The sequence below is a fragment of the Calypte anna genome, chromosome 1 (assembly GCF_003957555.1).
Source record: "Calypte anna isolate BGI_N300 chromosome 1, bCalAnn1_v1.p, whole genome shotgun sequence".
In the NCBI taxonomy this organism is placed as follows: Eukaryota; Metazoa; Chordata; class Aves; order Apodiformes; family Trochilidae; genus Calypte; species Calypte anna.
Genome location: NC_044244.1, coordinates 108,692,841 through 108,756,679, shown reverse-complemented (window position 1 = coordinate 108,756,679; position 63,839 = coordinate 108,692,841). Strand labels below are relative to the sequence as shown.

Below are 63,839 nucleotides of genomic sequence, written 5' to 3'. Positions count from 1 at the left end.
GATCAGGCTGTCATCAGACTAACGTGAGCAAATTCATTCAAAAGTCATCAGGAACATTTCTTCAAATACAGAAACTGCATGGACTTTTCCCAGTCCTTTGAGTCATCTTAGTAAATCTGAGCTGCTTGTTTTGTTTTGTTTTGTTTTGTTTTGTTTTGTTTTGTTTTTTTAACCTGACATCCTATGGAAGTGGCAAATGTTCAGCAATATGGATAAATATGAGTGTGAATTATTATTTTTTATTCTCTCTGTTTTTCCATTCTGCTTCCCTTCCCCAGTATATTTTAGACCTACTGCCTACTTGCTCTCCTATCTCTATTCAGAAAATTAGAGAACCACATTTTCTAGAGAACCACTATGCTCTCCTGTCAGATTCCTGGCTTTCCACATTGTCAGTTTGGAAAATGAAGTGAAATGATTGTGAAGAATGGTGGATATGACTCTGGAACAGTCAGATTGCAGACTCTGGGGATTCATTTCCTTCCCTCTTAAGTCATTACAAGGAAGCAACAGAAGTGAAATTATAATCCTTAAATCACCTAGCTCTGCAGGAAAAAAAAAATAAAAAGAGGGGGAAAAAAAAGAACAATGAAGTACTGAAGCCAAACCAAATAGTTTAAAACCCATCCATGAGCTGAAACATATTCACATTCAACTGTGTGCTGTATAAGTCCAGATAATTAAAATTACTCTAAAAATGTCCAGCTCACTGACATCAAATAGATAAAAGGAAAGATAAATGTCATATTCCTCAGCAATTTTTTAAAAGTACATTTTAATTTACCATGACTATGTTCTTCTGAAGGATCTAATGATACATGTCCACAAAGGGACATGGAACCCCACTGCTTCCTTTACTCCCTGCAATTTTAAAATCAGATTGAGTTTAAATTTATTCATAAAGATAGTACATTTTAGAGACTAGTATAATCATCCAACTCAGTGGTTCCCAAAATGGTACCTTCCTTTTGTGGTGCAGGGAGAGGAGTGAGAAGGTACTCCTTCCAGCTGCAAAGGGACCTGACCTGATGGAGTTGTGCATGCTCTGACCTAACACATGAGATAAGCAATTGGCAGACAAGAAAGGTCTCACATCCTCAGTCACCCTCTGTGCAGGGCACTCCTCACTCACAGGTAAGGCAGCTTTGGGGTGGCCATGGAACTTTTGCTTCCTGCTTCTCCATCCCATCAGTCCTCAGATGAGGCAAATCACCATAGCTGTCTATATACAACCAGAGGAGTTTACCACAAGCAGTGGGAGGTTGTGGTTTGCTGGTGATTTGTATTAGATCCAGATGTCATGGCATTTTTACACTGATGTTCAATACTCTGCAACTAAACATGCTGGTCCAAGGCTACTGCTGCTCTTCTTAACTTGCAAACAGAGCAATGGGAGTTATGGATGAAGACACACAGGAAAATTGCAGCTTCTTGCAGAGCAAGGCTGTGTTCTGAAGCTGTAATAAATGAACAGCAATGAGTTATTTATTATAATAAGGTATGTATATAATACTACTGTGAGGTCTCTTACTATCTGATGAAAGTTTGCTTTGACTTTGCCAAAGATTTTTTGTTTTCTTTTCTTTTTTGAAAGACTCATAAGACTGAAATTTTATAGAAGATAATTTCTGTGATGCTTTTTTTCATTTCCAATGCTTTTGTTTATGATGTTTTTTCTTCAGGATAACCTAATGACTAGAATGGCCTAGTGAACACAGACAATGAACCTTGGGATTGTTGCTCACAGGGAACCTAAGTTTCAACCTGGTTCCTTAGCTCTCAAAATGAAGAACTTAAAAAATTCCTGCTTGGCAGCTGTCAAAGCATGCAGCAGCCTGGTCTCCAGGCTTCTAACTGGCTGCCACAAGTCCCCAGACAAGTACATTGACACAGCTGGGTACCCACAGGACTTCCTAGATCTGACACTCAAGAAATACCTGATCCCATTGGTACATGACATTTGTACACCCTACAGGGTATTTCTGGAGAACCAACTCACTCGCTGTTGGTGAGGCTGTTTTACAGCTCCTGCCTCATCTGAGACAATGGCTTCAGGAATGATGTGACCATTTACCCAGATAAGAAAGAATAGGAGTGTACATTTGGTTATCAAAACATGGAGGCTAAGGCTTGGCAGAAGAAGGGTTAAAACACCTGTGCACTTTCACCTGAGCATCCCAAAGCAGTGTTCTTTGAGTTGTGGTCCATGAACCTCAGGTCTACAAGGTGACTGTAAAAATCCATGGAGCACACACACTTCCTTGTAACGAAACAAGTGATCAGACAAAATGAAAGAAAACTGAAAATTAACAGTCAACAATTTAAACATTTTCATCCCTTATATATGTGATTGCAAGTGAAAACTTCTGTGACCATAACATAACACCATCTGGAAATTCTTTCAAAAAATGCTGGATGCATCCTGCATTCTTGTTCACATCACAGTAAGTAGAGCACCTTCTTGGATTCATCTAGGTCTCTCTCTTTAGACAAATACTTGGAGCTGTGACTACTCATCAGGAGAAGCGAACCACTTACCAAAACAAGCAGTTTTAAGTCTCTGATGCCCTTCCTTATCACCATCACTCCACACAGTGTATGCTCCCCTCTTCTTGACATTCATTACTGGTGCCACAAGCACCTCCATGCTCAACTTGCTGCATGGCTCTTTAAGCACAAAGCTAGATTCATTTATTGTATGGAATATTGTATGGCAAACTGCATGACTGAATTCCACTAGACCACATGATGCCAAGAAGCTAACAGTAAGTGTAATGATGCCAAAAGTCCTTTCATCACATTGGGGGCCCTCAGGCCAAGACCTGGCCCACAGACCCAAAACTTGTACTGAATACTGCTTTTCCTTGCCAAAGCTTTAGAGAAGCAAAAGAAATTAGTCAGAAATTATTTCTAGGTCCCATTAAAAGAAGCTGACCTATATATAATAGGCACACTATGTGGACACCACTGCTACCTGGCAGTGCTACTTTTGCTACCCATAATCTGACTACTTTAGTGATCTGCTGAGTTCCTCGGTTTCTGCTGGAGGCAACTGTCTAGGCCAAGCACCCAGATCTTTCAGTATCTCCAACTTACCATACCATCTCCCCGTGTCACAAAAAAATCAGGAGCTGCTCAAATTAAATTCCTTTATTAGTGGAATGGTTTTAATAGACCAAAAATGACATGGATGAAAGGAATGGCTGTCCTTTATGGTTGCCAGAAAAAGTAAATATTGTCTAAAGACATTACAGCTTTCTTTTAACCAGAATTAAATAAGGTCCATAGCAAAGCAAGCTTTCTGTAGAAACGTATTGTTATGCTGCTATTACAAGCTATTTACATTGGATAAAAAACAGGTGTTTCAAAGCCAGTTTTAATCTTAGTTGATTACCATTATGATTCTGTGTATCTTTCCCTCATCTCCCCTTCTTGCTTTTATATATGTCAGGCATTAACAAAGTTAAACAAGTGAGCAATGACAAAAGAATCACAAAACAAACTCTGAATGGCAAAGACAGAGTGTGAACTCCCTACCTCACCACCCAGCACAACTGCTCTGTCACCCTTCCTCAATATTTAAGGAGCTTGTCACCTCCCTGCAGGCTCTTCCCACATCCAACCATATCATTTCTCGAGTCAGCTTCCTTCCAGTGCAAAGAATCCCTGCAAATGTAATACTTGGTACAAGGATGTATATTTTAAATACACATATTTAAAAGGAGCATATTTTCTTCTAGCTGTACTGTGTGCTGTCTCTGCAAATGCATGCTCACAGTAAAAACCACGTCAAATAAATATGTGAAGGAATCAGAACAGTGCCTCCAGTTTCACTTTTCAAACGGAAAGAGCTGTGTCTGCTTTTCATAGTGGTATTAGGCAGAGACTTAATACAAATACAACTTTGCTAAGTCATGATCATGAACCAAGAAAACCTGCCTAATTACAAAATACTTAACAACTTAGCCAAAGAAAGGGATAGGTTTACTATGCACCAGTGCTATCTGATGAACAGGACTTCACTGCTGGTTTCATAGCTGAAATGCAGCACGGTACTTTTTTCAGTTTGCCAGAAGAATTGCTTGTCCATTCAATCAAACATTGCTCTGCTGTAACAACATTGTTCTCAGTTCCCTCTCTCTTTGATCTTCCTGCCTGTATTTCTCCTCCAGTTTCTGTTTTTCAGAGTCCACGCTATAAAAAGTAGAATCTGTGCTTCTCCTGATTTTCTCAAACTGACTGAAATCTGCAACGTACTTTCCACTTGGAGAGAGAGAAACCACAGGCATGAATTCATAGCCCCAGTGGATCTCCTCAGGGATATAGGAAGTCCTGCTTTGGCAGACAGCACTGGTGGACTCCACTGTGGCGTTCAGGAGCACTACAAGCTCAAAGTCCTTCTCTTTGAGATTTTGAGGTGTGAGATCTCTCAAAGGGCTGTTTTCATCCAAAATATGGTAGAAGGTTAAAGGCAAAATGAGAAATGGACTTTCTGAAGAGGAGTCAACATTGAACTTGACGCTGGCTTGATTCAGCAGGATCTGCTCCCCTTCTTTGGTCTCATATGTCTGAAGAAGCTTCCCAGACAGCTGACACTGTATCAGGAGGCTCTTCCTCATATTTGCCACTCTGATCACCAGACAAAGTTCTCCATTGTGTTTAGTAATGACAGCACAGTGGCTGAATTTAATAGTCTCCGCCCTTTTTTTAGGTCTTGCAATTTTGGCCAGAAAGGTACCTGTGATGAAGATTTCAATCAAGGTGGTGATGACCAGTTGGGCCACAAGTAAGAAAATGGCATGAGGACACTCCTCTGTAATGAAACGGAATCCATAGCCAATGGTTGTCTGTGACTCCAGGGAGAAGAGGAAAGCCCCAGTCAGGGAGTCTACATTCTTGACGCATGGCTCGCGCTTGGGGGTAAACTTGTTTATTTCTAAGTCACCATGAAGAAATGCAATGGCATAGTAAATAACTCCAAAGAGGAACCAGGTCATAACAAAAGTAGCAGCAAATAAGGTGAGTTTGTACCTCCACTTCATGTCTATGACAGTAGTCCACAAGTCTTGAAGATAGAGCAGGTAAATGCCATCAACTTTGTCTATCCGCACGTTGCTGTGACCGCTTTTGGACATCACACGGGGCTTTTGTGCCTTCAGCATGGCAGTGTTGATGCCTCCATTAACCAGCGGGACACGGGACATATTAACCTTTGTGGTTTCCATTCTTACTGCTTCAGTCCTACGGAGAGAATAAAAGAAGACTCTTATTTTATTAATCAAAGCACATGACTGATTCTGAAAAGCATTTGTAATTTCTGTTGAAATGAAAGCACAAACATAATCTAAACATAGCAGCAGTGAATAAAAACTGTTTGAATAGAAAGCTAACATCCTGCAGTATCTGACATTAAAAACAATTTTATATTCTTTTTTTTCCAGGGAAAAAATATAATCATTCTTTGATTCTGGTGACTGCCAAATACGGAGAAGTAGGTTTCTTTTATGATAGCCTGCAAAAGAAATTCAAACAAGCTCAAATTTTATATAAGTACTTTATTTCTGTAAAATACATTAAAAGTTTTTTCTTACGTTTCTCTAGAGAAGAGGCTCTTTTTGATTACTGAGCAGGTTTTCTTTAGTGCCCTGAAGAGAGACATCTGATCAAAATTAAAGTCGCGTCAATGCTTGGTTTAGAACGCAGATCCAGCACACCAGCTCTGTCTCTTCCTGCGACAGAGGCAAAATGAGCCAAACCAGCTTTCACTGTGAACAATTAACTTCCACAAGTGATTTACTCAATCGGATCTGGCTCTTTGTTACAAACCTACAGCTAACCTAGAGGGAAACAAAGCAAACCTGAGCAGATCAAAGTTGAGTTTTGGAAAGGAATATTTACACCTGAAAACACTTCAAAGTTGTTTGCAGAGTACAGTGCTATGACTTTAAGCCATTTAAGGGAGAAAAAAAAAAAAAAAAAAAAAAAGATGCAGATCACAAAATCAGCATTGTAGCCATGGGCCCTGACCTGCGCAAACCCAGCAATCATTGGACAACCCGACTCCTGAAGTTTGTTTACTGTGCATCAGTCCGGATGGACAGTAAGTGTGCAGACATTCAGGACTGAACAAAGCCCACAGAGTGAAGCAGAACGGTGCCTGTGCCAGTTTGATGAGGCAAATAACAAGACCCAGCTAGCAGGACCAGATAGTGATTACATAGAGCAAGGACAGTGCATGTTATAGTCATTTCCAACAACAAAACTTCCTGCTGACAAAAACAACAAAGAAAAAAAACATCCTATGCATCCTTTGTACTTTGGCAAGTCCTACAAAAAGCATTGTTTTGTTCCATTGTTTTCCTCAAAAAGAGCCTCAAGTAAGTGAATCATTTTCATGAAGCATTTGAGGGGAGGGGGGGAGAGCAGGGGTGGAAAGAACGTCTTCCTTATAACTACTTAAAAGAATTTTGCAGGAAGTACAAGATATATTTGTAGTACACACATGTGCCAGTCCAGGACATCAGCATAATTGCTCACTGAAGTACCTTTCCTGTTATGTCAAATAAGGAGAATTTTTTTCTTTCTTACTATACCCATCACAGTGTTGCAGATTTTCTGGGAAAGGACAATTAAACTTAACTCCTATTAACACCTGTAGCTCATTTCAATTTTGGTTTTATCACTAGCATTTCTTGTTCATAGCCTAGGAGCCATTGCCATATATATATATATTCGAAAGGAATGCACCAGTGATCCCAGTAGGAGATTCCTTAAGTGACAGTCAAATCAACACAGAGTGCACAGCATGTCCGGATAGTAAACAGGAAAAAACCTTCAAGTGATCTATAAAAGTACAACGGGAGGAAATGGGGGGGTTGGGAGGGGTAGGAGTGGGAAGGAGCATTCATGAAACCACTCTTTAGGCAAAGTCAGTCAAGTGCTAGTGCCAGTGCACAGTACATATATATAATCTACATACAGTCTCTAATGGGGAACCTTTTAGGAACATGCATATCACTTAGTGAAGAGACTCCATTCCCCACGTTAAACCTCACCCCAAATAAGCCATAGTTATAAACACGTGCAAAAATCTGTCTCAAAATAAGTACCTTTCTTCCTCTCAAGTACACGTCCATTTAGCCATTACTTCCAGGCACAAATACTGTGCTGTCAGAACGAATTTCCCTGCTGAAAACTGCTAGGCCAGGAGATAGCTGGCCTCTCCAATCCAGTGTTGGGGATATCCCCCCATCCCAACCCCCTGCTCAGCCTAGCTGGATGTCTGCTCCTGGGAGCAGCTCCCCAGGGCTGCCAGCTCCTCCCCTGGAGGACAAGAGGATGGAGACTGCCAAGGCTCCACCTTCCCTCCTTGGTGCTCCAACTGATGGGCTTGTGACAGTGGGGCAGAGAAAGAGCTTGTGGGCTTGGTGAAGAGCAGACTTACCTGGCTGGGGTCAGGGAAGGCTCAAGGTGAGCAGCACGTGGCCACCTGGCACACCACACTCAGCATGGTCCTACCGTGCCCTAGAAATAGTGGCTTCTGTGCAAGTGGTTGGCATTTGTATAATAAATCTGGCATATTTGAGATGCACTGGGTATGTTGTGCAGAGTAGCCCTGCCTTGCATGCACTGTGGCTCTGGTACTTCCTTCATGTGCCAGATTTGGTACACATGATACACATTCATCTCTAGTACCAGATGGGTCCACAGTTTTAACCTGCACAAAGGCCTGGTAAGAATTCTTGCAGTTGTTTCTGCTCTGCCCTGAAGTACATTGTTCCCTGTCCAGGAGCCTCAAAAGGAGAATATTATGACACTGCAACCTGCCACATTTCCAGCCCTGGCAGAGGACATTACAGATGTACTGAAATGCTGTATCAGAAGAGGAGTTCCTCCCACAGAGCAGTAGATTGGAAGGTAGTTGCGTGGTACACTGTCTTCCCTGGGCATCATCAGCATCATCATTAACAGAGGGATAGGTACAAACCTACCATTTCAGGCTTAAAATGAGAAGTAATTTTGGCTGCAGCCCTAGTCAATGATTAATATGCTCCAGACTGTGCTTCAATGCAAACAAAAGCCATTTCTCACTGTACTGTCCCCATGTGTAAAGTTGATCTACACATGTGAGGTCAACATGGCAGAGCTGTTAGTTTTGGAGTCTGCCATAGATGTATGAGGCTGTATGAGAGCCCTCCTGTCATCTTTTGTGTCCTCCTTTGATTCATATTTCTGTATGTGACAAAGTTACTCAGCTTTACAGTGATTTCCTGAAATGGATCCCAGCCAATTTCTGATGCTTTTTTTGGTGGTAGAGTATTTTTTGTGTTGATTTGCTTCCTATTTTTTTTCCCTTACATCACTTTTTCCTGTGTGATCCTGAATTCCTCCAGTGTTCTTTTCCTCTCCAGGGAAATTCATCTTGGTTTCCTTTCCCTGAAGAAATACTTCCCTTCTTCTCCACCACACTGATAACAGGAAGAAAACATCTGCCACACTGACTTGGAGCAGCAGTGCCTCCTCTCCCCTCCTTTAGCACTGGCAGCAGTCAGCAGCAGTTATGTAGGGGAACAAATTCTGATAAAACCAACAATGGAACAAAAACAGGCTTCAAAGAAGGGATCTCCCTTGTCCCCCATTTCCCCACAGCTTCCTCTGTGATGTGACCAGAACAGTATCCCACAGTAAGTAATTTGTGGGTATATTTATATATAAAACCCATGTAATAAGAGCTGCATTACTATTTCCCATCTTATATCTTATATAGACACCTCAGAGACTCATCCTGACAATCATCCCCAGCACCTCAACCAAAAGATTTTGGTTTGTTTGATTTCTACATCTTCCCCACTAAATCAAAAGGCATGTCTTCCATAGTAAGTTAATACAGGCAAACAAGCCTGAATAATAACAGTAGTAATTTTAAATACAAAATATTCTACTGTCCATTAGCTAAGGAATTTTACACTCATAAAGAATTATTTATTACTGAAAAAACCCCAAAAACCTACTCACACTGCAGCTGCAAATAGAAGTGAACTGCAGTGCAGTTAAGGAAACAGATACCTCAAGAGGGAAGAAAATGAAAACAACTCAGACTTGTCTAGCACTTCAGTGTCCTGTGAATTACCTCTTTTCCTCACCAGCCCTCTGGAACAGCCAAAGGAGACTCCCCGTCAGAGCATATGCTGGCAAGGAAGTTTAGTGCAGACAAAGTCAATAAAACACAGAGCTACATACCATACCACCAACCACGAATACCTTGATATTAAGGTAATTCCAGGAGCCAGGGATATAACAAGCACATTAACACCGCTTCCAGAGACCACATTATCAAGAAGTAGGAGCCAGCTTGCATACACACAAGAATGTTCCTGATGCATGAAGCCAGATTTGCTTGTGCAAGATCTCTTTTGGCAAACACAACAAGTGTACAGGAGCATGACTTGTCCAAATGGCCTCAGCTGTTTGCTTTTTTTCAAATCAGATATGCTTTGCCCCTTGAACAAACCCTCACTCACGCTTCGCTGCCACTCTGATACAGGGGCAAAACCCAAATTGTTTTTTCAACCAGCATAAACCATTAGCAGGCCTGGAATTAAAAAAAAAAATAAATCGTGGGTGAGGAAAGAAAACATTGAAAAGAACAACATAATCTTCAGATCTTTCCTAGGTCTGATGTGGTTCAGTAGGTTATAAAAGTCCCTCCTGAATTCTCAGTGCTCTGCCTAGCATGAACACCCTCCTCCTTTTGAGCTATGCACCAGGTCATTCCATGCAGTTGTCAGCTAGCAAAATCCTCTGCAGCTGAGTTACGGAATACAAAATGAGAGAGCAGATGTAGTAGTAGGAAAGCAGTGGCTGGAAAAGGATGCTTCAGTTCCACCAGCAGCTGCAGTATGTAGTCATCATACAGCTGGACACTGCTACCCTGAGCTTCAGAAAAGGGTCCTTCAGTGCTAGGACTAATCAGAATTGAAAGTGGTGATAGGCAGGCTGCAAGTCAGTTGTATTATGAAAGATGTAGCATTAAAGAGCTAAATTAACACCTTTTCTTTCACAAAAGGACTGAGCCAAGGTAAGTGTAAATACCCCAAGTCAAAATCTGTTCCCAAAGCTCTGCCTTTAGCTTCCTTTCCCTCTGCAGAGCCCTTCATCAGCTCTGAGCAGACCTGTGAATGGTGCCTCTGCACAGGCTTGGTACCCACGAATGGGTAAAACCAGAGGCAGGGCTGAGCCTGCAGGCAGTGCCCAAGGGCTGTGACACTGGCAGTGCCAGGGGTGGGGGCCAGAGGCAGGTTTTTCATCCCTTGTAGCAGGGCCAGGACAGCAACCATTTACAGACGTGTTAAGAGACTAAAACCCAGCTCCATCATTGTCTTTCCTAGGCTGCCCGCCTGATATCTGGCCATGGAGGATGAAGTAAAGTTGGAAAATCTCATGAGGCATTGGTTCTGACAAAGATTTCTGTTGGAATCTTGTTCAAAGGCAGGATAAAAATCTCTGCAGCAACTATGAATTTATGCAGATGAGCATTATAAACCAAATAGATGCAAGCAAATAGGAAAATAACCAAGCAGGCAGAGAGAAGGCAAAATACGACTCAAAGCTTATTGAGGTTAATGGAGAAGCTCCCAGTGATTTCACAGGTCTCTGGATCAGGCCTCCAAGTAGAAAAAAAGCACATACAGCCAGTGTCTGAACAATACAAGTGAGCCATCTGACCTTTCAAATCCTGATCCCCAGCCTCTACCCTGGGCTTTGTGGATCAAAAGGAAACTTGGCTGTGCAGAGCCTCCAGTCCAGAACATTCACATATACCAAAGATTTCTTTCAGAAAGAAGTAAGTCAGCTGATTATCTTCTGCCACTCTCCTTTTTGTGTTGGGTAATATGGTTTATATAATGCTACTGGAGAAGAGAAAAAGGTTCTCCAGAAACCTGTTCTGTTCTGCTCTTTTGTATTTAGGAATTGCTTTTCTTTATCAATGCAACATTCAATACCTGTGAACATCTCCCTTGATGGTGTGTTGCTGCTTCAAAATCTTTTCAGCCTCGAAAACTTCATTAGCACAGTTAAGCATTTAAAATCTGCCTCTGTTGTAATGCTTTCCCCACCCACTAAACCTTTCCTTGTTCTTGCTGTACAAACCTTACCTGCCTCTTTCCACACAGGCAAGTCCAAACAGACTCATGAGAGCTTGTCCTTTCTGTTTCTGAGGGGCTGGGTGCCAGAACTACTCTGCCAGGCTGAAAGGGACATTATTGCTTCATTATGTTTATCAAGACTATACCCTGCACTTCCACTTTCTTGTACATCTTTGGCTTGCTGTAGGAACATTAGTGGTGCCCTCACAGTAGACCCCTGACATGGACAGACATCTCAGCAACACCACAGGGACAGAACTGAGCTAAAGGAGGAGAGGATGTTAGCAGTGGCTACTAAGGCCAGGACTAGACCTTGACAGATCTTAATGCCTACTGTTGTCCTGATTTGCGGTCACTGCCACTATTTATTCACTTTTCCCTTCCCTCCTAGAATGTCTTTGGAGGCTTTTTGTAGCTACACCCTGTCCTTCTATCTCCCTTTCTCATTTACATGAGGGACTCTCTGGTCTGCTTTCCCCCATTTTGCTTAGTCTTCCATTCCTCTCCCGTTTCCCACTCCCACTACACTTCCCAATGTAAATTGAAAGATCCAAACTAGCTGTGCTTACCGCACAACCACAGAAGCAGAGTTGTTTCTCATGAGACTTGACACTGGTTTATGTTCTGTAAATATCCCACTGTAGGTTCACAGTACATACTCCTGACTTCTCCATTATATGGCTCTGTTTTCAATGGTTTCCAATTTTGCAATGGTTAAACCCGTTGGGTTGAGGTTTTCCTCAAGACTGATCAAAAGCAGGCATACTTTTTCATTCATTTGTTTACTTAATGTGTCAGTCAACACAAAATAGCCATTTCTAAACTCAAAGCCAAGAAAGCATGTTCTGTGGTGCTTCTGCATTCGTGTTAAGACATTTTCAGTGCCTTTTCCTTCAGGAAGCAAGGCATAAACATGCAAGCAATTGTTGGTGTAGAGACTGAAGCTCATACTCTCCATGACCATCTGAGAACCCTAACTGCTTGGTCATAGAAGAATGTTGGAGCTTTCTTGTTTTCTGTCCTTATAAATCCTCATCCATAGAGTGATGCATCTTCCTTAGGAAGTGCAAGGTCTTCCCTCTCCATGACCCAGTTCCTTATCAGTGAACTCACCTAAAATGGTGGAAATGTGGGAACAAATCATTTCAGACATAGGGAGGAGTCTCACCTCAACCTCTTTCAATGGTCAGATTTGGAAACAAAAATGGCAGCAACCACACAGTTCAGGAAGCATTGTTATACAGGAGGGAGGTGAAGAAGTAGAGAAGGGGGCATGTTTGGAGGTTGAAAATAAGCCAATGTATGCTACATTTCTGGCTCCTATTGCTTAGACACGAGATAAACTGCTCCATTTTGTGTCTTACTGGGTTCTTTGTGACATGTTCAAACACAGAGCTGTTGGGCACTCAGCAAAATGAGGGTCAGAAGTAGAGACACCTGCATATGTCGAGCACTTCCAGCACAAAGCAGTAGCTGGGCAGGGATTTTCTGCAAAATTGTTTTTCACTTAGTCAACTAAGGCCTATCTAAGTCCTACTTAATTCTTTTTTGCTGGCCCTTTGCCAGCTAGCTGCTCTGACTGCTGTGAGAGCATCCTGACACCCAGCTCCCACTGCCTTCCCCATCCCAGCACCAGGACAGGCCACCTCACTGGGGTACAGCTCCCAGGGGAGCACTGGCAGGCACAGGAATCCAGACAGACTGTACTGCTCTTTTCTTCTTTCAGGGCTGGGGTTGAGTTGCTTGCCCAGAGGCATAGTTTACCTCTCTTGATGATTATTTATATACTGCCTGGTATAATCACTTGGCTATAATCTGACCGCATGAGCTCTTGTGCCAAGAGTTTCATGTTTCTGTATACTACCGTGGGATGACTCTGCTTCCTTCTAGTATTTTAGTCACATGGTAGTGGCTTTTATAACTATGTAGAATATAAGGAATCTGAACCCATCTATTGTTCAGGTTGTTAAGGTTGGCAAATTTTGCAGGGAAGAGAGTCTCCTCCCAGGTCACTGTGGAGCACAAATTCTCAGGACTGGGCTGCTGCCTAGGGTCTCAGGAACACTCATTCCCTCCTCACCACAGCTTGGTTGTGTCCGTGTTTTCCCTTCTTTGACATCAGGTGAAGGGCAGCACCTTGGTTTTAACCTCCCCAGTACTCATCCATCACTTCACAAGCTGGCAGATGCCTACTCTACCACTTAGTAATACTACTAATAAAGTTAAATTTACAGCAACTGATTTGCCCATCTGCTCTTGGTTTGGCATTATTTGCTTTTGTTTTATACCTCAAGAAGTGTTAGTGGGACAGAAAGCTTGCTTGATTTATTTTCTTGTTTGTTTGCTTTTTCTTTTTTTCCAAATTCATTTCTTGATCTAAAAAAAATCTGGTTTCACCTCAAAATGAACAAGTAAACAAAACCAAAACCAGACATTTATCCTAGATTTTCAAGTTAAGTTGTCAGCAGGTGGCCAAAAATGAATATTAATACTCTTAGTCATGGTTATGCAAGAGGCAGGGAGAAAAGTTAGCACTTTGCTGATAGTTCACAAAAGCTGTCTAAAATAGTCTTGACTTCCCCAGGGTCACTTCTCCCTGTTTCTCTGCTACTATGGCTGGTAGCTGAAAGATGTTTATCAGGCAGCAGTGGGAGATTTCAAGTAACTTTGAGTGGTTTGAAAGGAAAGGTTCTTCCCTTTCTTGGACTACAGATACCCTGAGCCTCAAACCCAGCTCTGGATACCAGGTCTCAGCATCAGCATGGCCTCATTCTGAGGAGCAGGGACATCAGTTGCTACCTGTATGTCAGTCACACAGTATGAACACATCCAGTTGCTCTTTTTAATTACCATTTGCAATGCCAATTCATAGCATGATGTGTGCACTGTATCCCAGCCAAGTTGGGTTTTGTTTTCAAATTAGTCATTGCACACCAGGGTTCTCATAGCTCAGTGTAGGTGTGGCTGGGAGGTGAGGCTCCCTGCAGGGTGTCAGGCTTCTTCTGTGGCAGAGTTTTTTAATATGCTCTCTCCATACAGAAGCTGCATGTCCTGTAAATAACAGCACTCTTTTAGCACATACCGCAAGACCTTAGTACCCCACAAACACCCCAGTGTACAAACACTTTCACAAACACTTCCAAAATAATCAAGTTCATAATTTGTCATCTCTATGCAGTCACTACATCTCAAAACTGAAATACCAGTCTATGAAATGAGTTTTCCATAAAGAAAGTTTCTGCACCTTTTAAATATGTACAAATCTCAATAATGTTGAAAATAACGCTAGTAAAGCAAAAGGCAAGGAAACTGAAAGAGAAAAAAAAAACATTTTATCTAAAGGGCTGTGTATTGGTAACCTTTTGTTCATCAAGTCCCTAATGTAGACAGACTCAAATCTAACTGGGGAAATACTATTCCTTGACCCAGTAGGTAGATGCCTGCTACAGCAGCAAAGTTTTCCCTCTGTGACAGTTTCTGGGTCTTTCTTACATGTATGGTGTGGCTTTTTTGCTGCTTCATCTAGGCAGAGTGACAATAAATGCAGAGTAACTTGCTAAATAAGCCAAATGTATGGCTTTTCTTCATGGCCAGGACACACTAGTGAATTTGGCATTGTGATTTTTGCAATACTACAAAGCACATTTCAAAAAAGAAGGATGGGTTTGACTTGGTTTCATCTTAAAACTTGTTACAAACTGATTTTCTCAGGAAGTTATTTGGTTATGAAGAATTGCCCTACCTGTGTGAACAAGTTCATACTGTGTAAAATGTTTTTTCACAAACTAATTCTGCTTTCATGGTACCAAAATGCAGCCTGTAAGGTGATTATCCACTTCCCTCACCCAAAGCCTGTGAATTTTAAAGTAGATGTCTTTCTCTATCAGGCAAAGCACAGCTGATGTTTCTGGCACAGCAAAGACACATATAGCTTACTTATTGTTTGGTAATGAAGTACTTCATTGTGAATTACAGTGCAAAAGTGGCCAATATTCTTTTTGAGGGACACAACAGCTGCAAAAATGTTCATTCTTACACCATTTTCTCTGCACTAGATTGTCCAGGTCTGATAAAAATAGAGCAAGTTCTACTTGGTCTCAAACAAATCTTTGGTGTCTATTAAAAGAAAAAAAAACACCAACATTAAAACTTCCAAATTCTGGACAGAAAATTCAATAATTTCAAATAAAATCAGGAAATTTTGCAGACAAACTTATATATGCACTTACATGGAAACCATAGATGAAATTTTACTATTTAACATGTAACTTCATAGTATGTGTGTTTTCATAAATGATGCACTGCCTATTCTGTAAAGCACAAGCACTTTCAAATGCTATTAAAACGGGAGATTGGGTGTTTCCAGAGTCAGTTGTGGACACAACTTCTCTTATGTGTATTTCACTTTGTGCCACTATTGCCCTTAATAAACTCTCTAGACCTTGACACGAAGTAATTTCCACAAATGCAACCCTCAGACACATCCACAAAGACCAGTAACCACAACAATCAAATCTGCCCATGAGCTTTTCCAAAGCACTGTCCAAGTGGTCACAGCACAGTCCCTGGAATGTCACTGGTGTCCCCCCAGGGCTTATGCACCCTCTCTCTATCCCCATCTCCATCCCTGCCCTCATTCCCATTCCAGCCCTTCCTCTGCCCCAGCCAAGTGCTGCCTTGCAGCAGGGGGTGGCCACAGCTCCCAGGGGGGACAGAAATGGGCACAGGGGTCCTTTAAACCGCTAAAAGGCTGCACCAGGGTGTACACTAGGGCCTTTCACCTGGCTCTTTGAAGTGGTTGGGAAAAAAATTAAAAATATTAGTGACACTTTCATATTGGTGTAGGGTTGCTTATTCTCAGTACTGCCCAAAAGTTTTCTTTCAGGGAAGTTTTGTCATTTTTTTTTTCCTGACCAATCCATAGATGTGGTTAATTTAGGGTTTAAAAGGCTTTTTCTCACACATACACACACACACCCATATATGTTTTCCACTGAAGTCTGTGCTTTTTCCTAGACCCACCCAAATTCCAGTACATAGCTCACTTGTGTGCCAAACTTTCATACTCTCCATGCAATGAATGGAAAAATGCCTTTTTTCTTCTTCTGCATATTTTGGGGAAGGAGGGGGAGAGCATGTAGAGGAGATGGAGAAAAAGCCTCCAGAGGATTTTAGTTATACCTGATATTTCAAGAGCAGAAAAAGAAGAGAGATCCAGTGCTGTCCATAAGAATACTTTGTTTCTGACTATGGGTGGAGGTGCATGCACGGGGCCTGAGCCCCACTGTTTGCTTAGGACTCTGAGCTGTATTTATGGAGTGCTAAGAAGATTTAAAAATTAATAATTATAAAGTAAAAGTAGCATAAGCTGCTGGTTGGGATACTTTTCCATTCTGCTTCTATGAAGTACTTCAGTAACACTCTGTAGTGCATTACAATTCTACAAGAGAGGATTTTAAAATGGAAATGGTAGTTTTCAGCTCTGACATTTTATGCTCCCATTAATAAGGTATTTCAGGCCACAAGCATCTTGGTGAAAGGTGGTGAACTGAAAGCAAAGGGTTCCTCTGTGTGCAGTTCTGGTACCCCCAACACAAGAAGGATATGGAGCGCTTTCAGAGAGCCAGAGGAGAACAAAGAAGAGGCTCAGAGGACTGGAGCACCTCTCCTGTGAAGACAGGCTGAGAGAGTTGAGGATACTCAGCCTGCAGAGGAGACCTTATAGGGACCACAGGGAAGCTGGGGAGAGAATTTTTACAGGGGTATGGAGTGATAGGACAACAGGTAATGGCTTTGAACTGGAAAAGGGTAGATTTAGGTTAGATATGAAGAAGAAAATATTTAATGTGAGGGTGGTAAGACACTGGAACAGGCTGCCCAGGAAAGCTGTGGCTGTCCTCTCCCTGGCACTGTTCAAGGCCAGGTTGGATGGGGCCTTGAATAACCTGGTCTAGTGGGAGGTGTCCCTGCACATGCAGGGGGGTTGGAAATCAATGATCTTTGAGGTTCCTTCTAACCCAAACTGTTCTATGGTTCTCTTATCACAAGCAGTATCCTGGCAGAGGGAGGGATGCAGGACCACAACCTTTCTACCCCTGCTCAAGCCTTCACTCCTACAAGAGCTGCCATTCTAGCTCATGGTGATGGCAGTAGCTTCACAGGGAAGGAGTCAGCAGAGCTCCTTCTGTCCTGCTACTGCATCTCTAGGGTGAACCCCAGGACTGAAAAAAAAACCCATGCAGGCCCTGTCCAAAGTGTTTTCAATTGCACTTTCCTCCATGGAAAAGTGGACATCCATTTCTCTGATGTCTGGTTAAGTCTAGTCCTTGTTGATTTCCTTTTCTCAGTGAAGGTATTAATAAAGCCTCTCTGAGTTACAGAGCCACCTAGTTTCATGAAACTTGTTGGAATGTAATTTCTGAAGCCTCTGTTCACCTGCCAAGTTAAGCTGAAATTACACTGTGGATTTAAATTTGTTGGCTGTTTTGTATCTCTTGAGCGAATGGAAATGAAAATATGCTAGGTTAATTATTTATCCTTTCCATCATCAAAATTTTATCATTGTACAGAACCTTATTGTCACTCTTATACTGTGAAAATGGGCATTAAAAAATGTATGGTGTTTAAGTAAAAGCTTTTTTCCTGAGTTTCTTGACTGGGAGGCTACACAGCCCAGGACTGTATGTCTTCCAGATAAACTCCCAAGGAAACAGAGGGAAAAGAATATTTGTTTTCCTCATTGCTTTTCCAAATTACTTGATCCCTGCCAATTTCCATGACACAGACCCCTCAGTCTGCTGCAGAGACTGTGGCTTCTGAGAGGGAGGAAATAGCATGAATGTACTGATGCACATCAATGTTTTTTGATTTTCTTGCCAAACCAAAAATACCAAAACAAATAAAAAATGAGAAAAAGAAGTTTCAACTTTTCTGGTAAAATTAAAAAAAAAAAAAAAAAAAAAAAGTTATTCTTGATTCTGTTAGTTCAAACCAAAACTAAACATTCCATTTTCCTCTGAAGTTTGTGTAGAGATGTGTGTGTGTCTAAGTTAAATCAGGTGAGGAACAAAACACTGACTGAAGTAACAAATCACAACATCTTGCTTTCACAAAATCTAAATGAAATTTTTTACTTTTCAAAATTGTGTCCAGGCTTCTTCAGTCTAAGCTGCACTGTCTTGATCGCACGAATTCATTATATCTTTCATCTCCACTAAAGCTGAATTTTCAACACTTTTAAGACTCCTGGATGAACATTCCCAGCTTTCTGTAACTGTAAAGACAACCTGAGTTTCCTGGCTGGTTCATTGAGTAGTGATGTTTGTGCACTGAACTCCTCTCTTAGGAGAGCACGGCTCAAGGAATGTCTGTGCCCTTTGTTAGGACCCAGGGACACAACTCTGTGACTCACTATTCATTTTGGTTTGTCCTACAGTTTCTCGGGAACCTCCATAAAAGCTTTGTGGTGCTATGTGGTAACAGGCTGGAACAACAAGAAAAAAAAAACAAAAAACCAAAAAGCAAAAAGCACACACAAAAAGACCCCAAAACAGCAATAATGTGCCCAAAAAAGAAAAAACTCATGCTGTTTTTCAAAGTTATCGTACTTCCTTATACTCAAAGGTTATTTTTCTTGTTTATTTACACATACCTTATCTCCATAAGTGTTCTTTTATGATTCCATGTCATCTCAAAAGCTCCACAGTCTTTTACAGTTGGGAACTCAGGACAGTCCAGCTTTGATCACTGAAGTAATTAGACTGAATAGAACATTGTTCAGGTTCTGCTGAGAATAGTTTCCAACTACATTCAGAATAAGCAAACTATTTTTTTTTTATTCTACAATATTCAGCAAATTCTATCTTGTTTTTTGAAAGTTTCCCAGATGCCATGAATGTCAGAAGTCACTTTGATGTTTTCCAAGCAGCCTGATTTATGAGAACAAAAAATACCACCATTAGCCTATTACTTTCTGCCACCTTGTTATAAGGTTCAGTTGATACATCAATGGAAATATAGTCTGGCTGAGGAGTTGAGGCATAAACAATAACTGGGGTATGAGGAAATAAACTACATCTCACACAAGAGATCATTATTTCAGTGGAAAAAAATCAAACTCTTTGATATCTAACCCTCTGTACTTTTCCTGTAATATTTAATTTTAAAAGGTCTCTGTTTTCATTGGAAAATACACTTGATGGGAAATGGGTGATTAGACCTAGTAAATGTTAATGTTATTTTAGTGTTATTGAACAGGATTAACATTTTGTAGACAATTGCCAAAGATAAGTAGCTGCAAAAACCAGCTAAGCGGGACTATAAATGTACCAAATTTCAGCAGCATTCTTCAAATAAGGTTAAAATAGTGTTGTTGCTGGAAAGCCCCGGAGACTGTGACTCCATCAGGCAAAAGACAGCCCGGTGGCAATGCAGAAAAGCCCTTCATCAACTGCTCTCGTGACACACTGTAAAACCCAGTCTTTCCCAAAAGGACACAGAATTGTAGAATCATTTTGTTTGAAAAGACCTTTAAGATCACCAAGTCAAAATGTTAACCCAGCACACTGCTAAGTCCACAACTAAACTATGTCCCTAAGCCCCCATATGTCCTGTCTGAAAGCACTTCCTCTGCTCCACTTGCAGTATAGTTCACACTTCTTATCTGTCAGTAGCTTGATGTCACATCATCTCCAAAATCCCCCTTTTCTTTAAGTCCAGAATTTCATTTTATTAACTAACTATTTCCCAATGCTCTTCTTCTTCACAGTCCTTCTCACTTGTGTCCAGTTCTGGGCCCCTCAGTTTAGGAAGGATATCGAGGTCCAAAGGAGGCAACTAGACTGGTGAAGGGACTCGAGCACAGACCCTATGAGGAGAGGCTGAGGGAGCTGGGGCTGTTCAGCCTGGAGAAGAGGAGGCTCAGAGGAGACCTCATCACTCTCTACAACTACCTGAAAGGAGGGAGTAGCCAGGTGGGGGTTGGGCTCTTTTGCCAAATGACTTTCAAAAAGACAAGAGGGCATGGTCTTAAGTTGTGCCAGGGGAAGTTTAGGTTAGATATTAGAAAGAATTTCTTTATGGAGAGGGTGATCAGGCATTGGAATGGGCTGCCCAGGGAAGTAGTGGATTCTCCATCCCTGGAGATATTTAAAAAGAGACTGGATGTAGCACTCAGTGCCATGGTCTGGTAACTGCAGCAGTAGTGGATCAAGGGTTGGACTTGATGATCTCTGAGGTCCCTTCCAACCCAGCCAGTTCTATGATTCTATGATTCTACCTGTCCCGTGGCCAAATCACACAAATGTCTAGGTAAAATCTTACTTCCTTTCTACTATTTTGACTGTAATTTTCCCCTTCATTAATGCAAATAGCACTTTCATTACTTCATATCTATAAAGCTTACAGCCCAGTCTCTCCACAGCTACTGCCTTGGCCCCCATAGCTGTGCTTTCTTTTGCTCTTTGTTGGCATGTCGTTCCTCTTTCTCATTAATGTCTATTGCTTGTGATTTTTTTGTTCCCTTCATATTTTGGATATTTCTGATGCTGTTTGACAATAGTTTCCCTTTTGACACAAATGAAACTCACCCCTTCACCATCTTGCAACCAAATCCTGAAAATATACCTGCTTTAAGACACATTACAACTTCAACAAATATCTTCTAGCTGTTATGTTTGCTTAGCATGTTCCTCTGTGTTATATCATGCCTCATTTACTGTTAGATCATTTAGAGCAGATCTAACAAAGTTGCAGATCAGAAGTAATTTCTGTTAATAGCTACAGGAGTTTTAGGAACTCAGAAAGTGCTGAGAATTTGACCACTGTTCTGACCCCTTCTGTGGCTGGAGAATGAGAACCTGGTCCTTCTCCTAGCTTTTTTGCAAATTTAAATATCAATATTTGAACCTACATACTATGTATTATTAGCAAGTTACTTAAATCTAACTTTCTAGGGAGAATACAAAGGTTATTGACTTCTGTGACACTATCAGTCTTTGTTACAGCTTGGGTAGTTGACAGATTTCTTAAGATCATATAAAGCAATCAGAAACTAAACCTTTCCCTTCATTATGTAATCATTATTTATAAAATCTACGGAAGTACTGTAGCATTTAGAGACATGCTGCCCTCCTCTAACACAGGCAGATATTCCCCACATCAAGGTGCAGGAGAAGGATATATCACTGGTATTGCTCCAGTGAAATATTTTCTTTTTTTCAGCACCTAAACACTGAGAAATTATCTTAAGATTTTATGTCCTCTATCACCTGAGACCTTACAAAAGGGAAGGAGATTTAATAGCAGTAAGTATTATTCTGGGTCATGATCAGGTTTGGTCATTTTACACTAATAGGAAAAGAAATCAACACTAAATTTTAGACATTGTAGTTCCAAAATATTTATTTAAGGGTAAGTACATCTGTTTAATTGCTGGGGATTTTTTGAGGTTTTGGAGGGCTTTTTGTTGTTTTGTTTGTGTGAGGTTTTTTTGATTGGTTTTGGTTGCATTTTTTTTTTAACTGAAGCAACAGAACGGAGTAGAAATTTACTTCAAGGACCAGGTGCTCCTCAAGACTTGGGCTGAAGCATTACTGATACTGTTGTTATCTGTACCCAGGAACGGGAGTGAGGCTTGTAGCCCTGTGAAGGCATTATTAGGTAAAGAGCAAGGATGTCAGGATTAGTATTCCTGACAGAATCCCAGACCTCTAGATCTCTGCAAAGCTAACTGAAGTACACTGCAATTCTATGTATTTTTCTGACTTCTGATCTCAGAAATAAAACCAAACAGACCTCAAGTGGAGCTCATGCTGTGATGCCATCAGATGACAGATCCTTCTGGTCTCTACATTTCCCACAGCAGTGTAAAAGAGCCAAAGTGTAAATAAGAACCAAGCCTGAAGCCTTTTGTTTGTTCATCGTACACAGATTAAAATATTTGTTAGCTTTCCCACACATGCCCTTGTTGTGTTCATTCACCTCTAGTCTTGTGGAAGCCTTTTTACACTGCAGGTCATTTTAGTCTGAGTCTTTTGTGCCTTGACAGGAGCTTTCAGCACCTTCACGTAACACATTTCACAAAAGGCATCAGACATGTGGAAGGGCAGTTCCCATGAGCTGGCATTTACTATAGAATCACAGAATTTTTAGGTTGGAAGGGACCTTTAAGATCATCCAGTTCCAATCCCCCCTGCCATGGGCAGGGACACCTCCTACTAGATCAGGCTGCTCAGAGCCCTCTCCAGCCTGGCCTTAAAAACTTCCAGGGATGGGGCTTCCACCACCTCTCTGGGCAACCTGTGCCAGTGTCTCACCACCCTCATGGTGAAGAACTCCTGCCCAACTTCCGACATAAATCTACCCTCCTCTAGTTTGAATCCATTCCCCCTGGTCCTATCACTGCCTGACATCCTAAAAAGTCCCTCCCCCTTTCTTGTAGCCCCCTTCAGATACTGGAAGGCTACAATGAGGTCTCCTCAGAGCCTTCTCCTCTCCAGACTGAATCACCCCAACTCTCTCAGTCTGTCTTCATAGGAGAGCTGCTCCAGCCCTCTGATCATCCTCGTGGCCCTTCTCTGGACACACTCCAGCACATCCATGTTCCTCCTGTAATAGGAATCCCAGAACTGGACACAGAACTTCAGGTGGAGTCTCACAAGAGCAAAACACAGAGGGGGAATCACCTCTGTCGACCTGCTGGCCACGCTTCTCTTGATGCCTCCAAGGACCCAGTTGGCTTTCTGGGCTGCAAGTGTACACTGATGGCTCACGTTGAACTTCTCATCCACCAGCAGCCCCAGGTCCTTTTCCTCAGGGCTGCAATCACTGCCCAGCCTTCTTGGGATTGCCCCGATCCAGATGCAGGACCCTGCACTTGGTCTTGTTGAACTTCATGAGGTTGGCATGGGCCCACCTCTCCAGCCTCTCAAGGTCCCTCTGGATGGCATCCCTTCCCTCCAGTGTGTCAGCCACAACACACATCTTGGGGTCATTAGCAAACTTCCTGAGGGTGCACTCAATGCCACCATCCATGTCACCAACAAAGATGTTAAACAAGACTGGGCCCAATGCAGATCCTTGAGGGACTCCATTTGACACTGACCGCCACTTGGACATGGACCCACTGACAACCACTCTTTGATGTGGCCATCCCAACAATACTTTTTCCACTGAGTTGTCCATCCAACAAACCCATATTTTACTAGCTAGGAGACCAGGATGTTGTGTGGGACTGTGTCAAAGGCTTTGCTCAGGTCCAGGTAAATGACATCAGTTGCTCTTCCCTTGTCTATTGGTGTTGTGACCTTTTCATAGAAAGCCACAAGGTTTTCAGGCACGATTTACCCTGGGTGCTGATTACACCCAATCACCTTTTCTTTATTCTTCTGCTCCAGGACTGGACATCTTCCTGGGCACAGAGTTGAGACTGACCGGCCTGTAGTTCCCTAGATCTTCCTTCTTCTTTCTATTTTTGAAAGCGGGGGTTATGTTTCCCCTTTTCCAGTCAGTGGGGACTTCACTGGACTGCCATGACTTTTGGAATATAACACACAGTGGTTTAGCAACCACACCTGCTGGTGTCCTCAGTACCCGTGGGTGTATCCCGTTGGGTCCCATGGACTTGTACACTTTCAGGTTCTTCAGATGGTCACGAACCTGATCTTCAATTTCTGTGGAAGAACTTCCTTCATTTCTTCCATTACTATGTTAATTTCAATGTAGTCCCTCATAGGAACTCACTTTCTGCCTAATTGTAGGGAAAGAAGCCTTGTCTTCTAAGGCCAGTAAGCTGGGAACAGTCAATAGACCAACAACCATGTACCACAGAGGTCACCCAAGTGTACCAGTTAATGAAACTCGATCTGGTAATAAAAGAAAACGTTAATTTTTTTTTATGTTAATCTTTTAACCCCTTTCCTTATGCTAATACAAATTTGGTATGTGAATGAAGCCCAACCTGGCTCAAACACTGTGAAAATCACAGAATGCACATCATTATTTGTCTTCCTTCAGCTCATATATCTGCAGTACAGAGCTGTGGTTTGGCTTCCTATTGTGGAGAGAGGGGACTGTTGATAGGTTTGGTGTTGAAGTATTAGAGGAAGGAAACTTTTCAGGGAGCATTATTTCTGGATAAGGTAGCAGGAAGCTGAAGTCTTTTTGCTTGGGTGAGAGGCTGGAGGAGATTCAGAAGAGGACAGCTGGCATGAACGTTTCCAGGAGTAAGGGTAGGCAGCACTGAGTGGAATTTTGCTAAGCAGAAAACATGGGGGCAGTTTACAGACAAGATCAGAAGATTCAGAAACTTTTTTTTATTAATATATCCATTTGCAAATGTTGAGTGAAATAAAAATTGTTTAAGCAGGAAGTTCAAAATTTTTGAACATCTATTTTATTATATGTGTTTGTCAAGCTGTGTAATTCTAGAAAGGAAAAGAGGGAATTTTGATCGTTATATATCATTATATATTTTTCACTTTTCTCTTCATCAGTTTATGCTAAGAATATACCTTTAAAGTCATGTAAGTTGGTGTATTGTTATGTATATCACCTCATGGCAGATTAGGGTAATTTATTCAAAAGATAAACATTTTTATCATATAGCCTCAATGTAGAGGTGATAATTGTAGATAAAGAAAAATTCATAACGTAAAATCAGAGAGTTATCCTGTAAGCTATGATCTCACCAAGAATGAATCACTTCAGTTAAAGCAATGGTGATTAAATTAATCTAATCAGGCCATACTGTTTTTCCAGTCAAAACTTACTTTACTTTATCACTTTATCTATTACTTTATCAGAAGGGAAAGTGGCTTACCTAGGCTCTCTAAGCATAGACAGATCTAGCTGACAATCTCCATGAGAAAAACAAACCAGTAAAGAGTCAAATGAGGTTTCAAAAGGCACCAGGCTTTAAACCACAGAGTTTAGACTCCTCCCTCCACCTTAAAAGCCAGATAAAATGCATTATGCCCTGAAGGTCAAATTGCAGGGGCTACTTTGAACCAAGAGGAGGACAGACACTTCTTAATCAAGAAGCCCTTCTGGGAGGCAACAAAAAGGCAGCTGGCTCTCATACCTCAGCAGACAGTGCAGAAAGGGAAGGGGGTTTGCAAGTAACAAAATGCTGACCAGCAATATCTGCAAAGTGAGCTAGATCTCCTCAGCAAGATAGCCAAGGGCATTCCCCAGCCTTGGTGACTAAAAGCTTGCAAGGCTTCCCAGTATCCCCAGGAGTGCTCTGCAGACATAGGAAAGCTACATAACACTGTGGTACTCCCGTGAGATACACACTGGGTCCAACCAATGTCCCAGCAGTTCAGTTTCAACCGTTCACCACAGGCAGCCCATGGTTTTCAAAGAGATCTGCTAGAAGATGAATTTTGCCACACAAACACCTTTCTCCCTAGTGGGTGAAAATTACTGCAGATATGTCACCCCAAAATATATGCCTACCCTCTATGTCCAAGCACGTATTTTGTCCAGTAAAGGATGACAACACTTAGAACACTCACTTCATTGCCCGCTCCCCTTCTGCCTGACCATGAATTCTTACTTGCTGTGAACCTCAGAGCATCCTAGTCATACAGTTTCATACACTTAGAATGAGGCGAAGATGCTATGGTTCTTACTTGACATTTTTCTTCCTTCTTGCAAACCCATCAGTAATGTAGCCACTGCCTTTGCCTACAATCCATGTTAATTTCACATGATTCAGGTTAAATAGGTATAGAATGGGCAGGAATTTCAATTCACGTACAGCCAATTCAAGGAAGCTGCTTTTCCCAGATGAGCCCTGTTTATGCCAGAACCATGCACATGCTTAATGAAAAGCCACTTACAGTATCAATGATACAAACAGATTAGGTGCTAAAATGATTCTCAAGCCTGTATTAACTCATTCAAGTAAGCCATAAATACTCTCTCATCCCAAGGGGAAAAGGACAGCTTGGCAGTAAGGTAGCTTTCAAGTATTTAACATTTAGTATGTTCATTTGCACAAAAAAATTGGATTTTAACTTCTTAATGATCCAAACAATGTTTTTGTCCTAATTTTCATATTATATACAGTATAGCAAATAAGGTAAAGACTGTTCCCTCCATTAAAAAAGAAAATTAAAAAATCATCCCATAATCTGCTTTGTTTTTCCTGGAAGCAAAGTGAATAAAAATTTATTTCAAAATGTTCTGCGGTTCAGTGTGCAAAACAGTTAAGTTTCTGTTTTTCTTGGCCTCTCACAGGAGTACTGCCTGGTACTTCACAGCTTTGGTCTCTACCTGTTCCCAAAGAATACAGCCTGTCTGTGTGAACTGTGTGTCTTAGGAAAGAGAGAGGAGGAGGGAATAATACTCCAGACTGCTTTAATGACATCTGGGCAAACAAAAATTTCAGCTCCAATCAGGGTTGTGGGATGATGACTTGTTTGTTTCATTGCATGAGGAGCCAGGATAAAAAAGAACTATTAGATTTCATTTGAAATTCTATAAAAAGTAACAGGATTGAAGTATTATATGTATGTTGTGAGACTCAAGCCCCAAGTCATCTGCTGCTGTTTTTGTCTCTAGGCCATGCCTCATTTACTGGGATGAAATTCTTGGGGAAGTTTTTTGGTCTCATCTACACTCCACTTTACAAAAACGATGTCAATTTCTATTGTACAACCAGCACACAGTTACGTTTCAGGCTTGTTTCCCCTCTCTCTTATAAACTGATTATTAGAGAGTGCAGAGAGCATTGTGACATTTTGCAACCAAGGAAATAAAGAAGACATTTCTGCAATAACAAGTTGCCTCTTCCCACCTCCTCCCCCTCCCCCTCTCTCAATTTTTAAAGAAGAATTCGCAGCTAATAGCAGACTATAGGTACTCTGGCACTGTGATCAGAAAGACCCTAGAAATGCCTCTAAATCCAATACATCCAAAGGCAAGTGAGGAAAAAAGGTTAGTTAAAAAGCAGTGTAGATCCTCCTGGATCACAGAGGAAAGCCAGCTTTGTTCTTTTTAGCAACCAGTACGTCATGGAGAAAAAAGGAACTTATCTGTATATCTCTTTACAGTATGATCCCTGTGTGAAAATAAAAAGGAGGCAAAGGCAAGCAACACTGAAGTAGAGGGGGATTTGCACCTCAGACTGGGACTGTGATTACTGAGGACAAGCCAAACCAGTTGTGAACAAGTATAAGAAGACACGTGCAAAAGTTGGAACAAAATGCATAATGTTCTCCAACTCAGACCTGTTTACATTCTTTATACCAACCAGAGAAAATGTACATAATCTTTTCTTATACAGATAGGTAACAGGAACTGTATAAAGTTCTAGGCAAGTTTTCCCACTGTTAACTAAAACTGATTTTTGCAATGAAAAAAAAAGTATAGCTATCAACTGAAATCTATGTTTCTAAGAGCCTAAAAAACGCTATGCATTTCTATAAGAAAACATCTCTGGCAGGCAAACAAGTACAAAGATAGGTTCATTATCTGTTCCCCTCCCCAACATATAAGTGTATCAGCCATATACAATAGAAACCTCACATTCAGAAACTTGCATCAGTGGAAAGACCAAACCATGTCAGTTTGTGCTTTATCATCGCTAAACTGCCTGCATCTCAGAGTTCACAGAAAGGCATAATCTTATAAACATTTTTTCTTTTACAGACAGTTTATAAATCCTTAAATTACTAAAATGAAATAAAAATAGGAAAAGAACCTACTCATTAGCTTTCAGTTATGCAGTTTCCAAAGCACTGTTAAGCATGTATGGATTTTTGACAAATACCTCTTACCTGTAAAAGAGCAATGTTCAGATTCCTTACTAGATGTTATCGTCATGACAAGTCAAGCAGTCTTTTTTTATAAAAGGTTGGTTGTATTTTCAATAGAGCATTTGTGCATGATTTAAAAAAAAACAAAACAAAACTACAACAAAAAAACCCAAACCCACAACCTAAACACAGCCCTCAGTCTCCCTTCACTCACTGTCAGTCAAAAACAAGTTGGAATGAGTCTGACTTGGAATTACCTGAATAAAGAAACTGGAGAGAGAGAGAGGGAGGAGAAGGAGGGAGGGGGAAAGAGAGAGGGAAAAAAATAGTCCGAGAGGAGACTCAGTGATGTCAGCAGTATGTCTTAAGGAAATCTACAGCTGAGCCCGGCAAACTTTATAACTACAGAGCACTCGACACCCAGTTACGTGGTAAGCAAATACCTGCTTAAGAGGAAACTGATGTACTTTTAAAGAACATCAGTTAATCTTTGAAGAAACTTTAGCCAGGCTGATCAAAGTCCCTTAAAGGCCTTATTGCCTAAATAAATAAGGTTACAAGTGTTTGTATAATGCTAAGAAAAGAGTAAGAAGAATAAAAAGTCAGCATTATTGATTGCCCCTTTCCTGTTGGCAAAAGGGAGGCTGAAATTCATCTGAAATATATTCAGACCATGGTTGTAATACACTGTGCCTGTAGCAGCCACGGATTCAGCTGAAATCCCTGACCACCAAAGTTTCCAATCTGTTTAGCCACAACACTCTTTCCCTTTGATGACTTATTCTGGGTTTGCTTCAAGTGCCTTTCTGCTCTTCTTTCCTAGATGCAATAAAACACAAAAAGTGTTGATTTGAATTGGAGAAAGTCAGGTATTCTGAGCACAGAAAAGAAGAGGTGTGAATATCCGACATTTTTAAAGCCTGTACTCTGCTATTGTCACCTATTTGGTATTTGATGGGATTCCCAGAACTCAATGAAAACTGCAGCAGTGCAAGGGAAGTCACTACATCACTAGAAAGTCTAGCGTTATAGCCTTGAATATTATTCTTCTGTGTCCATATTTTGCCAGGGACACTGCTTTCAAGAATTACACATCTCAGCAATCTGGTCCAAAACACCTGCAGCTCAGCATCGCATGAAGAGACATCCCAGGGTCCAGCTGATGCCAAGTTAACTTCATTCCCTTTTGCTTAGGGGAAAGAGGAGATTAACACAGAGGATCAGTGGTTTATTAATAAAACTGTGCCCACCTCAAATTCCCAGAGAACTCATCAGCAAAAGAAAACTCCTTTCCACAGCAGTGCTGGTAAACAGACATTTAAATGTCATTAGCAGGCATTAATAATGTCATGATATGCAGACATAGGAAAGTAGAGGCTGGAATTCTGTCAAGTATGTAGGCATTCAGGCAGTGCCAGTAGGCAGCAGCTGTTTCACATTTAAGGGGACAACAGTTAGATGTGAGTTTTTTTACTTTGCCAGAGACTAAAGAATTTCACACAACTTGGATTGTTCCTCGAAACCAGGAACCTGTTGCACTCATATCTCTTTACCTATATTTACTATGAGGGAGATGGCAACAGCAGCTATCAATTTTCATTGTAAAAAAACATGCTTGTTAATGTCTTTTTCTGCTTTCAGATAAGCTCTTCTGTTTTCAGAGCCCTCTATAATTTCACAGGATGAAGCACCTATACCAGTGTTCTTTCCACTGTTCAATTATCTTTAGCTGTCACTGAATTATACATCAAAAATCCTCAATTACACTTTTACTTTTCTATCTTCTTGCAAAGTTTGGGGAATTGCCCAAATCATAATTGAAGATGAATCTTCTAATACACTGGTGACACACACACACACAAGCGCACACAATCCCAAATCATCAACTGTGACAGCACGGTGCCTGTGAGGTCAGTGTAGTAGTAGTGTGAATGGTCATCATGAAAACACAACATGAGGGTATGCTCCAAATGATGCACTTCACAATGTGTGCAAACATGCTGCAGTCTGTTTTTTAATTCCTGTACTGTTTTGGTAAACCTTACCCCATTCCAGCTGATAGACCAGCAGAACAGAGGGGTAGAATTCATGTTGCACGGGCATTCTCCAGCTCAGCAGGCTTGACTTGTAAATACTTTTTTTCAAACACTGCTTGCCATTCATCTATTTAGGAGAGAATCCACAGATAGTCAGGGCTCTTAGCAGGATATGATGAGTACAAAACCTCTTTTCCAGGAATCTATGGAGAGGCTCCAGAAGATGACTGAGCTGACTGCACTGCTCATAGCCCTGTAAAGGGACCTTCCAATTTCTCACCCCTCATTCTCCCTCTGCTTTAACTGTGCTGTCCCTCCCCTATCTTTGGACCAACTCTGGTGCTTGTCCAACCCTCAGTAAAACCCATAAGCTTGCTAAATCAGAAGGAAAGTGCCATATATCTGCAGGATTACTTTTCCACCAGAAAATCACACCAGGGATTAGAGGCAGCTCATCTAGAGATCACTTGAGTTTGAGAGTCTCTACAGAGGAGCAGGAGGAGTGCATGTCCAGCAGAGGAAGAGTAGGACATGGCTTACCACAAGGCAGCTACCTGCTAGTAGCTGTCTGTGCTCATCTCTTACTCCTCCTTTATTACAAGTGTACTTGTAAAACAAGCATGTTTTCCTGGCAGATGACCACATATTCCTAGACTGTTCCCACTCTGCCACTGAGGTGGGCTAAATGGAGAAGTTAATTTGTTAGTTCATGCCCTTCAAAATGGGTAAGCTCACATATTGTTTTGTCAGCTTTACCTCAGTACTGAAGTTCATAAGCTGATCTCCTTACAGCAGCAACAGGTAAGAGTTCAAAAGTTTGGGCCAGACAAGCTGAAATACTTTAACAAAACTCTTCAATCAATAAACTGAACTTGAAATCCCAGCATGATAAAAGGCTTTTTAGGGCATTTTAAGCTCTCATATTGGTTCTGGTTGGAGCTAAGCTGGGAAAAGAGGCAATGGAATTAGAATTATATCATCACAACTATTGAATGGTTGGGTTGTAAGAGACCTTTAAAGTACATCTAGTCCACCCACTCTTTGATGAACAGGGACATCTTCTACTAGATCAGGTTGTTCTGAGGCCTGTCCAGCCTGACATTGTATTTTTCCAGGGATATAGCTTCTACCACCTCTCTAGGTGGTTCAACCTGTCCCAGTGTTTCACCACTCTCATTGTAAAAATCACTATAGGCCTTGCTAAAATATTTGTCCTTCTTTTTTACAAGCTCCTTTTAAGTACTGGTAGGCTGCTATACAGTCTCCCCAGTCTTCTCTTCTCTGTGCTGAACAACCTCAACTCTCTCAGCCTGTCCTCATGTGAGAGGTGCACCAGTCATATAGGTGCACCTATACTGCTTTTATATTTCAATACTAAAACTGCAAGAAATTATTTTTTTCTGCATTTACCAGCTGGCTTCCTACCGTAATCAATACAAGCTATTTTTTCTGGTTATATTGTAGGCTTTTGGAAAATTGCATCAATAAGAGCAAGGTCTTCAGTTAGTACAAGTTGTAGTGAAAGGCTGGTAATAATAGGAATTCTTACAAGGGCATGGAGCAATAGGACACGGCTTTAAACTGATATAGGGTAGATTTAGACTAGCACTGTGTGCAGTTCTGGGCTCCCCAGTTCTAGAAGGACAAGGAACTACTGGAGTAAGTCCAGCACAGGGCCATTAAGATTATTAGGGGACTGAAATATCTGCCCGATGATGAAAAGCTGAGAGAGCTTGGGATGTTTAACTTAGAGAAGAGGAGGCTGAGGGAAGATCCCATGAATGTTTATAAATATCTAAAGGGTGGGTGTCAGGTGGATGAGGCCAGACTCTTCTCTGTGTTGTTCAGTGACAGAACAAGGGGTAATGTTCTTGAACTGGCACACAGGTGATGTAACCAGAATATGAGGAAGTACTTCTTTACTCTGAGGGTAACAGAGCACTGGAACAGAATTCCCAGGGAGGTTGTGGAGTCTTCATCCCTGGAGACATTCAAAACCCACCTGGATGTGTTCCTGTGTAATTTACTCTGCCCTACCAGGGAGGTTGGTCTAGGTGATCTCCAGAGGGTCTTTTCAACCCCTATCATTCTGTGTGTGATTCTGTGTGTGGTATTAGGAAGAAATTCTTGAGTGTGAGGCTGATGAGACACTGGCACAAGTTGTCCAGGGAAGTTGTAGATGCCCCCCCACCTGGATGTATTCAAGACCAGGATGGATGGAGCTTTGAGCAGCATGGTCTATTGGAAGGTATCCCTGCACACAGCAAGGGGGATCGGAACTAGATGATTTTCAAGGTCCCTTTCAAACCAACCCATTCTATGACTCTACAAATGCTGCCTAAGTTGTCAATGGATTCATTAGTTCAAAATACATCTTGATTTTAAATCAAGTACTATAAAACCTACGCAACTGGAACTATCCACGTCATACTTACAATAAAAAAATACAGCACACAATGTAGAATTATGTTTGAAGATCATTTCATCAAGCAATATTTGAATCATACCTAGTCATTCAGTACATTCAGTACATTTATTTGTTAAAAATGGTCTAAAAGCCCACATTGCTGTGCACATGAAACAGTTTAATTTTAAAAGTAAGAAAATAACCTGAAATTTATTTTCCTATTCATAGTTTTTTTCATGGAAAAAGATCTTACTAGAAGATTCCCTGCAGCTAAAGTATCCCTGACTTTCTTGTATGGAAATGGAAATGTGTACTTTCCAAACCAGAAAACCTGAATATAAGACATTCAAAGTATTTAGTGCAAAATTGGTTCTTGCTAAACACAGAGAAACATCTCAGTGTCTCAGTGACTGAACTTTCTTTGCCATATTCTTTCTTTAATTGTTTTTAAAACTTCCTATTTTTTGTATTTTTCCTCTGTGCAGTTATCAGGTTACAATATTCTTCTCAGCTGTAAATCAAACCACTCATCTGCTTCATATTGATGAGGTTTTGATTAAAAAAAAAACTAAAAGGGCTAAAATTTATTACACATATTCCTATGAGATTGGGTGAAATGCTGGACCTGGAGGTTCTCTAGGAAAAACAGTTCTCCAAGTGTGTGAGTTGTAATGCACCTATGAATCTTCATATTCCAAAGAAGTCAGAAGTCATCCTCTCACTGCATGTGTGCTCTCTTAGGATGGTTGACACACATTTTTCCATCTTCCTTCTCTTCTGTCAATGTCTTTTTGTTGACATTGCAACAGCAGCCGCACCAAGGAATTCATAGCACACTACCTACCCTGCTACAGCTTAAAGTGGTGGTTTGTGTACAAGCCCTCCACCATATGTTCTTTGCATTATGAGAGGTTGTGGCTTACATTGTCATTCCTAAGGGAGATTTGTGCACTTGAAAAGCATATAATTGGAATGGGATTTTGTTCCACTTGACAAGCTTCACATGGAAGGATATAACTGAGGAGGGCCCAGTTCTGTTTTCAATGAAGCGAGCAGTGACCTTTGTAGAAACCCTGTTTCCACAGCAGTTAATGCTTTCAAAAGCTTCAAATTCATCCCAAGTAATTTGGCATTGCGAAAGCTGCAATTACTAAGATGTATCTTATCTATTCACATTAGGGAGGATGGTTGTTCTTCATCCAACTGGCTCAAAACAAAACCTTTGCAGGGCTACAGGAAGAACTTCGATGGCAAACCTCAGCTTCCAAATGTAAACTCTTGCCCAGAGGTGTTGCTTCTTGTTGACAGAAGTACTGACATTTTATCACCCAAGATGTCAAAAAGATTACCATGTGGCAGAAAGCTCTGGAGAAAATACAGCTGCCTGAAACAGTCCGCTCATTCCCAGGTGTGTTTTGCAGCCTTGTCCCAGGAATTCTCTGATTTTGGTTCTAGCCCAAACCCGGCACAGTTTCACAAGGAAGAATTCAAATTCTTACTGACTTTCCACACTAGAATGAAAATTACATTGAGCTTCAGATCCAAGAGGGATTTTAACTTCTGCTTCCTCACCAATCAGGTCAAAATGTCCAAAGCAGACAAAATTCACCTCAGATTCCTGGAACTAGGCTACATGCCTTTGCTTCCTGAAACCTTGTGGTGGGTTCATTGTCAGTTTGCCACATCATGAGCCACCAGGATGTATAAATCTTTCCACTATTATGATCTGCCCACATTGCTGGTAGAACTCAAGCAGGCAAAGATGCTTGCTGTAGCACTTCCATGCTCATTCTTATGAAAGAAGAGCAGAGAGCTATGCAGATCATTGCTCTAACATAAGACTGGATTTGTTGCAATAGAATTAAATCCACAGTGATGGAGAACTACATTCTGCAGACTCCAATCCTGAAAACTGCTCTCAGCTACAAGCAGAATATCTGGCCTAAGAAATGGCCAAGGGTTATGGTCCAGAAGATCTGCTCCAGGAGATGCTAGAAGAAGCAGGGCTATAAGAAGTTAGCTGCAAGAATTACTGACCACGAGAAAGGGAGGCAGCTTTCTCTGATCTAGTGTTTTCCTCCAGTTGACCCATCATGGTCTGTCCCCTGGTGTTTCTGTGGCCTCTCCTCAAGCCATGGTTCTGGGCAGTGTGAATTTCCCTGGTCAGAGCAACCCTGGTGATCAGAAATCCTTCTGGGAAATGCTGGACAACCACAGCTTCTCAGCTGCTGGATCCCTCCTTTTATAGATGTGTTTTCTGTGGCCCAAAGAACATTCCTCAGTCAAAGGGAAACTTGCATGTTCAATACCTCCTAGTTAAGTCCTGTCACCTATCTTCACTAGCACATTTGGGAGAACATCAAGGGGAAGGGAAATATCTCACAGTCAAATTTCAGTTTATTGCTGTTGCTGGATTGGAAGAGTCCACTCTGAATTTCTTTGCATGAGGTCACAATCTCTAGTTATCAGACATATTTCCTAGCAGGCTCCAGCAGGCAGATTAGCTTTTTTCCTACCTTTAAAACTTGGTGATATTTTAATGGAGTTGTACTTTGGAGTAATTTGAGACATAATGGATTACTTTACTTGGAAAATTATTTTCATGAGCAGCAATAAGAGCCTTGTGAAAGTACCCATTCTGGACTTTCTTTACGGAGTTGTATAAGCCTGTGATTGTTTGGGACAAATATGTAGCATTACCATTACCTATTTCAGATGCCCAGACTAGATGATTCTCAGGAAGAAGTACTAAAAAGGCAGAACAAACAAAATTAGTACCTTTAACTATTTTAAATGTGTCTTCCTGGAAAATAATTTCTAGCTTGAATGAAAAGAACTGGTGTGTACTCTTGCCATACTTTATCAAAGAGGATTATGAAGTGAGTCTACAGAGAACTATTGAGGTTGACAGAGCATATGACGCTACTGAAAATGCACAAAAAGAGAGTAATAAAGGGGTGGGTATGGAGTTTACAGTACAGGGTGTATGTACAAATACTGCCTCCAGGCTTACTATTACCAACACACATCATGGCATCCTTACTACAAAAAGATTAGGAAAGTAATCTTCCAAAAGCAAAGTTCAAACCTTTGTCCAAGCAGTGCTAAAAAGACTCAGCTTGAAGATCAGATTTTGTAGAAAGTAGAGCTGTCATCATTTGTCTCTAGAAGTCAACTTTCAGAGGAAGTAAAATATAATCCACAATACAACAGGGGAAAAACATTATTGTTTCGTGACAAGAAGATAGCCCAGGGGTGCTGGCTGCACCCATTGTCACTGTGATTGCACCACAGTTTTCATCGTAACCTCCTATTTTCATATGCCATAAGCATTGCAAAATGATGACCTTTGGGGCTGCATTTTTCCACGCTTGCTCACTGCCCTTAAGGTGAATTCTTTCAGAAATTCTGAGCAAAACCATTTCAGGGGCCATGGCTACTATTTGTCACTAATAGCCATTGCTGGGACAGCTTGCCTGGGGCAGATTGTACAGCAACTGCTCTGTTCCTCTGCTATATAATAAACCCTGCCATCCATCATTTAAAACAGAAACTTCAAAGCATGAGAAACAAATCAGATCTGTCCTGATTTTAATGTTTGAAAAGAGCGTTTAGGCTTGCAAATGGCAGCAGGTAAAGAGAAGAGAGGTTTAACTGGGAGATACTGACCTGAGAAAAATCCTCTTTTAATTACAATTGCCATCATTACCATATTCATACCAGGAACTCTAGGGTTACATAGACAACAATTGACAAGCGGTGTTAAAATTGTCCTAAGACAAGGAAACACTACAAGCCACTTGACAGGACCTTGGGTTTATTTTGTCCCTTTGAGAGTCCATTAGATGGGACACTTCCTTTTCTCAAGCAGTTCACTAAGAAATGAAAGGGTTCCTTCCCATTCATTGCTACAAGTCAGATGGATTCTATAAAGGCTGGGTAAATTGCTTCCAAGGGCATTAGATGCTCTGCATTTTTCAAAAGAAGGACTTTGAAGGAGCCTTAAAACATGGATATAGATACCGAACTACAGGTACCATGACTGAAAATACTTTTCTATAGCTATAAAGACTACAGGCCATGAATTAGGACAAATATTATGAGCAAGACACAATGCTAAAAAAAGTACAAAACAAAACCCCACGTTTGTTATTAAGACATAGCACCCAGGTAGCCTCATATACCCCCACACATTCTCCTGATTTTATCATTCACGGAAAATATGTCTGAGAGATACTGCACAGACAGGAAAAGCCAGTCTCCCTACAGGCCCCAATAAAGACTAGAGCTGTCCAAAGGTCTCTGGGAGTGCAAATGGATTTATTTCAGTAGTTTATGAGGTTTCACACCCTCCAGATTACAGCTTCACTTGGTGCCAAGGTGAGAGCAGAGAAAAATTTGATTGCATATAATTTTAATACTACTGAACAGTTGATTTATATTCAGTTATAATTTCATCTCCCATGGACTGTTCTTTCAGTGATTTCAGATTTAAGGCGCAAGCTGCATGAAAATCTGAGACAGGTTTTCTAGAAACAGATAGGATAGCTTCAGTAGAACAACTCAACCAGCATACAGGACACCACAGACAAGCTACAAAGAGTCCTTAATTTATGCATCAATAATATCAATCAATCAACTCCTGCAGGCAGCAGTCTCTTTAAGTGCCACTTCTTCTATGTCTCTGAAGCTTTCAGCAGTTGCTGGGAGCACAGCAGCATTGCTGCTTGTCTCTGACTGGGGACTTGTTTCTCTAATAAGTCCAGTTCGACTACATCCTTTGCCAGCCCACTTAGCAGAACCCATTCAGACCAATCCATTCAGTCTATTTCCTGTTGGAATGACCTTGGCTACGTTTGCATGACTATCTCTGGCATTCTGTTATCTGTTTGATTTCTGCAGTATTATCACCACCATAATCTTTTCAGGTTCAGTCCTTCCCATGCCTTGATTTCACCTTCCACCCTCCCTCCCTGTTTCCTCATTTGTCTTCAAATGACTGCACTTTATATCTACCATTGTTCCAACTTCAGCCTTTGAGTGCCTGTACTTATGTTGACTACATTGTTCAGTCCACAAAAACATACTTCACAGAATCACAGAATCTTAGGGATTGGAATGGACTCCAAAAGATCATGGAATCCAAGCCCCTGCCAGAGCAGGATCACGTAGTGTAGGTCACACAGGAAAGCATCCAGGTTTTGAATGCCTTCAGAGAAGGAGACTCCAAAACTATGCTGACCAGCCTTTGCCAGTGCTCTGTCACCCTCACAGCGAAAAGGCTTTTCCTTGTATTTACATGGAACCTCCTTTGCTCCAAATTGCATCCATTACCCCTTGTCCTATCATTGGTCGCCACTGAAAAGAGCCTGGCTCCATTCTCCTGACTCTCATCCTTTACATATTTATAAACATTGATGAGGTCACCCCTCATTCTCCTCTTCTCTAAGCTGAAGAGCCCCAGCTCCCTCAGCCTTCCCTCATAAGGGAGGTGTTCCACTCCCTTAATCATCTTTTTGCCTCTGCACTGGACTCTTTCAAGCAGTTTCTGGTCCTTCTTAAGCTGAGGATCCAAAAACTGGACACAATTTTCCAGATGCAGCCTCACCAGGGCAAAATAGAAGGTGAGGAGAACCTCTCTTGACCTACTGACCACACCTCTTGCAAAACACCCCAGGATGCTATTGGCCTTCTTGGCCACAAGGGCACATTGCTGGCTCATGGTCATCCTTCTGTCCACCAGGACTCCCAGGTCCCTTTTCTCTGTGCTGCTCTCTAACAGGTCAGTCCCCAGCCTAGACTGGTATCTGGGGTTGTTTTTTCCCAGATGCAAGTCTCTATACTTAACCTTGTTGTATTTCATTACATTTATCCCCCACCCAACCCTCCAGCCTGTCTAGGTCTCACTGAGTGGCATCACAGACTTCTGGGGTGTCAGCCATTCCTCCCAGCTTTGTGTCATCGGCAAATTTGCTGACAGTGCACTTTGTGCCCTCATCCAGGCCATTGATGAATATGTTGAATAGTACTGGTCCCAGTACTGACCCCTGAGGGCTGGTAGATGACAGACACAGGCCTCCAACTAGACTCTGTCCCATTGACCACAACTCTCTGATTTCTTTCCTTTGATCAGTTCACAATCCACCTCACTCCCCAATCATCCAGACCACATTTCCTCAGTTTAGCCAAGAGGACGCCGTGGAATACTTATGCACTTTCTTGATGCATTTATAGTTGACATTTAATACAACACTTTATTTCTTTTTTTTTTTTTTTAAACTCAAACACACCAGAATGCCCAGCAAAGATTAAGTGCACAAGGAGTACAAAGTGATCTCGTTGTATTATAACTTCCTTTTCTCAGCTGCAGCTAATTCATCTACATGACAAGTGTTGTTAAAGATTCCTCCAGTTGTGTGTGCTAAGAATATCCAATTACACCTCCACACGGATCTTAACATCAGACCATCAGTGGCTTTGTTCTTCATATTTAAAATACCTGGTTTAAAGCAAAAAGGTGAAATCATATCATTTTGGCATTCGTTCGATTTTTATATGAAGGATTTGCTTAACTCCCATAATTCCTTATGACACTGGAGATGTAGGAGTTCAAGCATAGCCTTTATCAGTGCATTTCTGAGGAGCTCCCTGTTTCTTCTGCTTGCAACGGTTTGTCTCAGCTGAATGCTATGATGCTATCAGAAACATGATGAATGCTATCAGAAACAGTGGGAGTAGAGTCACCGTGGAGTGCCTCAACTCTAATTTTCCACCTACTGTTGAAGTATTGAACTTGACCACTTCAACAAACCCTGATTTGAAATCACACTGCTTCCTCCCCCTGCTCTGCAGCTAACTGGAGCCTGTTGACAATTTCATAGAATCATAGAATTAGCCGGGTTGGAAGGGACCTCAGAGATCATCTAGTCCAACCCTTGACCCACCGGAGCAGTTGCTAGACCATGGCACTGAGTGCCACATCCAGTCTTTTTTTAAATGTCTCCAGGGACGGAGAATCTACCACCTCACCGGGCAGTCCATTCCATAGCCTGATCGCCCGCTCCGTGAAGAAATTCTTTCTAATATCTAACCTAAACCTCCCCTGGCACAACTTAAGACTGTGTCCTCTTGTCTTGTTGATGGTCGTCTGTGAAAAGAGTCCAGTTCCCACCTCGCTACAGCCTCCTTTCAGGTAGTTGTAGACAGCAATGAGGTCTCCCCTGAGCCTCCTCTTCTCCAGGCTGAACAGCCCCAGCTCTCTCAGCCTCTCCTCATAGGGCCTGTGCTCAAGTCCCTTCACCAGCCTGGTTGCCCTCCTTTGGACCTGTTCCAGGACCTCTACATCCTTCTTAAACTGAGGGGCCCAGAACTGGACACAGTACTCGAGGTGTGGCCTCACCAGCGCTGAGTACAGGGGCAGAATCACCTCCCTGGACCTGCTGGTGACGCTGTTCCGGATACAGGCCAGGATGCCATTGGCCTTCTTGGCCACCTGGGCACACTGCTGGCTCATGTTCAGCTTCCTGTCAATCCAGACTCCCAGGTCCCTTTCTGCCTGGCTGCTCTCCAGCCACTCTGTCCCCAGCCTGTAGCGCTGCATGGGGTTGTTGTGGCCAAAGTGCAGGACCCGGCACTTGGCCTTGTTGAACCTCATCCCGTTGGAATCGGCCCAGCTCTCTAGTCTGTCCAGGTCCCTCTGCAGAGCCTTCCTGCCTTCGAGTTGGTCCACACTTCCTCCCAGCTTGGTGTCATCTGCGAATTTGCTGATGATGGACTCAATCCCTTCGTCTAGGTCGTCGATAAAGATACAGAACATGATAAAGAACATGATAAAGAAAAGATAAAGAACAGAACTGGGCCCAACACTGATCCCTGGGGGACACCACTAGTGACCGGCCGCCAACTGGATGCAGCCCCGTTCACCACCACTCTCTGGGCCCGGCCCTCCAGCCAGTTCCTAACCCAGCACAAGGTGCTCCTGTCCAAGCTGTGGGCTGACAGCTTTTTCAGGAGAATGCTATGGGGGACGGTGTCAAAGGCTTTGCTGAAATCCAGGTAGACCACATCCACCGCCTTCCCCTCATCCACCAGACGGGTCACCTGATCATAAAAGGAGATCAGGTTGGTCAGGCAGGACCTGCCCTTCCTAAACCCGTGCTGGCTGGGTCTGATCCCTTGCCCATCCTGCAGGTGCTGTGTGATTGCACTGAGGATGATCTGCTCCATAACCCTGCCAGGCACTGAGGTCAGGCTGAGGTCAGGCATTTATTTCATCAGGACAATGACCTTATATCTCTGAATTGCTTGGAATGAAAGAAACTCTTTTCCTCAAGGTTCATTCTGATATTTTTTTTATTCAGCTACCTTGAACCTCCACTTATTCCAATATATCTTTTCATTAAAAGGTTTTTTTCTTCTTTGGCAGAATTTGTTTCTCTAGCCCCTAAAAACCCATTGTGCTGTTTTGCTCTTCTTGGAGGACATGTCTTCTAACTCTTTATTGGAGCAGAGTCTTCTGATGAAGTAACTGAGCCCATTCAAGAATGTCTACTGTGTTTGCATTGCAGGGTGGATTGCAATCTTCTAAATCTGGCTAAGGAAGGATTCAAAAACTATTTCTGCCATATTTACTTCACCTTTGTGGTATGTGGTTCACCACACTTTTTTCCCCCTAATTGTTGGTATTATTGGCTCAACTTTATTTCCTCAGAAATTAACCTCTCGCACACAGCTCTTGTGCCTTGCAGTTTTCATCATCCCTCAATTCTTTCCCTGCTTGTCCAGCCCCACAGTGATTTGCTCTGTTTTCTGCAAGACACTTTTACTTCTTTTGTTTCCCTTCACCCTCAGCTTGTTTCCATTTTCCACATATTGCCTTGTTTTATTGCTCGGCTCGACCGCTGTTAACTGTATGTACTTTCCAATAACTTCCTTTGCTTTGTTTTATATCACTTCCTTGAATATATCCCAGCTGATCTGCAGTGAGATTTCTTCACCCTTGCAAGTCAGAGGCCTGAAAAGGCACCAGAAAGCACTTCAGAGGCCTCTATCAAAGACTGAATGGTGGAGGTGGGCTTGCTTTGGACAGCGAGAGGACATCTGTTCTTGGCCACACAGTGAGCTCTGACGTGGCTCCCCTTCCTGCTGGGCAAAATAGCCTGGCCAAAAAGGCACCCATTCTCTCCAGAAGAGTGAAGTGAGCCACAGTGATGTTCTCTGGAGCTCTGCCATAAGGCCTAGGCCATGGAACAAGCTCTGGATTTCCAATAAACTGAACCTCCAGGAATCTGGAGCTATCAAAACTGAGCAAGACAATTTAATTCCAGCATTGGCAAGACAGGATTTGGACGCAACATATTACAAGATGTCCTGCCAGTTCTGGTTTGGGGCGCAGTCTGAAGCAGGTGAATCCTTCCTGATTTGAAGTTCCACAGCAAATAAATCATTTCCCAGAGCTCTAACAGAGATGAAACTGGCCTGCTGCTAGAAAGAGAGGGCTGAGAGAAGTGGTCTGCCTCAAAAGATCTACTCTATATGTTGCCAGCAATTTCTGAAATTAAATTAAATTAAAATTATTCTGGTCTATATCTGCATGGAGACAGGTATCTCTGTGTAAGGTACCTGAATTTCTCTACACATGGTTACACTAGATGGCATATATGCTTTGCATGTGAATACACAGGAGCAGAGATGCCTTCTAGAAGTGAGCTTTTCACACTTTTCTTGTCAGACCAGACCACCTTCACCTCCTGTAACCCCAGATACCATGTTGTTAGAGAAGGAAGGGGTCCTTTGCTACTCCTGGGTTCTGAAAACACTTCAGACTTTTTCTCATTTTTGTATCTCTGCTCTTGATACATTTGCCAGTCAAAGTACACCTCTGTCTCCTTCACTCTCCTACTGTCATGCTAAGAGTAGGCCAAGTTTTGTGGACTTTGGCAATTGAGTCATTAAAAATGAATCTCAAGAACTTTATTCTATAATAAAGAGGGCTGGGCTGAATGGAGTTGCCAAACTTTGCAAAGCTTCTGTAAAAATGTGTATTTTCCTACAGTGTTACAAAGCCCATACTTACCTAATAGACTGTCAGGAGTCCAAAGGAGCTTCTACAAAATTTCTGGTAAATAGTATTTGCTTTAAGAATTTATATGCATGCCAAAAACAATGTACTGTATTTATCAGCTTGGAACTATTACAATCTTTTCAGTAAATAATATTCTGGTTTCTGAAAAAGACTAAAATGTGAATCTAATCCAATTGTGTCACCTCTCATTTCCTTCAAAAAAGGGGGAAAACTGCAAAAACGTCTGAAATTCTGTTTTGAATTAACTGCCACTTTATCTCTAAGTGACCTCCTTGTGCAAAGCTATTACTTTGAATACTGTTTCTGAGATCATTCAGTCATCTCCAATCCCTGCAATGCATACCTACAAGGCAGTTAATACTATCAGCTCTGTCATCTTACATTTGTACAGGGTTTCTCATCCAAAATGTCCTAACTCCTTGCAAGGAGACCTCTCCCTAGGGACCAGGCTGCACTCACACTGTGTTAACTCTTTCAAAGGGTTTGTTAGCTGGGAGTGGAGGGGGGGTGATGAACTTTAACTGTATTTCAATATGCCACTATTAGAGCAAATCACTCTCCCTAAGCTGAAAACCAAAAGCAAGTGGTCTGCAGCGCCATACAGCCAGTGGGAGAAGGAAATGAATATTCTGGGGATTTTCTCAATTCCAATGAGTTCTTTTAAAATCTCTCTGGCAGTACAAGGAGACCTAAGTGTAAGAAAAGTTCAGACGCTCTAGCAGAAAATGAAGGGTTTGAAAGGGTACTTATACAAATAGATTTAGTTATTCAAGCTGTGATAGGTCCCTGATTCTAGTCAGCACATTCTAGTGTGGTATTTCTTCATTAGAATAAAGGCAATTTAAACTCATTACACTGCTCCTTGTCAGTCATTCCAGCCCCTCACTTTCTCCATTCAGCCATGCACCCACAAATACCTTTTCCATACCATTTATTCCTGGTCCCTCCTCCTAGCCTTCCTCAGTAGACAGGAGCTCCTCTTCTTGATGGCATCCCCAGGGTGTGTCAGCAGTCAGTTCCTGAGGAGCTAATTCCACCTCTCTTCTGCTCTGCTGGTTACTGAAACTCTGTCTGTTCCTCCAGTCAGACCCGTTCCCAACTGATCCTGAAGCTTCTCTGCTCTCAGCTGCTGGAGAAGGTTGAGGTGGTGAGCTGGAGAGCAAAGAAGAAAGAAGAGGATTTATACTTTGGTATTTTGGAAGTTGGAATCCAGAGAGAAGCTTAAGAACGTGACTTGAGGCCAAAATGCTTGGCTCTCCAGTTACATAGTGGAGTGAGGCAGGTCTATTCCTATCGCAACACTGTGGCCTATGTCTTGTCAGGAGCTGCCAGCATCAATGATGTGTGATGGGTTCAGAAGAACCTTTCCTTCCCTTGTCTCCTCTCTGCAGTCCTGTGGGAGGAAAGGGGAAATAGAGGATTTAGTAGCACTGAGAGAAACACGTCTGAGATAGAGTGGTCTACTGTGGAGCATAATACATACCACATTATGAGATTGGGTGCCTGGGAGTTACTAGCAGGACATCTGGAGGTTGCAATTCCTCCTGACACTGTTCTCCACAACTGTCCTCCCTTCCCCTCATTCCAGCAGATTTGTGGTCCTCAAACTGTTAATTTGGTCTTTGACTACCATTTCATTTATCCCAGTTGCTGCGTTAGGAGGGAGAAGGAAAAAAGAAAAAAAAAGAAAAAAAAAAACAAAAAAACAACAACAACAACAAAAAACCATCATCTCACAGAAAACAGATGCTGCCTCTATAATAATCAGATAAATTAAATGCATGAAGTACTGCCTGTGTACAATCTTGATTCTTTGTAAAGCCAGTGGTTTTATCCTTGATTTTAAAACTCCAGGTACATTGTATCACTTTAGTTTTGACCCATCTGGATTAGGAAAATATCCCATTAGTTTTTGTCATGAGTACTGTAAATTAAATGGACTAACAAATTACAGTAAGAGAAAAAAACCTCACTGATATATTTTCACTCCTATGAAACATATACAGCTTTTCTAGCCTGCATTTCTCCACTGTCATTTACATTTTGATGTAATATTTGCCTGCACCTATATGCATTATTTTAAAAAAACAGAGTAACTCCCCAAACAGACCTGCATGCACATACATGCACGAGGAATGCAACTCCACACAGAGATGGTGGATAAAAGCAGTCCCAGCACCGTGCCTTTCTTGGACCTTTCTGGTTCCCCAACAGAGATGTATTCTGCTACCTAGTTATCAGAAACAAAGCACACACTTACCTTCATTTTAGTACTGTGCAATAATCAAAACTGACCTTACATCATCTCAGGTAAAAATCATACCTTTTGTTGGAGACACCTGATTGGTGTTGACAGTTCTATGGAAACACAACAAAGTGAATATTGCAATAATTTTGCAAACTCAAAGGAGATATGCCTGTGATTTTCGGGTGCTGAAATTAACCAAGGAATGATATTCACAACTTCTTTCATCTACTGAAACATGCTGCTCTTAGGAACAACAATCAAGTATTTTGGGATCTGTGGGATCCAGCAGAATTCAGAATTTGTAAAAGTTTCAAGATTTTGTGCCTCAAGTTACATTAAACAGAGTATGTATACAAAAGCATATCAGTGTGTACATCGATGTATGCTGATTTCCATCTCAGTAATATAAAAAAAATAAATTACAATGAAGATGGTTTGGCAGCAAAGCCACCTTCAGACATAGTTAGGGAGATGTGAGTGGAAGAAAGAGCTAAGGTCAAAGCCAACTGCAGAATTTCACGTACTAGATGTTTATATAGGTTACCATCTCCTTCTGCCTCTTTTGGCACTTGTGATGTGTCCCTCAGGCAAATCCAAGCAAGATGCCAAGACATCTTGTCACTCATAATGTCTGGTGGTCCAGGTTAGGGTGTATGTGATCTTTTTGTTTAAATTTTCTGCACACAACTTATAGAGCTCAGTCACTGTTTTGTCTGATTTCTATGAAAACTGTAAACAGAAAGATGTGAAAAGGAAAGTCTCTTGCACTCCTACTTCTCACAGCATAAGATGGGGCAAGATTTACCTTGTCACTGTTCTCCTTGGAAATCAGTTGTAAAAGGGAGCTACATGCTTGAAGAAGGTCATTTGGCTATTTTTAATTTTGGTATTGTCACCTGGCTTTCTGTGTATGGCCAAAACTCTGAGATTATGGTTGATACTAATGTTTGAGAATTCAAAAAAGCTTCCAGAAGTATCCCTTCCATGCTGTCTGGTAAACCAAGGGTAAAGCAACAGGAGAGAGCAGGACTCCCTGATCTTTTGGCTTTCTCTTAAGCCAAGCGCCTAAAATCTGGAAGTCTGGTGCCATTCAGATCCCTTATGGAGTCACACCTGAGTATTCCCAGTTGGAGACCAGGGCTTCCTCCTTTATTGTGTTGCTTTGGTGTTCTGGTGTACTGAATAGCACACAAGAGTGTGTTTATGGGGGCACTCAAAATTTAACCCTTGGGAACACAGGCACATAGATGTTCCCTTTTGCAAACCTCTTCTGAGCACAGTTACCTACTGTTTGTGGGAACTAGGTCAGGCTTCTGCAATGGTTGGAGATGGTGTCTGTTTTATACAGCTATCAGCTGATTTGTACTCTCCCCTCCTGAAGTGGAATACCTGAATGGGTCTCCCCAGTCACAGAAGACTTTCCTAAGGAGTAATCCCAGACCATGCAGAAGCAGGCTGAGTGCTGAGCCTCTGTGTTCCTCCCTCTTGAACAAGCTTGATCTTGAAAAAAAAAATCACTGTATACTAAAATAAAGCATCTCAAGCACCTCTTGTAATAGGGTCTGATTCTGTCAGGGTGTCACAAATGTCCCTGAAACACACTGATCTGAACATTGACCTTGTGGTAGCATAAGTAAAGAAATTGCCTAGTCTGCTGTTAGTCTGGCCAGGAACGGAGGGCTTAGATGGTTGCAGCACGAAAACACTGACCATTTGCAGAAGTAGAGATGTGTGGCTACTGAGTTGCTCTAAACAGATCAGAATTGCAATCCTAGTTGAGCGTATGGATCACCAAAGCAGTGTTTGCATCCCAGTCAGTTCAAAAATAACATTTCTTGTTAATGCACCTGTACTAAGGAAGGAAGACAGATTGCCAGGAAAATGATTTCCTGAAACTTGCTTTATGATGGTCTGACTCGAGAGGGGTTAGAAAGGCTCAGTTGATCAATACAGCTTTTATATGTGAAGAAATTGATTCTGTCCCATTTGTATTTGAACAATTGCCATTGCTTTTTCCACAGATCACTTGGATGTAAAATCAGTTTCTGATTTATTGTATTCGCCTTGTCACTGTCACAGGGCAATTATTTTCAGCTAAAACTCCTTTAAGTGATGCTATAGCTATAGCATAGAGACACTCTGACAAATCCATTAATTGTGGTGGCAGTTCTAAAGTCCCTTCCTTCTGCTTCCTGTGAAAGCTAAAACTCATACTGCCAGTATGACTCCCTAGCAGGAAAACTCATTAATCCAATGGAGGCTTTAGCAGACAACTGAAAACTTGCAGTGTTTTTACAGATAAATTTACTCTACGTTCTGAAAAAGAGAAAACCATGGTCGTATTTTGGAAGACATTATACCAGCAGTAAAACTTATCACTAAAAGCATCTGTCAAATCACTTTTGATATCAGGAAGGCCAAGATTTAGCATTTATTTATCAGAAAACCTGCAATATGCAAATACAAATGCTGCCTGGGATGCAACAGGACCCACTGCAGTATTGAATCTTTGGTTCCAGAACATCATCTTCCACTCGAGGTATTAAATTCACTTAAGATGTAAAATCTTCCAATGTTTAACACATCAGAACGATTCCTATTGTGTAAGAACTGTATTCTGGCTAATTTTTACCATTTCCAGTGAGCAAAATCCAGAAAAATATACACTGGAGTCAGCTGTTAAGTAATCATGGGATGAATTCCTACCCTTAGGTAATTGCCCTCATGGCTCCTACATCCTTCTTCATCAACCTAAGGTCCAGAGGTTAACTGAGCAAATTCTGCTATCCACTGACATGCCTGCATGAGTGAACCTGTCAGGATCTGCCCATTATCACAGGGAATGAATGAGCAGTCACTCAATTCAGCTGGGAGAGAGCAATGTTATATAAGAAGGTGCTGAATAAGGCCTTCACTTCAGACTAAGTTAGCACCAGGCAAGGGAGTTGGGGAATGCAGTTACCAGTTTAAACTGTAGTGTAACTTTTATTTAATTTGACAGCTTTCAAACTATACATCCTGTAACCTTTTGGAAAAACAAAACAAAACAAAAAAAGCAAGACCTGACTGTCATACAGGGGTCCTGGAAACGTCTTTCAGAGAATGACAGAAATAATTAGAAAGTTTAAAAGTATAGTTTGTACTAAGAAAAAATAAATTAGGTTATAGTGATCAGATTTTCTTAGTGTCAACATTAAGATCAAGGTCAGAAATCTGAGTCAAACATCCTTAGCTATCTTTTAAAACACAGGCCTCTTTTCCTTGTAATGCTGCCATAGCAAAACAGATGCTAAAAATTCTCACTCCAAAACTCTTTGCTTTTCATCCAGTTTTAAAGCCATGGTGATGTTCCAAGTTAAATTCACAAAGGAGAAAGAAATATGCTGGTGTTTTCATTGTAATATGAATTTTCCACTGAAGATGTGATTGAATTAGCAGTTCATTTTTTAACTATTACTTTAATTTGCTCCTTGTGGTCAATCTATTTTTTTCTTTCTATAACAGTCATGCCTCAGCCCTGTGCCTTTTGAGACACCTCAACATAAAATGTTTTAAAGGGAAGGGAACTGTCTAATTATATGTCTGTAAAGTGGCTTGAGCACTTCATTTGTGTGGAGTAAAACAAATAAGAGAAAATGTGGAAGAATGTAGTGCTGAATGAATGTGGAAATACCCATCTTGTTCCCATACACAGGCAGTAATACAAAGGTGTTGGGAGTGATTCTGAGTCTAGACATCCATTATCGACTTTGTATTTTCAACCCCTCTTTTAACTTGTGCCTGGAGTAACTGATGCATTCACACACTGGGACAGTTAAAACAAAGCAGAAGGAAACTTTTTTTCCCCTTTTTTTGTTTCCTCCTTAGAATAGGTAAAGAGAATTTTGTGCTTTTTTGTTGTGAACTTCCCTTGTTTTATTTACCTCCCAGCTGCTACACTTTAAGGGTTCTCCAGTCCTCATAAATGGTGGGCTTTCTGAGCCTAGGATGCAGAACACCCTTAGGACATCTTAAATTGTGGACCATTTTCCAGGAGGCAGCTCCTGAGGAATTCAAGGCTGATGAGCTGTCTTTAGCTGGACGTTCAATATAGAGTTTTAATCTCAGTGCCAGTGGCATACTGGTGAGAGAGGAAGCTGGCAGTAGGAAACACAGAAACAAGGCAGCCAACTGAGACCCCTGGCTTGAAGATTAACAGTAAAGTACTGACTTTGGCTCACTGAAAAGATGGAAAGACTGTAAGGCTGTGTGGACTCTGAAAAGCAAGGAGGAAGGGCTTTGCAAGGAGCAAAGATGAGTTTTCCCTCTGTTTCTAATAATACCTCCAAAGAGAGAAGTGTTAGACAGAAGCTGCACTTCAGCTCCTTCCAACCTGTCATATCCCAGGATATAGCCACTATATCTATATTGTATGCCAAGTCAATAGGAAGAAACCTCAGGTGCCCTGTGCAGACTCTGATGGAATAAACATTTCAGTTACATTCACTGAAGCTGAGTGTATTTAGAAACAGCAGCAGTGGTTTGAAGACTCAGACTAAAAACACAGGCCAGCAAACCTTAGAAGTACCCATTGCCTCTCTCCAGGGGACGCTTTCCCCAGGCTGCATTACTGAAGTTAGGCTGTAACTAATGAATTAGTATTTTTAGTGATGGCTGGATAAAGTTGCCTGGGGGTTCTGTTTTCTTGCCTGGGTGATGTGAGTGGGTATCTTCACAGTTTTGGGTCCTTTCAGTGTGACTCAGAGTCTACATTTTACAGGTGTTTAAAGTTTCCTGCAATATGCAAAACTACTTCAGGAGCTTTCTTCCCTAAGTTGTGTTCACGTTAGTTTTCCTTAACTTGACTGAACTTGAGTTCTTAAAATATTCTTAAATTCAGCTTGTGCTTGAAAATGATTTCCCCTTTCTCAGTGTGCAATTGCCAAATAGGAGTGTAAAGAAAGAGCCCTGTAAGGGCCTGACTGCCCTTATGCTGTGTCTGAGCACAGGAGTTAACAGACTTCTAATAATTTACTACATAAGTGCACAGCACTTTCTCAGCCACTCGTGACACAATATTTAATCTTGGAAGAATCAGGACAGTATTCCAACAATGTAATAAAACCCCGCAGAGTGCAATAATTCATGAAAAGCAGCATTGCCAGGTTAAAAATACACTTTGCAAGACAGACATCTGCTAAGTCTTCTACCATCTATTCTAAGGGTGAAGGTTTCTGGATTCATGTCTGCATATATAGGTGTATACGTGACCCTAACAAAATACAGTCTCTTGCTTTCCAAAACTTGATCCATCTTTCATGCTAGTACATATTAATTCTATCTAAGTCCATTCCAAATTAATCTAAATTCTGTCAAATACATTTATGGTATCAAAATATGCCTTAATACAAAGAAGTCAAATAACCTAGACTACTGAATGTCACTCAGAAGTACTTCAGTACTCAGAAGCAGATCCTGCAATCCTTTCTGTTGATTCTTGACAGCTAAGAAGTAGATTTTCAGAATTTATTTCTGAAGAGAATCTTTGATTTATGGGACTGGGGGAGTGCGTGAAGGATAGCTGCTCTTCAGTTATATTCCCTACCCAGGAATCCTGCTCTAACCCCTTTATTCTGCAGGTTCAGTTCACAGCCCTCTCCTTACTGGTTTTTTTTCCCTAAAGAAGCTGAACTTGAACCAGATTCTGTTTTATTTTAGTGTAACTCTGTATATGAGTGATCATGTACAACTGTTACAACTAGAAGCAAACTGTGTCTTCAAGACTGGTGATTTTTATATTATTTGACTGCAATAAACACAATTGCACTCAGGGAGTAATGACACATCTCACTCCAGATAAAGTGGTTTCCTGTAGAAAGAGAGGCTCAATGCTGAGCTGTAGATTTTCAACCAATAAGATCTTGATTGAGCCCCAAATTTAAGCAGTTACTTCATGTTTGCTTAACACATCACCTTGTTTACAAGGCAGAGAAGTTTGCAAGCCTCTCCACTGAGACGAATTCCATAGAAATATATGCTTAAATGCTTTGCTGCATACCTAGTCTTCCATATATTCTCCTTTGTCCATCCATATCTGGACTCTCTGAGCTGTAGAAAGCAGCAGCCTTGCCTGTCTAAAGATCTTGAGGTTGCTCACGTGCTCTCAGTGATCCATGTAAGCCAAAAGCTAACAGGGTTTAACAAGGGAGAGGCTACTGAAGCCCTTCTTCCCCTGGTTTCAGCAGGCTGTCCCAATAAGTTTCAGAATCCTATTATTTTATTTATGTTGAGAGAAACCTACATCCCCACATGTCAGTGAATAACATGCCCTGCCCCTTTCCCTTTGCCACACAAAAGATTACTGTGTACCTACTACCCTTGGGGAACTTTCCTTTACCAGCTTTGAGCTTGGATGTTGTTGAGGACTTCTAAGAGACTCTGAGGAAAACTGACTCCTCTTGAATTGAAATCACATAGTCCTGTAATACAATATGGCCATTGCTAGTCACAGGCCATGAGCAAGGTACCCAGCCTGCAAAGCCTCAGGACTGAGGCTCCTCTCTGTCTTGCTCAGCCTGAACTGCAGCATGACCTGTCTGCAGATTTCTTGTACTTGGTTTAACCATGGCAGCAGTTTTTCTGGTTGATCATGTGTCTATGGCTAATTTGTTCTACATTTTTTTTTTAAACTTTGTATAGTCCAAACACAGTTTTAGATAGATAGTCATAAAAAGCAATTATTCTATGCATAATGAGGCTTTTTTGAACCCAAAATTATGATGCCCTGTAAATGCAAGCCTGGTATTATAGCAGAAGCCTTGAGAAGTGGAGAGATAGGATACAACATAAACAAGTACAGGTATGACATGGCAAGACGTGGGATGCAGACTTGGTACTGGATATCCCATGGCTGCAAAAACCTCATCTGTGGTCAGTTGAAGACATTCCAGACCTGGACAAAAACAGTTTTAGAAGTGACAAAGAAAGAATATCTAACATATGTAAAAGACACTCTCTATGTAGTAAGCTCATGTGAAACATGGGGTTGCAGAATAACAAAGTCAAAGGAGTAGTATAATGTCAGCAGATGCTGAAGTGATCCTAAGTGGATGATCCCAGAGTCAGGAAGAAGAAACCATCAGCATGAACACCACTTTTCTCCCACAGAAGACTTGGCATGGTGACAGCTCTCTACCCTTACTGCTACACCAATGGACCTGCCTATCTTAATATCTACAGTAGCAGGGGAGGGGTGAGCATAACACCAGGAAAATTAGCAGAAACTAAGAATTATGTGGATACTAATTTGAACTAAGGAGTTAATATTTCTTCTTCTTTAGCTATTAGATCTGGATGAGTTATTACAGGTTCTTAAAATTTCAATAAACTTGTGCCTTTATTGCTATGTAAGGTGTGCTTTCCTTAGCCATAAACAAGATTTTAAGAGCAGCTTTGTCAGCTTTACACATCTGAGTCTTTTACTCCCAGCATATACCTCAAGTCACAAAGGTTGGGAGCTATGCATTTTGATATGTATTTCCAATTTTATGAAAAAAAATTACATATATGTGCATATAAATACCCATGTTTAGATCAGGCCTGGGTATGAGTGCTTTTCCTAGCAGAGGTCTTAATGCACTAGGTCAGAGATCCAGTGGTGCATGCTATAAAAAGGAGACAGGGCAGGGTTCAGCTCCAGCACCATCTAGATCCTGTCCACCGAGCCCACACCCAAGACTTGTTTTGATTGAACTTTCCTTTACACAGCCCACTCCATTCCCTTCTTTCTCACTATGGTCCAGTGTCTGTACAGCTGAAACTGCAGCATAGAGGGCTGTGCAATTAGAAAGGCCCAACAGAAGCAGATCAATAGCACTATTCAGTCCACACCGGGGTCCTGACTGTCCCTGACTATGTAGCCACTGAGTTTTACTTCAAACTATATCTAACCTGTGTCTGCAGGGCAAGCACCATCACTGACTGCATGCCCAGAGCACACCTCCCAGGCAGGTGCCATAAAGATCCATTCTGGTTTGTTCACTCTGGCCCCTATAAAAGGATGGAAAGTAGGAGTGCCAAGAAGACCATCCACAGCATGCTCCTGGAGTGATCTAAAATGCCCATGCAGGCAGTAGCACCCCCTAAATAGTTATTTTACCACCATGATAGTTTTTCTAAAAGAGTTACCCTTTTGAACTACGCCTGGGGTGGCCACTGGGCTTTCCACTTCTCCTTTCCAGTTCTTTCTTCTTCTTTCCACTTTCCACTTATGAACTGACTTTGAGGTTGCAGTTCATATTTGTTCAGCCTCCTTCCTTCTCTAGCCTCTAACTCCGCAGCTACGTACACAAGCTCCTAGGGTAGTTATTTTGCTGTTCCAAGAGGTCCAGCTTGAAAGGGTTGATTTTTGGTGATTCCTTCTTTGCTCAGAAATGGAGAGTCTGATTTGATTTATAATAATAAATTGTTTTAAAGGTTGAGAAGCATTTCACTTGCTATCAGATCATGTGCAGCATTTTGGCAAGCAGTAAACATAAAATATTTATATTTTTCTAGAGTTTAGAACACTGACAGAAAGTTTAAACCAAGCCATCTCTGAATTAACTTATGGGAAAAATGCATTCATTTTAAACCTCTGTATCAAGTTAATACTCTACTTTAATCTGAAATACTGCTTGAGGAGGAGGTTTTGTTTAAATTCCAGGTAGATGAAAATTCATATCCTATGTTTGAGGAGAAATCAGCATCACATTTTTTGTGTAGACTGCTTACTGGTAAGTCTAACAAGGAATTGGGAATTTAAAACATAATCCAAAAGAAAGAGACTTAAGAAGGAAGTGAGTTGACCTTCATAAGGCATAATTTCAGACAGAAAAGCCTAGTCTACAGAAAGGCAGAAAGCCAAAACTATGTTAATGTTATAAAAAAAATCAGCCTATTGGTGATTTGTGATTAACTAACTAACTGAGCACAGAGATTTACAAACTCAGCAAAAAAGCTGTGGTTACAGAATATCCGATGGCGCAGTTACTTTCGTTCTCCAAAAGCTGCTGATTACAGCCTGGATAATTATTACCCACAGAGCTCCAACGGTCAGCATGGGAACAGGGAATTAATGGATGGACAACCAAACGTGCTAGAACTCCTGCTTAGTGCCATGACCCGTCACACACCAAGATGGCAGAGGAATGTGGGACTGGACTCAGAAAATCCTGATTCCCTATCTTGTGCTAAATCCTGTCTCAAAGGACGGTGCAAAGAGGACTGGCTGGGTTACCTTTCGCCTCACTGAAAGATGAGTTCAATGCAGGTCTCTGAAACGAAGCCCATTGCCTTGTATTTCCATAAACTTTTCTGTGTGCTTCAGTCATCATAGAAACTGAAAGCTTTCCGCTTTTACAGTTCAGAAGTAACTGTATCAGCAGTGGTGCTAACATCACTTTGATGTCATTTAGCACTTATTTCGAGAACTTCTTTCATCAGCTGTGGAAAAAGTTAGCTTTAAATTTTTCCTCACTATTTTTTTTTCTTATTACTTATTCCTTTACTCAAAGGCAGGTCCAAACAGGTCCAGCTAGGCAGAGATTGTGACTTTGTCTTGAATCATAGGTTGTTATTCATCAGGTTATTTCAAACTGGCCTTATTCTAGCTAACCCAAGTCAGCTGCATGATAGTCCATGATGAGTAGAGCAAACATGGTTCTTCTTGTCCTGAAGCTATACGAGTCCTGCCATGCTCATGTCAGAGCTATTGGAATGACTTTGTGGAGATATTTTGTACAATTTATCTATAGATTTACTGAAGGCACAATTAAGAAGAACTCTAAACTGACAGTTAATTATGATGAAATTACGATGACTTGTTATATTAAAAACAAGTCAATCAGCAAATGTTGGAGGAGGAAAGTAGTAAAGACAGCAGGGGGAACCATGCTCCTCTCAGTTATTCAACCTATAAACACCAAAGTGAAGGCACAGCAATCGGTCTGAACCAGAATGTGCCAAGGAATGTTATATTTCAGCCCAAGACTTTTCTAAGGCTAGCTACTTTTACAAGGAGGAAACCATATTATTTGCTGGAAAGCGTGCATTAGTTAGGCTTTATTTCATAATTATGTCTTCAAATTAACTTTGAATTATTATTCAAACTTATTATTTGTATTTAGTTTTATGCTAGCTTCAAGATAATGAAATGAAGAGTCTTTTATATACATAGTAATTCTGGACAAAGAAACAAAAAGGCACCTAAAGAAGTAGAATGTCATCTCAGAATTAGAAGGATCTTTTCATTATTTGTGGTTAATTATTTCTGGAACTGACAGATCTATGCCACTTGGACAAAGAAGTGGAAATTTGTTTCCTCTTCCATGAAACACTGCATTTATGCCTTCTGAATATAGAAACAGGTTTTGCAACCCTAATTATAAGCAATTCTTTATTCACACAGCATGGGAACAAACAAGAGGAGTTAGAGACATATGCATGCCTGCAGGGCTACAATGCTATGGGCATCTCTGAAACATTGTGGGATGACTCCTACAACTGGAACATGGGAATGGATGGGTATAAGCTCTTAAGGAAGGACAGACAGGGGAGGAGGATGTTTTGCCCTCCGCATCAATGACCATCTTGGAGTCCATGGAACTTTGCCTGGGGATGGATGAGGAGCTGAAGATGTTATGGGTAGGGTACACCTACAGGGGTAGGTGATATTATAGTGGGTGTCTGCTACAGACCAGCTGGCCAGAAAGACCAAGCAGATGAAGCCCTCTATAGACAGAAAGGAGCAGTTTTGCATTTGCAAGCCCTGGTCCTCATGGGGAATTTCCATCACCCTGGTATCTTTTGGATAGACAACACAGCAAAGCACCAGCAATCCAGAAGGTTTCTGGAATGCATTGACAACAATTTTTTTCTCCAAGTAGCAGACAAAAAAACCCAAAAAACCCCAGTACTATCCTGGACCTGTGCTCACCAACAAGATGGTCTGGAGGACAATGTGAAGCTTAAGAGTAGCCTGGGCTACTCTTAATGATGAAATGATGGAATTCAGGATTCTTAGGGCAACAAGAAGCAAGAAGCTTATGGCAAAGCAAGCTTACTACCCTGGAATTGAAGAGAGTACGTTTTGTCCTCTTTAGGGATCTGCTTGGGAGAGTACCATGGGATAAAGCCCCAGAGAGAAGAAAATCCAAAAAAAAAGCTCGTCAATATTCAAGGCTCACCTCCTCCAAACTTGGAAGCAATTCATCCCAACTAAGAGGAAGGCAGGCAAATTTCAGTATTAATGACAGAACAGAGAACAGTTGACTTTGATTTTGGAAGTGACACTGGTATCCTGGATTAAATAGTATACTATACTTTTTAGAAGATAACTTCTATGCTGTACTTTAAGGTGATGCTCAAGTCACTAAGAAGGAAATCATACATCAGAGGAGGAGGTTTCCCACTAAAATGCAGGAAAATAAACTACTCTGTATTCTTTCTTCTTTCTTTTTTATTCTCCACCTTAAACTAGAGTGGCTCAGCTTGCATCAAGCAATATTTTTTTATTATTTACCCCAGAAAGTGTTACAGGTCATACAAAAATTGGGGTCTAAAGGTCTTTGAAACCATGTATCAGGAAAGCTAGTTGGTCATTTTCTGCTAGCAACATATTTCTGTGGGGATTACTTAATTTTCCTGATGTTTTTTTGGATTTCCCAGTAGATCATCCCAAATTAAATGTTTCATTGTGGGTGATCATGAGTTATTTGGCTACAAAGTAAACTCTTCTGCGTCGGCCATGTTTTGGCTGTGGCCCAGTCTGAGAGGGGTCTGGTCACGCAAATCACAGGTGAGGTGAGTTAGAAAACAGCCATCCCACCTGTGAACAGCCATGGGATAAGTGCTCAGACCCATAGAGATTGCACAGGACCTTCAAGCACCAAGGAAGCATTTTTGTCAGAAATTTCAGCATTTCTAAGAGCAGGCTTTAATGGGAAGAGTTTCTGGGAGCAAGATAGGCTCCTAGGCTATGGTACTTTTCCTGCTGTAATACTCCAACCCTAGGTGACTTATCCCTGCTGTCACACAAGAGTAGCATCAGAGCAGAAAGCAGTTTTTCTGACATACAGTCCAGTCTCTTACTACTAAACCATCTCTTTTTCACATATTTCTCCCATTGTTACAGAAACCAAAGAGCTACATTTGTGGTATTATGTAAAAACCATGGGGGACAGAAGCTTTTGCTACTTCTTAGAGAAGGAAATGCCCTCTTTTGCCTTTTTTTTCTTGTTTTCTTAGTCATGTCTCAACAGGAGGACTACATGGGTGGGTGTCCAGTCTTGACCCCATACAATCATGATGCAAAACTTTACAAAATAGCATCTTTTCCCTTATGATTCAAATTAATTCACACAACAGTTTGTAAAAGATAAGTTTGCATTCAAAGAGTAATTTTGACTTTCCAAATATTTGCTGCTTGACTTGTCTTCACAAATCTCTTTGTGTAAGATGGTTCTACCAAAGGGATGTTCCTCGTGAATGTAAGAGCCACCCCATGGCCCACATTGCAACAAGCTGAATTTCCCTGCTGAATTTTAAATTCCAGACCCTTCCCACACCAGTCATAGCAAAAGTTTCCTTTTGGTGTGAGAACAGACATTGTGATGGCAGAAAGTGACTCCTTTGCAGGACTTCAGCAAGGCATGGGATTCCCCAGTGTCTTTCACCATCTATAAGTTGTCAAAACCACTGCTCTCAGACTTGGTATGTTACCAAAGTCCTCCTCCATTTTGGACACAATGGCAAAGCAGAGTGTGACAAGTCACAGGCCATAGTATTAAGGTCTTAGTAGTATATTGTGCAGAATTATATTTTATGCTGAAAGCTTTGTCAAGCATAGAGTATCTTTTTGTTCTGCTTCTGTGCTAGTTGTACATTGATAAAAATATCAGAATAGTCACTACAATTTTATTTATTTTAACCTTCTGAATAACAGAGACTAAACCCACTAAAAACATTTATCCGTTCCATCCACTTGTCAATGCAAAAAATAGCATCATGCTTAATAATACCCAGCTTAATTTCATAATACCTTTTATCAACATCTAGTAAAAGCATTATTACAATAATCCAACTTACTAAAATCTTAATAACCCCCAAAGAAATGGCTAAACGTTTTCTATCAGAAGTTACCAACAAGTAAGCGTGCCTCCCTACCACTGTATATTCCTTAAGGGCAACCTGAATTTTGCTTCAGCCCCTTCTGCCCCTTGTAGCCTCTTCCAGACACCCCACTTGCCCTTGCTTTTTGTGGGCTGCAGCCTTTGCAAGAGGCTCTGTCCCTTCCTTGGCACTGCTTGTAGCTCTGCTCGTAGTTCTGCAACTCAAGGTCCTTACACTTTTCCTTGCAAACTGGTTACTCTGTCCTTTGTGTTTGCTGTTTGCTGGGGCAGCCCTATGGAGTACAAGTGAAATTATGTAAAGTTTTTCCCTCTTCTTCTAGTTTCTTTTTCTTTTTAATTTCTCCTGTCTAGTAACATTCACAGGCTTCCCCACGCCAGGCTTGCTGCATCTATGCCATCTTCTGGATGTTCAGTGAATCATATTTATCCCAGAGCATGTCTGGCAGTTGCATATTCTGACCAATGTGTAAATCTCTTTAACAAATGTTACCACTTCCTGAAATCAGTAAAGGACAGATAAATTATTTTGGGAGGGGAACACGGTTTTAGGGCCAGGGTCACAGCTTCAGGTGTGTTTCCTTTGTTTACAGGCTGTACACTAGGAAAAGTGATTTCTCGTTTGCTCAGTAAACTCATTTCTATGCTAAGATCAGTTGCTGAATTTAGCAAAGAAAATCCTCTCTAACAGGGAAGCTGTTTTCTCTCATTTATGCATTAATGAAATGCTTTTAAAAATGTATTTAGAATTTTCCCATTTGCTTTCTGTAGAAAAAATTAGGATTTTATTTCTAGTAATTGCGCACCTTTTGTGTCCATGTTGCATGTCAATATTTCACCAAGTCCTATAGTTAGAATTTTTTCAGCCCTTTAGGAACAATTGTATCTGAGTGTTTTATAATTTATGGATTTCCTGGATAATGGAGGAACATCCTCATTTTGGCCATTCTTGGGCCATTATTTATATATAAGTTGAAATGAAAGCAATACCGTGGTTTTCTTTGATGAAAACTAGCTAGAATTCTTAATAGTCCCTCTTGTACGGAGTCCAGAATTAGTGAGGACTTCAGCCAATAAACTAATTCTTTCTTGCATATTTAAACTTCAGCAACATGCTTAATGATGTGATAAATCATGGACTGAATAGCGAAGACTGAGGGACATAATTTCAGCTTTAGACAGAGAGACAGTGAATAGTACTCACTACTTAAAGTTTCCACTTCGTCTCCTCCATTATCTAAAGAAGTACAAATAATTCACTGGAAAACAAGAGATACACAGGCTATTTTCAATTCTGCATTTAACAAGCTGGCAATTCTTGACTGATCAGTGAGGTTGGGCTGTGTATAATAATTTCATGATTTCAAAGTAAAAAAACTAAACAGTTTGGTTTTAGAAATTCATATCACAGTTACTCCAAAGTGAGACTTCTTATATAAGTTGGCTATCTCAGCTATTAAAAAATAAATATATACAGAAATAAAGCCAGAAAGCTACTACTGTTGAATGGTACTTTCACAGAGTGATGATTCTTACAATCAGTTGGGAAAAAAAATCATTTTCATCCACTCATAAATTCAGATCATGGCCAGGAATGAAAGTGATGGAATTCCTCTAAAAGAGTTACTCTTTTTCCCAGATTATTAGAAGGAAAGAATATTGAGATGTTACAGTTCCATCACTGTGTTTTGTTTTTGTTTTTTTTTTTGTAGATCAGGTAATTCAGCAATATATCAGAGACTGTAGATTTCAGAACTGCCAGGGACTTACACAGTCAGAAAAAAAATTGAAATCTTTTTTACTTCATGAATGAAGTGGAATGGAAACGGAATGGAATGGAAAATTTCAGCTTTAGACATCACCAGGGGTTTGTCTCGTCTCATTTGACTTCTAAAGGAACTCCGGACACAGAGATGGCAGAACACAGGCAGAGCCCTGGGACCACTGAAATAGGGACCATTGGGACAGTCCTGGCAAGTTTTATGTGTACAACCTTGATTATTAATTGGATCGCTCTTCTCCCTCTGTGTTCATCATGGTTTCTTCCTAAACACATTTCACTTTCTTGTCACACAAATTCCAGCAATGAGAAAAATTCATATTCCAGCTCATGTTCACCTGGACTCAGAATCCTATATCCTAGTTATTCTACTCCACAGATGAATGTATAGATGTGGAAATAAAACCACTCAAATGTGTGGCTGGACAACTACAAGCCTCACGACCATCAGAATGATCCTGCTGTTGTCAAGCTGGCTGTTACCTCAAGCAAAAGCCTCCCTCCAAGGAGCAGTTTGACAGCAGGCTGATCTCCTGCACATTTTCCTTATTCATTTTCCTTATTCCTTAGTAATCAGTTTAGCCAGGGAGTGAATCAGGAGTAAAAATTACAGATATTTGGCTGCACCTCCTAACATGCAAAAGTCCAACCATGCTAAATCCCTCCTAGACCAACTCCTGGTTACATCTCACAGTGTTAGGACTAGAACAATGTATTTTGCAGGAGGTGCTTCACCTGCAAATCACAGGACTTGCTAAACTGATATATATAACCTAGTTAGTATATTGCCAGCCCAGGGAACATCAGTTTGTAGCTAGCAGACAGGGAGATAATGAATAGACATACACAGATATGTGAGAATGAAGATGAAACTGTTTGGCTGTAGCATGTGTATTTAGGATTTCAGAACACTTAACACACTCTGATATAGTTATCTAACAACTGGAGATAGAGACAACAGATAGAGGTTAAGGTCAGTGTTTCTGAAGTGTCTGTTTCTTTTTACAGTCTCATTACTTTTTGAGCTCACCTTTGGGTTTGCATTCCAGACAGCTCGACTGAGAAGTAGGTTTAAGCATATTACACAACTGGTTTTCAAAAAGGCTGAACATCATGTCTTCATTTACAGAGAATATCATCACCACTGCTGACTATCCCTGAAGATCAGATAGCTCCATGGACATTTTAGAAAGGTGAAACATGATGTTGTTTCACCACCCTAGCAAAGTATAAGCAAGAAGGGCGAACAATTTCCCCTTACAGTCTGTACCAGGGTGGGATTCATCTTACCTAAAATACCCTATTAACTGCATAAACTGGTAATCTTTACTCTGCCCAGAGGCAGTGCCAATAGGGAGCTCCAAGGGGTAATCCACTCCACCTAATTAAGACATCTACTTCAGCAGGAGTTTGCCAGCCTAGTCTAGAAGCTTAACCAGTGATTGGCAAAAGTTAGGTGGAATGGGACTTACCTTGTACAAATTGCATCTAGAGATTTGGTTTGCACAGATTAAATTGAGAAAATAAAAGAATAAATGTCAGTGCAGCTCAGGAAACTTAGTACACTTTCAAGGCAGTCTGGAGAACTCAAAGACAGACAAAAAGAGAGAACCCTCACCTTATCCTCTGTGAGTGAGAAATGGGGAGGGGACAGACACAGCAAAAGATTCATAAGACAGACTGACTATACCTCTAAAAGAGTGCCAGTCCACCTGCTCAGAATTACTTAATGTCTTTGCCTAAAGTGCAGCAGTCCCAGCTATAGGACTCCAGATCCACCACTATGATTTGTATTGCTCTAAGTGTAAGAATAATCCATTTCACTGCAAAATGAATCATAAACTTCTGACAGGAGGACATGGTAAACAGGACTGTTCAATATTCAGCCCTCTTCATTGTTCTATAAAGAACTGTCTCTAATCTAATTATCTGGTCTAGCATATTTATGCTGCTTCTCCTGAATCCACTTGTATTGCTAACAGATTTGTTTTCATCTAAGTAGTGGGGCTCTCTATTGTTCACTGCTTATTCATTATTTCTCAAGTAATTGACATTAAACTCACTGACTTTTGGATGAAAGCTCTGATAGCTTTGCTCTAGATTTGCAAGCATTATAATCCCTTGAATACCCTTTTATTTTCAGTCTACATGAAAGAGCTGTGCACCTCACTCCAAGTATGTTACACAGGAGTTATTAAGACACATGCAGCAGGCATCAAGCTGAACACAGCTGACTAAACCCAGAGGATCAAGTGTCTTGCCCAAGTTTCCATGCTAACAGCTAGATCCTCTGAGGAGGTAGGCATGCCTTCACATGCACTGCAGTCAAATAAAGCACACACTATGCTTAAATAGAGGCTCAACCCAATGTAATCTTTTTGGGTTAAAATGGCTGAAGTGGCAATGGGCTATGGGAGAGTCAAAAAGTAAAATATACTTCAGTGACAAATGGAGATTCCCACTCACAGAAATATCTGTATTGTATCTGGTTAACCAATGAAATCCAAGTCACATTAAGCAGACACTGTTCTCTAAGAAACCCAAGCTCATGAAGGGATTTCTTGCATTAGCTGGAAGGGACGTTTTGGGTGTTGTAAGACAGCTCCTGCATCATGTTCCTCATTGCTCTGTTTCTCAGGGAACCATTTTTATCAAGGCAATACAGTTTGGTAAGGTTGGGTGCCTGCTTTGTATCATGGTACATCAGATAAAGCAAACGCACAAGAGAGAAGCTGATCTAATACCAACTTCAAGCCACCCTGATTAACAAGGAAAGCTTCATCTTCATGAGTGGAGCCAAATGGCAAATGCAGTTCTACACAGAGCAAGTTTGTTCAGAAACTGCAAGTATTTGGTAGCAAATGTAGGGGGTTAACAGTCATATTACCCTTAGTTCCAGAAGTTGAACATATATACATGCAAACTGCTTTATACATCTGTGCTGATAAATTCAAAGTGCCCAGGCCTGGTCATTGCCACCAAGGCTAAAAGACAAAGAACAGCCACATTTGTACTAATGAGCTCTCAGCCTCTCTGACAATTCAGCTGCATGCAGACCATTTAGTGGGAGCTGCTGCTGGGCCATGCTAACTCCCAAGCAGGGACTAAGATATTTGGGAGAGTCCTATCTATCTGAGATTAGAACCATATTAGAGACTGCTCTAAAAGTTACACTGAACAGAAGACAAATTTACAACAGCTGAGAATGTGTCCTGGCACTGTTTAATTCACTGGAGTCGTAGCCTCTATAAAAAGACATGGCTAGTAATCTAAACAAAATGCACCCCACAAATGTAATCTTACAGAAGGGTTTTCAAAAAGAGATAAATACATAGCAGGAGTGACACTCAAAATGGATTTGAAGGGATTGTTTTCTGCCTCATTTTTAGCTTGAACATCTAGTGTCATTTCCTTTCAATGATTTATTCTTCACATGAAAGATGAGATTCTGGCTAGAAGCCTGTTGTAACTGGAAATGAATTTTATATGCTGCAGCACACTGAAACCTCTTTGACTCTTCAGTCTAGGTAAAGAGAAAAAGAAAGATACCCAGCTCACCTTGGCAGCTTCCAGTGTATTTTCCTCTAAGATTTGCAGACTTGGCTAGCTGGCCATCCAAGCTGCAATAGCTACATTGTGTTTAAAATGTCTGCCCATTTTCTTTACCCACAAGGGACAGAGTTATTAACTACCTGGGTCTGCTGTGCTCCCGGATGTATGGCTCCCAGCTTAAAATTCCATTGGTTTACTGGGATTTGGAACAAGCCCTGCAACAACAAAACTGGGAGTCTAGTGCTCCTCTTATCAGGGGCAGACTTCTATGCAGTCACAGAAAAAAAGGGTGGCATATTTAATGATAAAAGACTTATAATTCAGCATGCAAATACTCATACAGAGGTGAGGTTTTATTAGTATCTTCAGCCACTGGGTAAGCTCCAGAGAAATTCCAATTTGACAACTATGAGGCTAAGGCTTCTGAGGACTTTGGGTGAGAACAGGCTCTTCAAGCACTGATATTCCATTTTTGACATAGTACATGGTGCCAAAAATGACACAAATGTTCTATGCAGAAGAGCATCTGGACCTTCCAATGTCCTTCCTCCTTCTTAGCTCTGCTAGGTCAGCAGGAATCAGAGCAAGTCTGATGGATGAGGCATTGATATTATTTTTATTCTAAAAGCTAGCTACTGACTCATCTTTCTGTAGCAAGTGTAAAAATCTGTGTAAAC

General features: G+C 41.2%; 1 protein-coding gene across 3 annotated transcripts; it reads right to left on the bottom strand.

The window, feature by feature from the left end:
• Positions 1-3,198: 3,198 nt before the first annotated feature.
• Positions 3,199-28,213, bottom strand: KCNJ15 (potassium inwardly rectifying channel subfamily J member 15). Of its 3 annotated transcripts, XM_008497195.2 has the most exons (3): positions 5,592-5,722; positions 4,254-5,241; positions 3,199-4,055 (listed from the first exon to the last, which is right to left on the bottom strand). In XM_008497195.2, the coding sequence occupies exons 1-3, from the start codon at positions 5,657-5,659 to the stop codon at positions 4,032-4,034; spliced, it is 1,080 nt and encodes a 359-aa protein (XP_008495417.2). In that variant the 5' UTR covers positions 5,660-5,722; the 3' UTR covers positions 3,199-4,031. The 3 variants fall into 3 exon arrangements, with proteins under 3 accessions (XP_008495417.2, XP_030310290.1, XP_030310282.1); XM_030454430.1 differs by lacking the exon at positions 5,592-5,722 and adding an exon at positions 27,932-28,213 and having other exon boundaries at positions 3,199-5,241; XM_030454422.1 differs by having other exon boundaries at positions 3,199-5,241.
• Positions 28,214-63,839: the final 35,626 nt, after the last annotated feature.

What these genes read in the sequence shown, in the direction of transcription:
- KCNJ15 (XM_030454422.1), bottom strand. Translation starts at nt 5,659, where the DNA reads ATGTCTCTCTTCAGGGCACTAAAGAAAACCTGCTCAGTAATCAAAAAG. An exon ending in AGCCTCTTCTCTAGAGAAAC is followed by an intron (nt 5,242 to 5,591) that starts GTAAGAAAAAAC and finishes TTCTCTCCGTAG; the next exon opens with GACTGAAGCAGTAAGAATGG.